Raw genomic sequence first — 72089 nt, 5'->3', positions numbered from 1 at the left:
AAGTAATCCACCTTCTTGGTTAGGCGTGCTTGCTCAGCGGCTCGGGCAACAGGTGGAAGCCATGATTTCTTGACGCAATTGGCATAGATAGGACCTGTGGTAGCGTCCTTAACCTCTACTAGGGCATCGTCTGTGGCTTGGAACCCCCAGTGCTGCATGATCTTGATGACCAGCACTGGTAGAGGGGCAGTTGACTTCTTCGGTTTACAAAGTTGCTCGAAGATAAAGGAGAAGATGCAGAAGTTGTTCTTCTACTCTTGAAAATCCATAAAATATGAAGCATCGCCTTACATATATCCAAAGGCTCGACTGAGCCTAGCAGGTTGTAGGCTGTCCACTGAGAAACTGCTAGCTGGTTCCTTTGTAGCGAACTCTGAAAAGCGCAGTAAGACTTGGGGTTTTTCACCCCCTCGAGAAGTGTCTCTACCATCATCACGTTGATGGTCTTTCCGTCTGGGGACTATTCTGTCTGAACATAAGCTTTCAGAGGAATCCACAGAACTCCACTCACCACCTCCTTGGTGAGCTCCAGCGAGCGGCCATCCTTAACAACCATGATGCGGTCATCCTCCCCTCTAAGCATGCAGTTATAAAATGAAAGAGTAAGAGAGGGAGAATAAGCCGCACCATCCAACAAAACCAAGGGTTCCCATCCTCTTCTTCTAATCTCAGCTCTGAAGTGCACTTCAAATAGATCGGAATGGAAGAGGTCTTGAAAATTTTGCTCCAACAAGATTTTAAGAACTCGAGCCATTTAGAGTAAGGATTTAAAAAATTGGTGTTTTGAGTTGGCTTAGGGGTTGAAAATGGGGAAGGTTGTGAAAAAGTTGTGTGGTGATATGTATGGGTTAGGTCGCAGTCACGAGCTAGGAGGGGGCAAGCGCGAGTCGAGTGGGGCGGCTAGGGTTGGGGATTTATGAGGATGAAGAAAGGAAGGTGGGCAGGCGCATAGGCTTAATAGCTTGATGGCACGTGCCTCTTTAAAGAAAAATTTTTTTTGGCCCAAGCCCAAATGAAATCAGAAATTTTGATCTTGTCCTCAGTGCCTTACCAACTTCAAGAGCCGATCTGTACTTCGTTACTCGTCCGATCTTGACTTGTAAGGTACCAAAACGATCAGCATTGAAAATACAACATAACAGTATAGGGTACACTCACATCCAACGGTGGATGAAAAATAGATGATGGAATAAACTGTATAAGAACTGTAGGGAAATATGTACAGATAACAGAAAGAAAATTTTAATTAATTTTTTTGGGTTTTGAAACTTGAAATAAAAACAAGCAAACAAGATTGAAGATTGAAACTTGAAACAAGAATAAGTAAATAACAAGTTGATTGAAATAAAATAAAACAACAACAAATTAAAAACATGACAACAAATTAAACAAACCAAATGGTTTGGATCCTAAGATAATGGATGGTTTCTCTCTCCCTTGCTTTTTGCTTATATACCCCTACTTTAGCCTTTTAGAGATATGCCCTTCTCCATTACAAACTAGACACCTCACACTTCACTTTTACTTTTGCTTTTTGGTTCCTTCTTGACCAAGGTAGGTTTAGGGAGAAAAGTCATCATATTTTGAGATAAGGGCCTCCATCTCTGGTTTTCTGATTTGAGGGCTTTGACTTTTAACTTTGACCAGTTGACTTTGACTTTTTTAGCACTTTTCCATAGCAGCTACTGGTCTTTATAATAATTGTGATTAAAGTTCCTTTTGGTGCTAAGACGCAACTTTTATGATAAGTGGTCTGAAATACTCATTAACCTGAAAAGGGCAATAAAAGTTATGAGTTGTCTTTTCGTTAAGCGTAAGAGAGACTATAATGCAGCAATATATGGATAATAAAACGCACATTTGGGAGTTGATCATTACTCACTGCTAGTGAACATATATGAGAAGCTAGATAAAGCATGCAGAGATTTTTACTGGCATGCTACTGATGAAATAAAGGAGATCCACACCACAGGGTGGGATAATCTCTGCAAACCCAAAGATTGGGGTGGTCTTGGCTTTAGGAAAGCCGAAGACATGAACAAAGCTCTGCTAACTAAGCATTGTTAGAAAGTGACTCATGACAAAGATTCACTTTTGTCAAGAACTTTTAAAGCTATTTATAGTTATAAATGGTTGGTGAAACAATCTAAGCCTGTGTCAAATGCTTCCTTTTCTAGGAAAGGGTTTCATAGAATTTATAGGGACTTTAAAGATGGCCTCTTATGGAGTATTAGGCATGGTAAAAGTGTTATGGTTTTTAAAGTCCCTTGGTTGCTTATAAATGGGAAAGTTATAATCTTAGGGGAAGTTATGAGAGTTCCATCTGGCATAGAAAACCTTAAGGTTGCTGATCTGATGATATATATATATATATCTAGCAAGTTCCGTTTACTACACTTTTTATACCATAGTTTATACTATGTCCTACAACATTACCTACAATGTGAATTATAACCTAGTTTTTTGTGGATGTGTTCAACTAATTGATCAGTCCTAAAATATGCATTTTTATCCTCTTATAATGCTTTAATTTAGTCAAATTATATGATCCATAATGTAGAAAACTCATGTTCTTATCCCTCTTTCAAGATACAACTCTATTATGGACCAAATATCTCAAAAGACATGTTCTAGAGCCAAAAGAAGATTAAAATGGACCTTATGGGACAACTGACAAAAAGTGCCAAAAAGTCAACAGTCAACGGTCAAAGTCAAAGTCAACTCAAGGGTTCAAAAACTCAAAAGCTCAGGAAACACTCCAAGGTTTCAAGGACCAATGACTCAACCTTTTGCAAGACAAGGACTAAGCACAAAAGCCTAAAAAAACCAAATGATCAAATTCCCAAAGACATGGGTTTGGGCCCAAAAGGCTTGACCCTATCCACTCAAAGTAGGCACAAGAAGCTTCTAGATTAAGCTGTTTGTTGGATAAGATAAGATATGAGAGGGGTAATTATGTACATCTCTACACATATATAAGTGTAGAGATGCCCACAAAATTGGTATGTTAGATAGGGTAGTTTTGTTAGGAGCATTGTAAGTAAGTAGGAGTAGGAAATCATAATATTAGTTAATTATTTTTATTTACCTTTAATTCATTGTTTTCTATTTTCATTGTTTTAAAGCTTCAAACTTTAGTGATTCTAGTTAGCTTTCTTCCATTCAGAGTGTTTAATCTTGCTTTTCATAACAATAGTTCTTCAAAACATCTTCTCAATCATTCATTCACCCAACCAAAGTTGGTTATACTCATTTAAATCAATTAAGTGAGTATAACTTGCTAACCAAACTACCTTTCTCTTATCCAATTTTCATGTTTCTCAAGCTAAAACAACTTTTATTTTCATGTTTTCATCATCAAAACAGTAATAAATAGTTCTAAATATCATCATACATCAAAAACCATATAAAAAACAATAGAGAAATCAAAGAAAAGTTGGGGTTTTCTCCATCACCATTCAACTCACATTAGATCTAAGATGAACAACTTCAAAACCCCAATACCCCATGATCTACAAACGTCAAATGGCACCGCCGTCATGGATCTACTGATATAAGAAGAAGAATTAATAAAAAAGGGGAGTATCTCTATCTTTTCTTTAAATTTCTCAACTTGTTTTTCTTATTTTCAAGTTTTCTTTACCGTTAGATCTTATTGATCCGTTTGGTTTATGATTTCAGGTCACACTCTGGGTTGAAAACAGCCTTGTGAAGCAACTAGAGGAAGTCCGTCAAAAGTTGCTGGAGCCCCAACCGTGACCGCCCGCGCCTGCCCGGTCTGACTCGCGACCCGCCCCACCACCTTGCTGCACCAGGGCAAACTCTTGACTCAGATTGAAGGCTTTGTTCAGTATATCTCTCTACTTAACTCGTATTTGTTTAAATGTTAATGGTTTGAAACTAGTTAGATTTCCAATATTTAGTGTTCTTCAAATTCAAAAATATAAAAAAAAAAAAATAGAAATAAACAAAAGAAAATAAAAACAGCTTAGTTTATTGTCATTATTAGATAAAATTTAAGTGTTTTTTAGGAAAAATAATATTTTGCTTTTATCATTATTAATTATGGATAATTAAAAAAATTAGGATAATATCAACTTGTTTAAAAATAAGGTTTAGGATAATATCAAACTTAGGCTTAAAATAGGAAGTATTTGTCTTTTGGTTTAAGTTTTTAGACTTACTGAGTGTTGGATATTTGATTAACTTGGGACATTTGAATGCGCGAGGCGAGTCATGTAACAAAATGCTCACACATTACAAATCAACTTGGAAATTAAAAATTCAATCTTTGACATTTCTTGTTATATTTTCATAATCACATAGTTAATAGTTAAATCACGTTTAGTTAAGTAGTTATTACTTAGTTAACTTTTTGCTTTACATTTCTGTTAATTGAGTCCACAAAGGCAAATTTGTAAACTTATTGGCTTTGCCACCTTTCTAACCCAAAATGTGGGTTTAGTTTAGAAATTATGTAATTGAAATAACGTAAAGCTTGAAAGGTGGGTTTGACATATCGAGACACCTAACACTCGATCAAACCCCACCACATCACCTCCATCCCCAAGTACGTGTACGCACACTTGGGAGGTAATTTCTTCACCTCTTCGCAACTCCCAGTCAGAGGATACTTTGTTGTTTACAAAAGCATGCTTGCGTGATTCCATGTTAAAATTCAGTATTATATTTATTTTAATTTACGTGCTTAAGGCTAAACCTGAGCCATAACATAACAAGTGGGGACTAATCCCCACTTTAGTTAACGGACGTTGCGTGATTCAAATACTACATTGACTAAACAAAAATTTAAAATCAACCAAGCAGAGCCAATTGATAAGAGCCCAAAACTGTAGTTTTAACCCCTTAATAATCATACTGTTAGACCAATTATGTGAATAATAAGTAAGAGTTAACACCGATTCACTGTTTTTATGCATTTCAGGTTTCAAAGTCCATTATGTGCAGAAATGTACCACTTTAGCGAGATAAAGGAGCAAAAGTCAGCAGAACTTCCGAAAGCCGTATCTTTGGACTCAGACCTCGGAATTGGGCATACCTTATGTCAAAACGACCGGCTCGGAAAGAGCTTTGCAATGGTCCAAGCCTTGACCCAATCAGAGGAGCAGAAGTGGACGAAAAGTCTGTGGAAGTCAACTGCAGCTGAAGAGGCCTTTTTGGACTGAAAGAATTGGGTTTTGGGCCTGATTCTCTGGCCCAAACCCTGGCTCCAAGCCCATGCACGAATTTTGGATCTGAATGTATAAGAACAAAAGCTTAAGTCTTTGTTAATGGTAGATAGATAATGGTAGATTAATTAGTAGAGAATTAGGGTTCATAGCTTAGAATAGAAAGTAGCCATTAAAATAGCTTCTAGATCTAGATTTAATTGTTTTATTTAATTAGTTTCAAATCCTTTATTAGATTAAACCTTAATCTTGTTCTTCATTGGATTAGATCAATAAAGTAGTATTCTTTATCCATTTCGTTTTTGTCAATTCCAATTCTAGATCTAATTTCAATTCATGTCCTTAGTTCAATTTAGTCATTAAATTAGATTTCATTATTGTTTAATTAAATAAATTTCAATGCTTTATATTATGTTTAGTTTTAATATAAATGGAAATGATTATGAATGATTCAAGGCTAAACCTCCATTAGAGGGGTTGTGAAGCCTTGATGAAAGCTTGAGTCCCATTATCGTAGAAGTCGCCGATTTTCTATTCCACTCTAGAAATGATTAGTTCACCATGAGAATGGGTTTAATTGTTCACATGCTAGTTATAATTGGTAGAAATGCCATGTATAATTAGGGATTAGGAATAACCAATTGTTCTGCGAAGCGATTCATTCCGGATTACTGACGATTATTCGTCGTTAGTGGATTAAGTTGAGTTATGGTGGAATCAATCCCCCTCTAACTCCTTATCATAGAATCAACGTAGCATTCCCTTAGTATTCTGATAACCGACTAGTTGCATCTTGTGGGTAGTTGCATCGTAGTATAATTCCCTTCGTAAAACTCTCATAGACTTAAAAAACTAGTTAGATTAGAAAACATCCATGCTAGAGCACTAGTGGAACTAACTCTATCTACTCCACTATATCTCAATTGGTTGAAGAGTAGAATAATTCTTTGATAAACAATAGAGCATCAGTAATAAGTTTAGTTTACTTACGTTAAGAATTCATCGTTTATTTCGTAGGTAGACTATTCATTTTTACGTTTATCACCAATCTAGTCACGTCCACAAGACAAACACTTAGCACGAAGATTGAGAGTGGAAAACTACTAGATTCTAGTTAACCAAATACCTTCTTCACTCCCCTCCCTCATTTCATTGCGAGTGAGATTCTTGGTAGCACCCCACGTGGTGAAGTAGTGATATTCTCTTTTGAAGCGTGTAGAGCCCCAAAACCTAGTTTTGCGCCCAAACTGTGCGATTTGAACAGGGTATAGTAATCTACATGCCAACAAACTTTTCAAAATTCCAAAATTGCAAAATGCACAAATGAATTTATGCTATTTGTTCATCATTTTTGTTTGATCATCCATGGCTTATCGATATAAATCGCAACCATCTTGGAATTATAATGCAAACCAAGAAGAGATAGTAAGCAAGATACAATTCTTCAGACAGAGTCCAAGTGAAACATTCTCAGAAGCATGGGCTAGATTTTTTGACCTGCTCCTCTCATGTCCCCATCATAAACTAGAAAAATCCACTTTTGTCCAAAGTTTTTTCAAGGGTCTTCTCTAAGAACACAAAGTAACATTCACCATCATGAGCAATGACAATTTTTGGGATATAGGTGTAACCGAAGCTTTAACCTTTCTTAAAAACCAAGCAGAAGAAAGTACCCATTAGGAGACACAATCAACTCCCAAATATCCCAGCTTAAGAATCCCTCATAAGAAAGATAGATGACCTTACAACCAAACAAAATGACCCCTCATCCTGTCATGAACATAAATACCTCACCATGCACTTTTTGTTTCAGCTTAAATCATATAGATACCAATTGTCCCTTGCTCAACAATATATCATCGCTTCAACAAGAAGAAGTTTGTGCTTTCAATTCATAGAGTTCCACCACAAATAGTTAACTACCATTCATGTATCCACCTAGTCAGTCAGAGTGCGTCTTCGCCCAAAGTCCTTCACCATCCATTTCAAATTCATATCCCACCTCACCATCTATACCAGGTAATGGCCGAGCAAACAATACAAATTCAGAAAATAGCAAAGACCTTGAGTTCTTTCCAATCCACTTCAATCAATACCACATCTGAGACTAATATTCTCCCCACCAATCCAAAACCCAACCAACAAGTGAAACAAGGTGTTACTATAACAAAGTCAATTGCTAAAGCCCATCATGATATTTATAACCAATTAAAATCACATCACCATCCACTTGATTATCGTGTGAATTCCAGATTATTCTATGATGATGACTATATGCATGAGAACACTCTAACAAAAGAAATTCTAGAGAATGTGTTGGACTCGACACACTTGGACAATGATAAAAAGGACAAAGAAAATCAAGTGCTCGGAAAAGAGGATATAAAATCTATAGTGGAAAGTGGATCTCAATTAAGTTTGGTCGTTAAAGACTTATCGATGGAACAAATTTGTGATATCCTTACTATTGCATATATGACCCACAATGTTATGGATACGCCAAAACTAGATGAAGAATTCTCCGAGTCCTAGAGATCATGTGAAGAACCACCACCCAACCATCACTATCCCAATCTAACACCTCCTCAAATCCATTCTCCATTCATAAAAAGTCACCCATTTATGAGGACTTCACCACTAAACCAAATCAAAGAAAACTCCAATTCGCACTTAAGCCAATTACCTTTGAGATCCTTCATAATTTTCTAAACCTTTCTAGTAAATAGACTTTACCCAACATACAAACTCATGAGCCTATCATTCCAATTGATGAGAACCCCGCTTTAATTAAAGTGCCAGAAAAAAAGAAAACAAAATCAATGGTGGAATATGAATTCTTGAGAGTATACAATGATCCCTTTATTCAAGTGGTTGAAAAGCCCAGTTAGTCATATTTTGCATCATCTGAGCTTCATGAAGAACAACTACTACCACATTCACACTCTCTTGGACAATTCAAACATGACGGGTTACTGCATAACTTCCATGATGGGTTACATAAGCTTTCTCTTATCATTCATCTGCATCTTACACTCCAACTTCATAATTTCATTCGAGGGTAGATATTTTAATATGTTTTTTTATATTGATCCCCAACTGTTTAGACTATTACTTTATAGCTAACAACATATCATCCATTTTATGCATAGTCTTGGGGAATCTGACTTAAAATGACCCCACCTATAGTCTTGAATATCTTACTATAAAATATTCATATTATGTTTTCTCGATGCATTCCTTAAGGTAACCCAACCCTCCTCTTGGAGTGTGTGGTTGTAAGCGCCGGAACCTTAGTCCACATATATCTCATGCATTCTAGTATATCAAACACTTTTTACTCGTAGTTTGAGTAGTGTTACTCTATGAAGCGAGTATATTATTTTTCATTTCTTTATTTTACACTTCTTTGTTTCAAAAATGTTTGTTTTTCCCCATTCTATATATAAAAGTTTCTTTATACAACAATAGTTATGTGATTTTCTACAAAACAAAAACACGGGCAATGGATTCCACATAGACCAACCCTTAGAAGTACACAATCTCTATTCTTCTAAGGGCATCTTGAGGATCAGTTATGTGTTAATAAGAGTCACCCATATCACCGTGATATTCATACAAGACATCTTACGTCTTGCATAGTAAATCCCCCAACACACATAACTGAAACCATAGTCTAACTGGATTGGGTTCAATAAAGAGCTGTCACGAAAGTTGCCTAAGATCACCTGTTATGGTTTGTTTTCAAACTTAGCTTTAGAAATCACAGCTTTTGTACGAGTTATCATTATAACATCTCTAAATAGTTTTTCAAAAACTTGAGGATATATAAAAAATGAAAATCTTACGTCCTAGAGTAACCAAAATGATACTGGATGAACGTATGATTTTATTCTCTTGTATAAACCCTCTATATGGTTAGATATACATTTAGATTGAGAAAAGTAACCTTTTGAAAACATACACACACACATTTTATATGTGTATATATAGATAGTTGTTTACATACTTTACATTTCGTACTTTTTATTTCTTAACCTGTTAATATGATAATAATCATGTATGCATATTTAGTGTTTGGTATATGAGTAGAAGGCAATACAAGTACATCATGCCAAAAATTTTGAATTTCTTCATTAAATATGTTTTTCAAAAAATAAATACAAAAACCCAAAAATTTCATGGTAGAATAATTACGTAGCTTCCTATTTAGACAAACAATGTATTTCTTGTTCTATATCCAGCAACCCACAATCCAAACTTGTTTGGGGGTGGTATATTTTTCATCACGAAGAACAGAGTACTGGTGTACTGCCGTTTTTTCTCATGTTCCTATGGTACACACTTTCCTTATTTCTTCATACTTTGAGCACATAACATATTTTTGTTTAGGAGTGGTATAGTAACATTATGTAAAAACTAGACATTTCTTATATTAGGTATATTAGTATATCTCGTTCATTCTTAAAAAAAATTCAAAAAGACTAAAAATAGTTTTTCTGTTTAGTACTAAAACTCTTGTTTCCTTTTTCTATGATGAATACATGGTTTAGAAGTCTCATTATAGCAATGAAAGAAACCATGGAAGCCAGAGGATGCTGCATTCGTACCTCCACCAGCTCAGGCAAACACAAGGAACCATCATCGCAGAACAATAAACCCTCAGAGAGGAGCATCGGACCTTCCAGCAAGAGCAACGATGTTTTTAGCACAGAGTCACTAGAACAGTGCAGAGCATTAGAGACACGCTCCGGCGTAGTGATAGACACGTTAGGACCCAACGTCAAGGAGAAAGATCTTCTCGACGTCGAGATGAGTCAAGCATGGATTCTGACTAGGCAGCTCCCTAGTGTCCGTATAGATAGTTTACAGCCTATGTTTTATCTTTTATTTATTTTTCTTTATTATGACGTTTAATTATATGTTAAATATTATATATGGTTGTTTTATTTTTTTGTGGAATTTGGTATATTAGTAGAAGGTAATACAGATACATCATGCCAAAAATTTCCAATTTTCTTTTCTGCATTTTATATGTTTTCAAAAATACAAAAACCTAAAATGATTTTATAGTAGAATAATAATCCTTAGCATAATAAACCATGTATTTCTCGTTCTACATCAAACAACCCACGCCCTAAACATATTTGGGGGTGGCATATTTTCATCATGAAGAACAGAATACAAGTGTATCGTTGTTTTTGCTCATGTTTCTATGGTAATATCTTTCCTTATCTCTTCATACTTTGAGAACAAAGCATATTTCTATTTGGGGGTGGTATAGTAACATTTTGCAAAAACTAGCTAGGCATTTTCTATATAGTAGATATAATAGTATATTTCTTCTTTTCTAAAATAATTTTCAAAAAAGACCAAAAATATTTTTATGTTTAATATTAAAAAGTCTTTTTTTCCATTTTCTAGGATGAATAAAAAGTCTAGAAGTTTCATTATAGCAATATAGTAAGGACTTGTTCTTCGAACTTAGACTAATATACGTACAATGGTTTCTACATCTTTTTATGAATGACAAGCATAAACATTTGATTGTATATAATAGTAAGTTTTCGAGATTAAGGTTAGAACAATTAAGTTCCATATCCTGTAAGAATCTAGTCAGACGCATCATCTGTATGTTTATTGAGTGATGACACAAAGGATGTCCGGATGGAAAGACCACACATCCACTTGCTTGATAACCATGCCATATTATAGGAGAGAATTTAGGCCCTTTTTGGATCGATATAGTAAAATAAACGTTAAAACCCAAAAAGATATTTTTCCTCTAGTTACCCCTTTTTGAGCATTCAAAAACTTCTAAAAGCCTTTTTATTCTTTGCCATCAAATCCTTAACTCGTTGCTACACACAATAAAACATTTACCGACTAACGAGTTGAGAATTGGATGAACGGTAAAAGGAAAAGAGAAGATCTTGTACAAAAACATAACAGTTAGTTGCTTCAAAAAGAAAAGAAAAGAAAAGAAAGATTCATATCAAAAATAGAAACTCCCAAAAGTTCAAAATAAAATGGAGTCGATTTCAAAATAAACAAAAGGAAAGTTAGAACTCCCAAAAATCAACATCATATGGAGTCACAAAGCCAAATGGCTAAAGAATGAATCACAAATTCGGAAGCAAATAACAAAAAGAGATTCTTCTCTAGTTACAAATATCCTGAAGACCCAATTTCTCAACTTATCAGAGTTTGTTTTTCCCTTCCTTTTTAATTCTAAACCACCACTTTAGCCCCGTAACTCCTAATAAAAGACTTCTAGCTCAACCAGAAAGAGGATGGTGTGATAGTAAGTAGAAAGTGTGATCAATCGACCCTGGTTTTCTTTGGACGTCATTCGTGTATATGAGGAATATAAGTGCCATTTGCATTTGAAAGAACGAAACTTGAGTGAATCTATCAGAGAGTTTGTGTTTTAACACATCCCTGTGAGAACCCACCTTAAGGACGCTCTCCAAAAGTTTTGGAAACGACTCTGCTTTTGCATTTCATTACTCATGTTTGTGCATTTATATGTAGATGATTAAATTACTATACATATGTTATCCTAAGTTCAAAGGAGCTTATTCTTATTCCCCGCTAATGAGATGTATTGACTTCTAAGAATAAATAAGGAGACAAGACCCTTTGTGCTAGATAGAGGAAGTTTGTGAGTACTTTCTCTAGAAAACTCTCACGAGGCTTAAAACTCGTCCACTAGGGAATTCCTAATGGGTTAAGGCCTTGTTGCATACGGTCAATACTTCCTAATGGTTTAAGGCCTTGTCCACTAGGGAATTCCTAAAAGCTAAGAAACCTACCTTTCCTCCCTCAAAACTCCCATTCATTCAAGCTCTAAACAATCTATGGTGAACCTCACTCAATAGTTTGAACTTACCACTATATGAAAGATTCATTGGTTAGGGTAGTTTAGTTAGGAGTAGTGTAAGTAAGTAGGAGTAGGAGATCATAATTAGTTAATTATTTTTATTTACTTTTAATTCATTGTTTTCCATTTTCATTGTTTTAAAGCTTCAAACTTTAGTGATTCTAATTGGTTTTCTTCCATTCATAGTGTTTAATCTTGCTTTTCATAACAATAGTTCTTCAAAACATCTTCTCAATCATTCATTCACCCAACCAAAGTTGGTTATACTCATTTGAATCAATCAAATGAGTATAACTTCCTAACCAAGCTACCTTTCTCTTATCTAATCTTCATGTTTCTCAAGCTAAAGCAACTCTTATTTTCATGTTTTCATCATCAAAACAGTAATAAATAGTTCTAAACATCATCATACATAAAAAACCATACCAAAAAAAATAAAGAAATCAAAGAAAAGTTAAGGTTTTCTCCATCACCATTCAACTCACACTAAATCTAAGATGAACAACTTCAAAATCCTAATACCCCACGATCTACTAACTTCACTAACTATGAAGATCACCTCTATAAAATTTTAACTCATTTGATAATGTTTAACTATGTCAAAAGATGATTGCCAAATTGGAAGAATACACGTCCAATTATTAGACTGTGAATTACTTTAAGCATAAGCTACTAGCTTATGAGCAATTGAATTTCCACTTCTGTGTACATACATAATATTTACATAATAGAAAAGTTCAAAAAGATTTGTTGCATTTGAAAGTATCAGTTATGCTAGCCATGCTAGGTTGGATGCCTTTTTTTTTTCTAGATAATCTATTGCAACCTTCACATCCATTTCCACCACAAGTTTTTGGGAGTGATAGTTGGAGCACCAACTGAGGGCTCTGAGTAGTTCTCTACATTTTGATTCCTTTGCACTTGATGACCAACTTGGAAGAATAAGCGTCCAATTATTAGACTGTGAATTACTTGAAGCATAAGCTACTACTTATGAGCAACTGAATTTCCACTTCTATGTACATACATAATATTTACATAATAGAAAAGTTCAAAAAGATTTGTTGCATTTGAAAGCATCAATTGTGCTAGGTTGGATGCCTTTTTTTTCCCGGATAATCTATTGCAATCTTCACATCCATTTCCACTACAAGTTTTTGGGAGTGATAGTTGGAGCACCAATTGAGGGCTCTAGGTAGTTCTCTGCATTTTGATTCCTTTGCACTTGATGACCAACTTGTGGTTGTACCTGCAGCAACAAGTTTCCCTTGGTGATCTCTCGAAACATATAATACCCATATTCTGATAGATTATTTGTGTGATTGAAACAAGCACCCACATTTAGTTTTAAAGAATCAGGTGGTGGTGGTGGTATCCATTGGTAGATTGAGTTATCTTTTGAGGGGTAGAATGTGGACTGGGTATTATATGATTATCGAAAAATAGATGACTTTGCTTATTTTGTTCATGGATCGCGGATGGTTACTCTTGTTATGTAGGGTGTTGCACCTGTCCATCTAGATGTTAGAGTCAAGAAGTGGGCAGAATCATGTCCATTCTTCAGTCTCTATAGGCCCCTCTGTGGGTGGTCTAAACCATAGGGCAATCCATTTCTTGGAGGAGTTGTGTTGGTATTCGTCTAGTCTGAATAGCCATGAGGTTTGATACCACAAAGTTCTTGTGAATTGAAGGGGCAGACTAAAAGTAAGTGATGAACACTTTCTATAGAATTACCACACAGAAGACATGATTTATCTGCTATATATACATGATGCAAGCTAAATAGTCTCTAGTTGGAACAATGTCATGATAGAATTTCCAAGCTAGAAGAGCCTGTTTTGGCATATTTAGAGTTGTGCCAGAAAGAAAGGTATTAGTAGGGGTACGCAACATACACATTTACATGCATATATACATAGACTTAACACTATATATACATTTTTTTAATTAGATTCCAGTGAACAGAGTCTACAAGGTTTGTATTGGAGATATACACATTATGAATATGCTTGGTAATATCATTATTAAATAGAGAATATACAATATTTGAATTCCATGCTCTAATATTATTTTGAGTAATCAATTGTGAGAGAAATATAATTTATATTTACAGGATGTGTGGAAGGGATTTTACTATTTGGTAATCCAGGTAACCATGAGTCTTTCCAAAAATTTATGTTTTCACCTGTTGATGAACACAAAATTGATAGAATATAAATCAATGCAAGAAACACTAACAAATACTCCAACAACTAATATGTTTAAATTAACTCTCTCTCTCTCTCTCTCTCTCTCTCTCTCTCTCTCTCTCCTTTCAAATCCACACCTAAACATTTAAAACTAGTTCAATGAATCAAAATTCAAACGAAACAATGATGAGAGAAAGATTTTTATTTGGTGAATTAAACTACTTTTATACTACTAAATTAAATAAACTAAAGTTATCAATTAAACTAACAAAATTAAGGGTGTAAAAATATGGAGAGTAGTTTAGGAAGCTAGAGATTAAAATCCACCTATGCAAATTCTTTGTATATTTAATTAGTTTTATTTATGTTGACTTTTTTGTCTTTTTTCTACCGGGTTGACTTTTACTTAACAGCTTTAACTTCGGCTTTTTCAAGGCTTTTTTCAAGCCTTTTTCCCTATGAATCTTGGGGTTTATCCATAGAACTCTCCTAGCTAGAAATTAACTTTGCTTATTTTCTATGCAAAATTGACCTCTTTTCCATACATAATCAATTCCAAAGCATGTAACCTACAAAAACAAACAAATAGTGATACGTTCATATTATTACTAACATAATTGCCCTAAATGACATACTTTTAAATGGTTTAAACTATAATTTTGGGTGCTTATCACCTATCCTTACATGCCATACAGAGTTTTCACTAATGAGGTAGAATATACAACATACTTTGCCAGAACCACGAAGAACCTTGTGTAAGATGTTTTTATTTGGGAAATACTTACTCTTGAGCAGTGAAGCTAGTAAAGAAGTTGGATTAGTCAAAATTTCCTAAAGCATTCTAGTGAGTTGAGCTATAAATTATTTAGTTTTAAGTCTTTAATACCAAGACCACCAGTTCTCTTAGGTTGACATTGATTAGTGCTCAAAAAGTGATTTTAACCTTCAATTATACCTCTTGTTTGGCCCTCTTAGTGGACTAATCATGTTTGTAAGTTACGTTTTATGACTTTACAGGTGAAAAAGAGAGTTTTGCAAAATATTAGAGTTAAAGGGGAAAAAAGGAGCAATTTAGAGCATTAAGAATCATATGGGAGCTCATAGATAATTATGGAGAAAACCCAAGGTTTTAAAGCGATGAAAATATAGAACTTGGACTTGTTTTAAAGCTTATTTCAAAGCCCAAAGTAAATGGACCCGTTACTTGGATCAAAGCCCGCAAATAAAGAGTAAAAGATGGAGCAGAAAAGGAAAAATAGACATATGTGTCTAGGACGCATGGAAATACACTGTCCCTTGCGTCCAGACACTAAAACCAACCATACAGCTCCAGCTCTTAATGATTTTAGAAATGGAAGTTGGAATTGGAAGGAGGTCAATATGTAATAGGAAATTAGGTCCAAAAGCCCATGTTTGAGATGTTTCTAGAGCTCATTGTAACCCCTATATAAGGAACACCTCAGTGCCAGTTGTAATAGCCAATTCACATTCATTCTTCTTGTCTCCTGTACTTGAGGCAAAGAGAGGTTAATAATAAAAAATTTGGTTTTATGTTTATAGTAGAATAGGGTTTATGTTTTGCAATTTAATATCATGTGTCACACCCCGAATTTTGATAAATCAAATAAATATCTGACTCCTTGATATACGAGGTGTGATGACAACCTTAAATCTCAACCTATCGCATACACCATAATGTAACATAACACCAAAGTATATATATATATAATAATAATAATAATAATAATTAATAGTAAAAACAAATATATCATCATTATGAAAACTCGCGAATAAGGTTAAGTTAAAAACTCCCTCACTTAACAATTCCAAAATAAATAAAAACATTTGTCACAAATAATTTCCGCTACATCTCAAAGGAAAAAGAATGACATCTTATTGAAATAGCTAACATAAATCACGAACAACAAGCCACCTTCTCGAACGTCAACTAACCCTATCTAGGCTGATTGACTATGTTCATAAATGAACACACCCGATTAGCAAACATGCAAATCGGGTCAGCATTATAAACAGTGCTGATATGAGTAGCCTTCGTTATAAAACAACTTAAATATACATATATTAATAAGGCAGTCAGTTCCTTCACCGAAGCACCTTAGTTTAAGGTAGTTAGTTCCTCTATGGAGGCACCTTAGCTTGTAGCTAATAACAAATAAAACTTATGCTACACTTACCTCTATGCATGCTCTATCATAGAGTGGGTCATCTCTCCAAAAACAATTAGCATAACCCACTCTCCTACAAAACAACCTTTAGCTGTAATATCATAAAACAAAATGTAACGTGTAAGTCTTAAGATAATAACTATGCAAGAGGAAATGATCATTTCAAGAACATTTAACAAGTGTCCCTAGCAGCGTGTCGTTTCTATGTCTTACCTAGTCCAATCTACCACAATCGCTCCCCTCAATCGAGCCGAACATGCACATCCGCATGCCTTTCTCACATAATAGAACCACTCCATGCGAAGTTACCCTATGCGGGATGTCGCATACCAGGTAACCCCCACATAGAAGCCAAAATTATGTGAGTAAGCCTTTACTAGACATAACATATTGTACGTCTCGTTTTGAATTGGTGACGAGATAATCAAAGCCATCATTTGGCTACAAGGGCTCAAAGTTCCCTTAAAGTCATGTCTCTTAAAAGACAACTTTCACATTTATCACAAGAGTTATGGTAGCTAGGGGGTAAGGCGATTTTGTGATCTAAAATTTCTAGGTGTCACTTTAACTTGTCAATGGAAAGTCCATCTAAGTATTCACATTTAAACATGTCTCAAATTTATCCAAAGACATTGCCATACTATTTCATAGCAATGCAATCATAAATATAACGCCAACCTTATTTACGTAACCATTCCTCAAAAATGTTGCATACAGGACACACACCTTAAAATAACAATGATATTATATCATTAATAAAGGGAGTCGGAATGACTAAGAGAATGTAACATAACACACCATGGCATTGGTAATTAATTAATATAGCATATTTTAAATGTACTAAATAATCATAAAAAAAATGTTGTTGCAGATCACTATATAGCATTTATAACAACAACTTTCATATTTACAGAAATGCCATCAATGTTTGGAAAGGTTACAGTACACATCATCATTAATCATAAGTCCTATAGTGCGAGCTATAATACACATAAGTAATGATTACAGTGCTACAATATGCGCTACAGTATATGCTACAACTATAGTTTACATCATTAATAATCACTCAGTAATTATTATAGTACTATAGTACATGCTACTACAATTTACATCATTAATAATCACAAATGCTACAACATGCGATATAGTGCATATTCATACATTTCATAAAGGGTCGCGGTATTTACACCTCACTTTATGGGATTGGCACCATTTTGACCAATCCCAAAGTATTGGCACCCATCCGTTAATCATATAAAAAATCACCCACAACAAGGAGTTGCCGCGAGATGACAAATCCATGGAAGGTTGTTGTTGTGAGTCATTTTTTGCTTAAATTTTTTTTTGATAGCCATCGCAAAAAAAGTCAGTTGTCATGAGATGGTTGTGTTCATCATAATGGAGTCTTTGCTTGTATTAATTACCAAAACTCATCTTCATCAACTTGATCACAAATTTTTCTTAGAGCGTATGAAAATATTTGCCGCGAGATAGTAAGACTGCCTCGATTGTACATTTTTTTTCATGGGTTTGATGTTGTTCTTGGAGCGTATGAAGAAGCTCTAAAGAAGAATATGAGGTATCTGTATCCCGTGTGTGTTCAAAATTTGAAGTGAAAAAAAAACATAACAAAAAAATCTTCTATGGAAACTCGCTGTCGTGGAATGTGGGATCTCGCGGCAACCCAATGCCGTGGAATGTGAGATCTCGCGGCAACTCATTGTCGTGGAACTATCGGGCATATGGGGTGCAAAAGGACATATAGGAAATAATGATTATTAATGTACCCTTTTGCCAAAGGGGTGCCAATCCCATAGAGTGGGGTGTAAATAGTGCGACCGTTAACTTTCAGAAAAACAAAGTTTATAGCACTTAATAAAAACAATGTGATTTATTAAAAGCAAAGCAAAATTTGTTGGTTGCATAGCCATTAATGAAATTAGCAAACATGCACGCTCGATGAGCGTTGTATTCGGAGTGGTTGTGCATTCAGAAGAGAATGTCGTTATCCTGAATTTATAAAGAGAATTATACTCTCAAATTCCTGGACTCCTTTAATGTAATTTCAAGAGAGTGGTTACTTTATAGATAGAAATCTACAGCATATTTGTAGCAGCTGAATCAATACCAAAAAGGTATCCAAAGTTCCATGTCTTAGGGTCCCCAGAGTTTTATCGGTTCTCTGGGCTCAACTCTTATTTTATGTTTGGTTTATACTATTGTATACAAATCACATGCAACAACAAAAACAGCAAAAAATAGAACATTCTCTGTATAGAGTTCAGCTATGGTGATTTACAGGTTTCCTGCTTAAAGTAAAATATAGTTTCTCTCCATTATCTAGAGCACAGGAGAGCAATGGAATACATAACAGTTATATCATTTCCCCTAATCTTCAAAAACCAGTAAAATTAATAATACCGTCAGCGATTTAGCACGGCAAATATGCAGATTTAACCCTCAAACTTGTTAATTTTTACTACTAACCCACCCAAAGTTCACTTTAGGCAATTTTAACCCTGTACTTGTAAAATGTATCCAACTCTATTTTTCAAGTTCATTTCCGGTTTTCGAAAACATTTTTCCAGTTAAAATTTCAACATATATAGATAACATTTCTTTGAAATCCTCGACATAGAAGTCTGGTCCCATTACAGAGCCCATTAGATGGGTCGAGATTTCTAAGAAGTAGAATTGAAACTCCTAGTTTCAGCGTCAACTTGTGTGGGGCCAAACCACCTATTGATATGGAGGTAAAGAATCCTGTTGATATAGATGTCGAGGGTGATTCTCAATCGAGTCGAATTAATAGAATGTTATATCCTCACCCGGTAACATTTGAATGACTATATCGTTAAGCTGATCAACAATTATTTGTTAGAGTCAGCAAAGCCCTATGAGCTATGTAGTTCCTATCATGAGCATTTTCTGGTAGTGCCGGAAAAAAAACAGATATCAAGTGAAACAGTGAACGCTTATCCTCCTATGGAACAATTATGTCATTTGAAATCTTGATCATATCGTCAAGTATGTAAGGCTCATTGCTGTCACCTATATATAATAGCATATCTGAAAAAGTTGGATCAGACTTAGCTCGCAAGTTTTCTGTCAGATGAATTACTTCGACATTCTCCCATAAGTTAGATTTTGTGATACATGCATTGATCTTTTTTGCAATAGTCTCATGAGGAACAACAGGGAGGACTTTTCGAAAGTCTCCACCTAACACAAAAATCTTTCCGCCAAAAGGTAAGTTGGAGCCTGCATGCACAAAAATATGTACCTAGGTCTATGCAATTGATTTTAGAGTCGCCACTAACTTTATTAAGGAAAAGTTGAGTAAAACCTATATGAAGGACTAGTCCCTCGAACGAGATGATTATTGGGTTCGGGAGTCAAGGTACGATGTGGGAAGGTGTTAGGCACCCACACTCGCATGGTAAAACCAGTCTTACTTCTATAAAAGTCTAATGTTTTGAGATAAGTGAATGAAGAAAGCTTAAAATTTTATTACCATGTTGGATGATCTTTGCTAAATTATTTAAAAGATAATAACTATATGCTATAATAAGACTAAAAAATAATTCGAATATGCAATGCTAAATGAAGAAAAAAAGAAAAATGTCACCTTGTTTGGAATGTTGCCTCATACTTGATTGTAGATTGATTGATTAATTGTTAATGAACAATGATTGATTGTTGATGAATAATGATGATGAACTTGATCTTCAATTGACAACTTTGATTTTTGGATTGAAACAGGTGATTTAGGAGAAGAAACAACTTTTGGTGAAATGGAGCTTCTACTCAGGATTGAATTAGGAGAAAAGATGGCTAAAATGAAGAACCAGAAAGAAAAATGAAGAACATTAAAGAAAAGAAGACTACTAGGCTAATAGCTCTGAATAACTAACTGAAGATGTTTTTTTTGTGGGTGAATGAGACCCCTATTTATAAGGCATGGATTCTAATATAGTAATAATTTTGATCCAATGGTTGAGTTTTGATTAAGAAAAATTCAATGGCTTGATATCTTTCTGAATGCACCTCCTAAATCTGGCCCTTGATTCAAGAGGTGAGATAAAGGGTGCGATCTTGGCCTTTTATTTTTAGGTTTTTGTTGATGGATTAGGTCAAAAAATAAACCCTGGAGGTCCTCAATATGCCCACAATCTAGGGTTTCCAAACATAGCTCCAAAATGGCATATTCTCTAGAATATTCTTGATTTTAGGGATCAAATCAAATCAAACAATTAAGAAAGTTTATCTAGGGTTCGAGATGCTTGAGAGTAGTCTAGAAATCCTAATGAAAAGTTTCAACACGATCTGGATCCACAGCCCACGAGCATGGGTCCAAAATCCATAAAAAAAGGCCCATTTTAACCATTTTCTTAACACTAAAAATTCCCTTTGACCAGGTCAAAATTAGGCAAACCCTTCTTCACAAACGTTGATCCTTAATCGATTAGGAAGGCCCATGAACTCTTAAAAATACCCTTGGGTCGAAATCTTACTCCAAAAATGTATTGCACTTAACAGCGCGCACAACGAGATAGGGCAAGATTAAGGTTTCTGAAATCCAAAAGGAACCTAGGAAATCTTGCACTCATTTCGAAGGATATTTTAGGGGGAATTCAAATATAAAATAATCTCATCCAAAGAAAGAGTGAAAAATTCGAATTTTGGGCTCCAAAGGGTTATAGAGGCATTTTGGTCATTTTTAGTTCAAAATTCATAATGCAATGAAACTTCAGCCATAGCTAGAACATGATGAGGAGAGTCTAAAGACACTAATAGAAGATGAAAAGAAAGAAGTTTGATATAGAAATGAAGACTCTAGAATGTAAATCACCTTATATGATCAAATCTAATTCAAGGTAAAATCGTGAATGAATTATGACTGGAGTGCAAAAATGGGGTGTCTACAAAGCCAGTTAAATCTTTGGGTTATTTAGACTTTAGTCCTACTTTTTATGGGGTATTTAGGCTTTAGTACTAAAATTATCGATTATTAGGTTTTAGCCCTACTTCCATCTTCAATTTTCTTAAATGACCAAAATACCCTTAGAGCATGTTTATCACGTGACTTGAAATTGCATAAAAGTAGGACCAAAACCTAATTTACCCAATTACATGAGGGGTAAATCCTAAAAATGAGATTCGACTACGCAACACAATGTTGCGTTCATTGAGTCCTTTGAATTGGAGTGCTACATTTATAGGATAAAAATAAAAATACAAATATTGACGAGTCGTATGTTTAATACAAATATATAGTGAAGAATTTACCGCTCGAATTGAGGTTCTTCTCTAAAGAGAGTGTCACGTAGACAGAGAGACCTTCCAGCTTAGAAAAGCCCAAGCCCATAAATAGTTTTAGTGAGCTCATAATCTACTACACAGAGTTAGTTTTACAAGTATAGCCCCGCTTTTAAAATGTTTATGATTAAAACTAAATAGACATTATTGTATTAAACTAGTGCTCCAGTAGGGCTAAACTAAAAAAAATAAAAAATAAAAAAAAATAAAAAATGAAATCTCCGCCCACTCGTCTTCTCTCACGCACTCATAATCTGAACGAAATGGGGGGAGTGAGAAGAATTTTCCCTTATTATCTCATCTAATTCACCAAGATGAAAACTATCAATGATCGAATGGCAGATGTAATTTATGTAGGAAACTTATTATAAAATTATATTTATTGTTAAGTAAACAAGAAAATCAAATTGATACAACAAATATGTCATGAACAAACCTTTAGTTCAACAAACTAACTTAATTTACCAATGATTAAATTCGATCCTAGTGATAGTCACTATGTCCTTATTAAAACAAATTTGCTCCCACTCGGTGTCAAGGTTGATGAACAATTGTCTCCTAAGACATAACGGATTTCAATCCAATGAATGTAGCACTCCAATTCAAAGGACTCAATGAACGCAACATTGTGTTGCATAGTCGAATCTCATTTTTAGGATTTACCCCTCCTGCAATTGGGTAAATTAGGTTTTGGTCCTACTTTTATGCAATTTCAAGTCACATGATAAACATGCTCTAAGGGTATTTTGGTCATTTAAGAAAATTGAAGATGGAAGTAGGACTAAAACCTAATAATCAGTAATTTTAGGACTAAAGCCTAAATACCCCATAAAAAGTAGGACTAAAGTCTAAATAACCCTAAATCTTTTAGTGTTTTATCCAACACTTTAAACGCATGGCAGTGTGTCATTGTTGCCTCGTCCCAAATAATGAGACCGGACTGATGTAGCAATTCAGCAAGAGGGCTTCGTTTACCAATTTGACACATTGACCTTGCACTTATGGGCACAGGTATCTTAAATCTCAAGTGCATTGTGACCCCTAGGAAGCATGGTAGTTGCAAGACCCGAGCGCGAATTTGATGTTGCAATTGCTATGTGGCCATTGCTCCTCAAGTAAGCCAAAATGGAGCGGTATAGAAAAGTTTTATCGGTGCCACCCAGACCATCAATGAAGTATATACAGAGCTTTCATGACGATCAACCGAATGTATAATTGTACGGAATGCATAAACTATCAATAGATGATAAATCCTCTGGAGGTATGACCATGGGTCTTTCTTTTGCAATTAGACTGTGAAATTTAGAATGATCATCACTATCAGTAGAAGGTGCTGGCAAATCATAGCTAGAAAAATCTTTCCATTTTCAGCTAAAAATGTTTCTAGCTCCCTAAGCAAACGATTAATTGTAGCACTTGGGTCGGTTGTGGAAGGATAGTCCTCTAGCATATATGGGTAAAATTCATTCCACAATTCATGAACACCAACTGGGTTGCAGTATACAAATATATAAACAAAAAAATTTATTAAGGCTGAAGGCATGTGTATTGATGTCGCTTCAATCAAGCACTCAACGTATGGAATCATCACACTCTAGAAGACCTCATAATTCAGCAGCTTCTTTAAGTGTTGTGCACACCTATGAACCAACAGTTTTAAGATCTTCAAAAGAAGTAAGACCCCTGACATGATTCAGAAGAATATGTAAGTACTTCTCATTATCGGATAGATGTACAGTGCGTAGTTGACCAATCACCTTCAAATTGTTCCTTCTTTTCCGCCAATGCTTATTTGACTTGTTCCATGTATAATGTTCAGGGAATTCTTTGTATAGATATTGTCTTGCTTCAGGGTCAACAACATTAGTCTGAAAGAACATAGTTCGAGATGTTCTGTCATCTACCATTAAATCTTTAATATTTTGATCTTCCGAAAAAATAACTTGATGCATATTGGGAATATGGATTTGTAAAGCATAAACAGCAGGGTACATCCTATTAAGGGGAAACCTTATAATTCTCCATAATGACTCTTAAGGAAATACTCACCGTGCATCCATAAATTGTTTGATTTCATCGTGGTCATGTGAAGCAGTTGTGCTGACCCCCATGGAAACTCGATCAAAATCCTTGTAGACATATTTATACAAATACTCGATGGATTTGATGCTTGAGAACACTTCAACATTTATATGACAATCATACTTTAAGAGTAACCATGGGTTGTAGGGGACAACCCAACGATTATCAACAGTAACATCATCTAGCAAAAAACTTCAACCGTTATCACATCGTTGGTAAATAGGGTAAGTGTCATTTCCCTGGAAACTTATTGCGGAGAAACCCTTTGGAAATCCTTTCTTAAATACCCCATTCTTCATGCAAACAGAAACTGGATTTACTTCACCACAGGGACCATGTATCATATGCTTAACAACAATATATATTATATAAATCAAGTTCACTAATGGGATAAGGTATTTTAGCTTGGACCACCCGGTCGAAATTATCTGGAGTAATTAGTTTGTTAGCCTCAATGAGTATCAGGAGCATATGTGCATGTAGAAAACCTCACTTCTTGAACTCAATGACATGGACATGTGCTACAACGAATTTTACCCAAGACTCCAATTGAGAATAAATCATTTTTGAGCTCCTCCAATTTTTCATATAAAACTCTTATAGTCCATCGAGGCCTATCTTGTGGGAGCTAAACAGGTAGAAGTCAACGTGTTATATTGACCCAGTTCAGGTTGCAAGTTATGGTGAGGAAAATGTCTAGTTTTACAAATTTCTGAACCTGAGCCATCGCATCATGGTACCATTTGTGCATATCCCTAGGGCTTTCAATATAGGATGACAATAAAATAGTCCTTTGTCCAATGTTAGCTAGTATGGGAAGAAAGAATAAATAAATAATAAATAAACAAATAGACAAAGTGTAAGCAAGTCACTAACATAGGGAAGAAATTTATTGCACCTGCATTTGTCTCTCCAGAGGCCATTAAATCTTGCAAACCTTGATACAATTCAGCTCTAATAGTATGTTGATTGTCTCGAATATACCGAAGCTGCTGCGTGGATATCATCACATAAATGTCAACAACAAACTATTGCAGAAGCTGACCAACACGAAGTAGGGGTGAATCATAATCAGATCTAATATGTTTTAGCAAAATGTGGATATAGTGAATGGTTGAGAATTCTAACCTATATAAGAACTTTTGATTTAATAAATCATCCTGGAATTTATGAATACATTTCACAAGAGAAAGAATCTCTTGTTTTATTGTAGAATAATTAATCTGAGCTTTTTTCCAAGTTCCCGAGGTAAAGCAGATTAATTCTTATTTATTAGTTGAGGGTTCTTCTATTTTAGGATACCACCAAAACCAATATTGGAAGCATCCGTTTGAACAATCTTAAATAGGGCAGGGATCGGGTTGGTTTCGAGTCAGTTTCGGCTATATCCGAATCCGAATAGTTTCACAATATCCGAACCCGAACCTGATTAAATCCGAAATTTAATATCCAAACCTGACCCGATCGTATAACACTAAAAATTCAAAAAAAGCCCAAAAATTATATCCGAACCCGAACCCGACATACCTGGATCTGAATCCGACCCGAATACATAAACTAATATGAAAATTGACCCGAACCCAATGTATTTGGTAATTGGGTTGGGTCGGATTCGGGTCTACCTGACCCGATTCCCTGCCCTAATCTTAAACCACTAAAAATTAGGTAAAGATAAACAAGGTAATTGCTTTGCTTTAAGCTTGATCTTTTGTACTGCTAGAGTATGTGCTGGACTCTAGGCTGATGGAATCTTGGTGAGTCTGGAGTATAGGATAGATGTATCCTGTGAAAGATTTTTATAGTAGTCTACCAAATAATTTAGACTACCAAGAAATCTCTGTAATTGAGTCTTGTCTAAAATTTCATCAGGAAATTTAGATGCAAACTCAATACTTTTGTCTATAGGAATAATTTTCCCCTTAGTAATGTTGTGACCAAGAAAACGAACAGTTGTTTGAACAATTTCATTTTAGGTGCAAACACTACTAAACCATTTCTTTTGATAAGATCTTTAAAAAATCTTTAAATGTTTGATATGCTATTCCAGAGACTTAGAATAAATTAAAATATCATCAATATAAACAATAGAAAAATCCGAATAAGGATTACAAATATCATTCATAATGTTCTTGAATTCTGAAGGAGCATTTTTCAAACCAAATGCCATTACCGTCCATTCATAATGTCCAAAAGGTACAGTAAAAGCAGTTTTATGCCTATCTTCAGGAGCGATCTACACTTGCCAATACCTTGATTTAAGGTTAAACTTAGAAAATATAATTGTTGTAGATAAGTGATCTAATAAATCATTTTTATTAGGAATCGGATATCGAATCCATTGTAACGCATCATTAAGAGGTTTAAATTTAATGACTAATCTAGGAACTCGTTCTTTCTCAGCTGCTTTATTGACATAAAAAGTTGTACAACTCCAAGGAGACTTGCTTTTAGTGATTAATTTTTTATCCAGAAGGTTCTTAATTTCTTTTTGGCAAAGTGCCAAATAATCAACTTTCATCTGACTAGGTCTAGCCTTAGTGGGAATAAACTTTTCATTAAAGCTTTGCTCATGAAGTAAAGAAACAATATGCTTCTTTCTTTCCCAAAAAGCATTGGGGACCTCACTACAAACTTCAATAATGAACTTATTTTTTATCTGTTCAATTTGTAACTGAAATTCCTTAGTGCTTAGTCTTTGTTGCAATTTTAAAGAAGTTATTTCTTATTTGAGAAAGTTTAATTGACTTTCTTTAGTGATTAAATTATTATTAATCACTTGAATCTTTTTATGCACAAGAGGAGTTATAAACTCAAAAATGACTCTTTGATTATATATAGTTGTATGAATACCTTTCTCATTAATTTTGGTAATAGGTATAATAGAATTAAGAAAAGGATTTCCTAAAATAATATGCCTAGAAAGGTTCATCACAAGAAGAAAAGTAGAAGATAAGCAATGCCCATCTTTACAGATGAATACATTTGTAAGTTTGTATGCAATATGCATAGGAGTTCCACTAGCCGTCGAAAGATTTTGAGTAGATTTTTCAAAGTACTTAGTAGGTATTAAACCTTCTTGAATACTGTTCAAATCTGCTCCACTATCAATTAGAGTTATATGATTAGTGAGAGTATACTCATTATTGATTACTAAAATAATATAAACATTCCATTTTTGGAACACAAAGTCATAAAGAGATATTAAAGATATATTATCTTGGACCTTCTTATGTTGCTGGATAGCATTATTATTTAAAAGATTTTTATTAATCTTTAAAGCTTTTATCTCTATCTTAAGGTTATTAACCTAATACTATAAATCATGAATATTAGTAATACGAGATTTACTGGATAAGACATCCAGGCAAATAGGATCAGGTAATCTCATAGTATTATGAGTACGAAGATTCTGTAACGTCATAAAATTCTGAAGATAATTAAGATTATAAATCTTTTCCTACTGATTAATCTTGAATTTTCTTATCTTCAATAAATTTTGATAATCATGTGGCTGAGTAACACAAGGACCAGTTTTATGCCCATAACGATCACATTTATGACAAAAGTGAAGAGCTTTGTCTTTAGGCCTGTGTCTCTTCCAATGCTGCTTCTCTTTAAGACTTTTATTTTTCTTAGAAGTCTTAGGTCTGTTATCTAGCTGTGGTAAACATAGCTTATTAATACCATTAGGCTTAACCAATATATTATGCTCTTCAGGTGGCTTAATATATTTCACAGCTTTAAGACTTTCTTTCAGCTTTAAAGATGCTGGTGGAGGATGAACAGATGTCATATCTTTTTCATTAGAAGTTGACCAATTCTTGTGTTGAATCTCTAAAACACCAATATAATTATCTGCAGATTTAGACTTAATATATGTTTGAACCTTAGATTATACAAGATTAATATCTAATTTGGCCTCATATTTTCCCGATTGCTTAGGTAAATCTATTTTTATCTCAGATTTTGTTAATTTATTAGATAAAGTAATAATCTTATCTGGTAAATGATTATTATCTTGTTTTACCTGTCTAGTAGGTAAACTAGGTTTTACCCTATCAATTAACACATCACCTTTTGATAATATACCTTTGGATCTTAAATGATCCTTAACATCCTGTTGTAGAGTAGCAGTTTTAACACTAGAATTTAGAATGTAATGATTCTGATATCTAAGACAAAACCATTTAGCAAGAGTTGTACCAATATTCTGGTACTATTGAAAATTATTTTGATAATCTTTAACAAGAGGTTTCAATTCTGTAGGAGTAAAATATCTACTCAACTCCTTATATTTTAACTTATAATATTCATTTGTTTCATATGGTGTATAATCCATTACAAAAAAAATTCCATTTCTGATGTTGTGGGAGATTCCCTAGCGTTCTGTCTGTAAATACTATGTGGTATTTGTTGATTAGAGATACGAATCTCTTCTACAGATTGATTGTACTGAGATAATGATTCAGCTTCACATACTGAATGCCTAGAAGATTGTGGTATAGAGATCTTATAGGATGATCTCGAGGACAAACTTCTACTAACAAAGGGTTTCTTAAAATTTAATATAACTTCTCCTTCTGTTGATTGAATTATTTGATCTAAATCATTATTAATGATTGGTTGCGGTTTAACAGCATTTCTGCAAGTTCATGTTTCTGGAAATTGGATTTCACTCCAAGGAATCATCCTAGGTGTTGTTACACTAGAAGTTAAAAGATTTGTGTCAATTAACACAGTCTTACCTGGTGTAGTTTTATGTCGTGTATTCGGAGTTAAAGCTTGTAACACCTTATAATAAATTTTGTAAGTAATACCAATCACTTCAGATCCAGGTAAAAAGCTATAACCTTTAGCCTGAATTTGCAATGATATAGAATCATATAAATTTCTATCCGTTAAAGACAAACTTAAATTAGGATAGAAATCAAAATAGACTGGTCCATGACAAAGACTAGTGTATGAACAGAAATTCTCACTTCTAAGATCCTAGGTCTTGGTTTTTTTTTCCTCTCTTTTTCTTTCTTTCCTCCCTTCCTTTCTTTCCTACTGTTCCTTTTTATATCACCACTCCTCTCCTTTCCTCCTTTGACATGCCTCGCATCCTTCGGTCCACCTTTGCACACCTGTCCTCTTAGGGTTCCGCGACCCCGCTTCAGTACCCCCGTTCCTTTCCCTTTAAGTTGCCTCTTCTTTGACTTTGACTGCACTTTTCTCACGCCTGCATGCGGCTGTCCCTTTTCGGGGTGCGCGATCCGCGATCCGGTGATTCGCGCCTCTACTTTCGTACTCTACTTCAGGTTAGCAGACACGTCACCTCGGGTTGCGGATTTACATGGATTTGCGGGCCGAGACTCAATAGCTGGCAGCCTACCGAGCTGTCTTGTCACCAATCAACCATTCAAACCCTTCTGACAACCATGTTAGCTCCTGCCTAGACCTCCGGGCCTTTGCAACGTGTCCCTAGGCACGTGCCTTGTGGTGCATGCCCAACTAACCCTGTCTCTTCGATTCTTGCGATGCCACGCATTTACCCCTGAATGGCCCTCTTTGCCACATGCGTTCTCCCTTTTACTATTTTGCCCTTGACTTATCAAATCCCACCCAAACGCCATCATTATGCACCCCTCCATCTTCACAACTCTTCACTTTTCTTTTCACACCCTGCCTTCATTTTCTATCATTCCCTTTTTCTTTCATTTCCTTCCTTGCGTGCACCTTGCTTCTGTCCTGCTCCCACCGGTGAAGCTACCCTTACATCCCGCTTCCGCTCCACTTGGCGACTACTCTCCTTATTTAGGTTTGCGTCTGCACCCCTTAGTCTCCCTTTTAGTGTAAGTTCGCTGGTCAAGTTTACATTTCTCTTTTTCTCTTTTTTCTGTTTTTATCTATCTCTTTTCTTTCATCTTTCATTCATTATCCCCTTCATTAGGTACCCATCATCACTCTTATCCCCCTTCTTGTTCTGTCTATTCCATTTTAGTACCATGTCTGGCTCCAATTCTGGTGGCTCCTCCACTTCCAGATCTACCAGATCTGCATCCTCGACCTCCCAATCATCCGGCTCTTCCGCTGAATTTGGATCTTCTGGCCCCTCCGCAGACCAACCAGAGTCCCTTCCCAATGAGTCAACCCATGCGGCCACTGCCCCATCAACCTCTGGTAGATCCTCCGCGCTACCTCCCCCTCCATCTCACTATCGCAGACCAAATCTGGCTGCTGTGCAGGCTGCATATGATATCCCTGAGGACGTAGCCTTAGAAGATATGCACGGGGTCACTCATTTTCCACATCTAGTACCACCGCGGCCTAGGTTTTTGGTAGCAACCGTGGGGCAAATAGCGGCTGGTCTCCACTTCCCCTTGTCTTTGTTAGATGTTGAAGTCTGCAACCACTTTAACATTCTGCCGTGTCAAGGCATCAGTAAATTTTGGTGAATCATGTACGCCGCCAACCATTACAATACAACGAATACCCCGCAGATTAGCCTACAGGACCTTACTTCCCATTATTTTATCAAGAAAAGCACCAAGTTTGGGAGTGTGGGGTATCAATCTTTCTGCGTGCGTCTGCAGAAGAAGTCATTTGTTATCCGCGTCACCACCTCTGACAAGGTTTGGCATCACTATCCCCTATGTGTATGGGAACTTCCTTTCCGCTGATTTTCCCCCTGAACTGTCCTTGAGGCACTCCCATTTTCTCCACAGCAATGAGTGGAGTCGATTGCTTTGTTTGCTTCATACGTGGTCCTCACCTTGACATGTCTCTTCCTCTGCTTTTCAGGTTGGAATCTAGATTCTCACTCCCAGATATACACTGGTGTTTTCTCTGAGATTTTCAACAAACTCCAAAGCCTACGGGCCTGCCAGTGTGACGTCCTCGGCATTGACCCCGACAAAGGGAGTCCACTCCTCCGAGACCCTTCCCTCAAGGACATTGGCCAATATCGCGGCCCTCTATACCTTCTGCCCCTGCCCAAAGAGAGGAAACCCAAACCATCTCCCCCTAAAAGACGGAAAGTAAAGGCCTCAGTCCATCGGTCTTTCGGTTATACCATGAAGATCTCCCATAGCCAAGCTCTCTCCCAGAAAGCCGTTGCCTCTCAAACTTGTAAGCCCTCAGTTCGCTCTTCCTCAATCCCCCCTACTACAGTCCCCAGGTCTTATTTTTCCATAGTTGATTGGGAAGACGATTTTCCCCCTTTGCAGGCACTTCCGACAATATGGATGTTACCAAGCTCAAGCTTTGGGAAAGTGATTCTGATGGTGAGGCGCCTAACAACACAGCGGCTAAGGGCCCTCCTACTAAGAAGGCCAAGACCACTGCCCCTAGTGCCCCCGCTCCTACCTCCCGACCAGCATCACCGCGACCATCCTCCCGCCATACTGGCAAAGAGGCGGTCCCCATTGGTCCGCTGCCCGCAGGGCCTGCGGAAATCTGGCATCCTCAGTTCAAGGCCAGAGACTGTGACTTCACCACTCGTGACTCCGCACTGGATAACCCAGCGGTGGCCGCGTCCCTCCTCTTCAGTTCCCATCTCCCTAGGGATCAAGTTTATGGGGATTCTGGCTCCTTCTCCTCCCACCGGGCTGCGATCTACATTGGCTGGGAAAGGGTATGCTCCCCATCCTTTTCCTTTCCTTCTTTGCTGCTTACTTTTTTCTAACTTTGTCTTTATCTTCAGCTAAGCCTGGACGTGGGTTACGTGATTTGAGGTCTAACCAACACCCTAGACTCATTTGAATCTGTGAAAGCTGAGATCCACAGGTCGGCGGGGTGGAAAGCGAAATACGCTCAACTGGAGAAGGAAAGAGATGACGCCCGTCTCGCGGCCTTCAATCATCACAAAGAGCTCCAGCGTGAAGAACAAGTCCATAGGGACGATATGGCCGACGTCACCTCACAGCTGGAGAGTCAGAGGGAGGCCGATAGGGCCACCGATCAGGCTGACCTGGAGTAGTGGTTGAAGGATGCCGCTGAACACTTCAAGGCCCTGGCCGCCAAGAAGATCGCCCGAGAACTAAACCAACACCTAGAAGCTCTAACTGCCGCCGGATGTCTTCTCCCAGAATAGTCTCTTGCTTTGCCTCCCACCAACTCTGCGGCCATCTCCCCAGCTCTTGAGACAGAAGTCGTTGCTACTCTTGGGGTGTCAACATCTCCTATTGATGTGGACGAATCCACCGAAGCGGCAGAGGAGGGTAGCCTGCAAGCGGACACCTCGGGCGATTCGAAATGAAGCATACTTGGATTTCTCTCTGTCTGTTAGCTTAGCATGCTGCACCATTTAAATCTGATCTTCGATGATCTGACCTTTTGTTATAACCCCCATGTCTGGATTTCTGGGTAGTCCTGGCAGACCACGGTGGGCCTCAACTTCTTGTTTAACACTCGTTTGGTGGAAAATCATTGCAATCAATACATTCATCTTTTGTAATTGTGTTGCACTCCCTCCCTATTTACTTATTGTCTGGTTCCACACTGGCGCTTGCACATGTCATAAGTGTCCCGCTGTCGTTCCCGTAGGGGGATTGGTAACGTTTGGTTTGCCACTAAGTTGACTTTGGCGATGTTGGGGGCCGCTGAGTATGCCCGGGCCACTCAGCATGCCCTCTAGTTGTCCGTGGAGATGTTGAGGGCTACTAAGTATGCCCGAGCCACTCAGCGTGCCCTCCAATTGACCGTGAAGATGTTGAGGGCCACTGAGTATGCCCAGGCCACTTAGCGTGCCCCCAAGTTGACTGTAGAGATGTTGAGGGCCGCTGAGTATGCCCGTGCCACTGAGTATGCCCCCAAGTTAGCCGTGGAGATGTTGACGGCCGCTGAGTATGCCCGGGCCACTCAGCGTGCCCCCAAGTTGACCGTGGAGATGTTGAGGGCCGCTGAGTATGCCCGGGCCACTCAACTTGCCCCCAAGTTGACTAAGGAGATGTTGAGGACCGCTGAGTATGCCCGGGCCACTCAGCGTGCCCCCAAGTTGGCCGTGGAGATGTTGAGGGCCGCTGAGTATGCCCGGGCCATCCAGCTTGCCCCCAAGTTGACTAAGGAGTTGCTATTGAGTTTGGAACCCACTGTCCACTGCCCCTGACCTAATCCACACATGAATGGATGCACACTTATCAGATGAAGGAAATTTGCTATTGCTTTCATTAAAATAGTAGCTAACTCAAAATACCATTACAAAGCTTGAATGAAGCAAATACAATTTTCTTTAATTAAAAACACTAATGACAAAGTTACTCATGGAATTCCTTCAACATCCTGATGTTCCACGACCGCTTGATGCTCTCCCCTTGGGGCGTCTGTAACCTATAGGTCCCGGATGTTCCAGCCTCCACCACGGTGTATGGTCCCAACTTCCCGTCTGTCTCTTCCTTGGTGACTGAGGTCACCCTCCGAAGCACCCGATCACTGACATTAAACTTTCGTGACTTCACTCGCTTGTTATACTGTCTCTGCAACCTTCGGTGGTACTCTTCCAATCTAATGAGTGCAGCGTCTCTCCTTTCCTCTGTAAGGTTCAGTTCCCCGGTTAATATTTTCTCATTAACCCCTTCTTCCACAGCCTTGATTCTAGTTGTTGACACCATAATTTCCACAGGGATCACTACCTCTACCCCATAGGCCATCGCGAAAGGTGATTCTCCTGTAGATGTCCACAGTGTCGTGCGGTATGCCCACAATACAGGGTATAACTCATCTGCCCAACATCCCTTGTGTTCCTCCAGATTTTTCTTTAGGTTATCCATGATCACTTTGTTTGAAGACTCTGCCTGTCCATTTCCCTCTGGATTGTAAGGGGCTGAAAAACCCTGCTTCACTTTGAAGGCTTAGAGGAAGGCTCTCATCTTCCCCCCTGTGAACTGGGTTCCGTTGTCCACGATGATGGTGTGCGGTAGTTCGAATCTGCATATTATATTCTCCCACAAGAATTTTCTCACCTGTTCCTCCTTCACCTGCTGCAGAGCCACACCCTCAGCCCATTTTGTAAAATAATCAGTCGCGGCTAGCATAAACCTCCTTTTCCCACTGGCCATAGGCAGAGGTCCGACGACATCCAACGCCTACATAGTGAATGGCCATGGGCTAAAGACCTTGTGCAGTGGTTTGGTAGGCGCATGTATCACCGGCGTAAAAATCTGGCATTTCTGGCATCTCTTGGCATACTCGGTTGCATCTCTCTTCATGTGGGGCCAAAAGTACCCCTGTGATAGCAGCTGGTAAGCAGTTGTCCTTCCAGCTGAGTGGCTTCCACAATCTCCTTCGTGAACCTCACCTAACACCTCTTGCACCTTCTGCGGTCCCAGACATTTCAGGAGCGGTCCATTGACACTCCGCTGATATAACTCACCATTCAGCAAAACGTATCTCTGTGACCTCTGTTCCATTCTCCTCATTTCCCCCTTGTCCTCTATTTCTATCCCCGAAAGGTAACTCTTGATGGGTTCCATCCATCCGTGCTCTTGCTCAGTAGTCAGGCACACCCCCTCGTCTTCCGCAGTACTGGGTTTGCTCAGCACCCTAACTTCAATAGATCAACCCTCTGTCCCAGGGAGTACCGCAGAAACATACGCCAAGGCGTCGGCGTGTCTATTCTCTCCCCTGCCTAGGTGAGCAAAACTGACTTTCTCTAATTCTCCTACCTTTCTCCGCAATACCTCTAGATACTTTGCCATCCTAGGGCACCATGCTACAAATCTTCCATTGACTTGACATATTACCAAATTTGAATCAGAATATACTGTTAGTTCACGCACACCCAAGTCCTTGGCCAACTCCATCCTCGCTATCACTGCCTCATATTCAGACTCATTGTTCGAGGCCGCAAAACCCAACTTCATTGATAACTCTAGGCGAGTATTCTCTGGGGTGACCAGCACCACCCCAATGCCATTACCTGTGTCGATAGCGGACCCGTCTGTAAAGACTTTCCATCCATTTATCATGTCCCAAGGGTCCAGTGGGTCATGGTTTTGGTCCGCCTCCGGTTCCATGATCATATCCTCCCCCCAGGTAGGGTCCTCGGCTGGAAACTCGGCTAGAAATTCTGCCATTGCCTGGGCCTTCTTCGCAGTCTAGGATTTGCACTCAATGTCATACGAACTGAGTAGCACAACCCATTTCAACATTCTCCCTGATTTCTCTGCCTTCAGTGCCTGTTTGAGTGGCAAATTGGTCACAACTACCACCGAATGAGCATCGAAGTATGGTTTCAACTTGAGTGCAGAGAAGATCAGAGCCAAGGCATACTTTTCAATCCTACTATACCTTGTTTCGGCGTCCAACATTGTTTTGCTCTGGAAGTACACCGGCCTTTCTGCCTTGCCCACCATCTTTATCAACACTAAACTAATTGCACACTCTGACACCCCCAGGTATAAATACAGCTTCTCCCCCTGCCCTGGCCGCGACAGGATCGGGGCCTTGTCCAAATATTCTTTTAATTCCTTAAAAGCCCATTCACATGCCTTGGTCCACTGGAAGTCAGTTGTCCTCCTTAATAGTAGGTACAAGGGTAGGCACTTATCCGAGGACTTGGATATGAACCTATTGAGTGCTGTGACCCTACCAGCTAGCCTCTGAACCTCCTTCACATTCTGCAGAGATGGCATTTCCAACAAGGCTCTAATCTGGTCTGGGTTCGCCTCTATGCTGCGGTATGTGACTATATACCCCAGGAACTTTCCAGATGTCACCCCAAATGTACACTTCTCTGGGTTCAACATCAGCTTGTGTCTCTGCAGTATAGAGAATGTCTCTTTCAAACCCTCCAAATGCTCCTCTTCAGTCATACTATTTTCTACCATGTCATCTATATAGATCTCCATCTGCTTTCTGATTTTAGTCTCGAACATCTTCTCCCCCACTCGCTGGAATGTTGCCCTCTCATTCTTTAGACCAAAAGGCATTCTGGAGTAACAGTACGTTCCTCCTTCCACTATGAACGCTGTCTTTTCTTGGTCCGGGCCGTATATCATCACTTGATTGTAGCCCATGGACGCGTCCATAAATGAAAAGAACTTATACTCTGTGGTCCGGTCCACCAACTCATCTATCCGCGGCATTGGGTAGCAATCCTTCGGACATTCCTTGTTGACGTCCGTGAAATCCACGCACATTCTTACTTTCCCATTCTTTTTCGGTACCGCTACCACGTTCGACAGCCATTCAATAAACTTGCATTCGCTGATGATTCCAGCATCTTTCAACTTCTCCACCTCCTCTCGAATTCCCTGTGCATACTGTGGCTTCATACTCCTCATTTTCTGCTGGACTGGGCGGGCACCTTCCTGCATATGCAATCTGTGACATGCGAACTCTGGATCTAACCCCGCCAAGTCCTCGATCGTCCATGCAAATACATCGCAGTTCTCCGTTAACAAGGCAATCAATTTCCTTTTCCGATCTTCTGACAAACTTGCCCCTACATTTACAAACTTCTTCTCCTCTGCTACCCCGATATTCACGACCTCAATCTCGTCCATTGTCTTACCCCCGACGAGCGGCCTCTTCTCTCCACCCGCAGTCTGTAATTGCTATGCTAGCTTGTCCCCTATCTCTGGCGCCTCTTTACTAGGTGTGCGGCCCAGACCCTTCACTGTCAATTGGTGGATGTTCTGTGCCACGACCTAATCGCCCCTTATCTCGTACATCCCTCCATTCGTCGGGAAGCGGATCACTTGGTAATAAGTAGACGGGACTGCCTTCATCTCATGAATCCATTTTCTTACCAGGATCACATTGTATTGGGAGTTAGTATCCACTACCATGAATCGGGTGAAAGTGGTCACTGGCTCCGCGGTCAACGGTAGTACTAGTTCCCCTAATGGCTCAGTCATGCTGCCATTGAACCCGAACAAGTTGGTCTGAGGGGGCTTCATCTGCTTCCTTTCTATGCCCATTTCTTCCGTCACGCTATGAAATAACAAATCCATTGAACTCCCACAGTCTATCATCACCCTTTTCACTATGTAATTCCCCATTGTTATGGTAATCACCAGTGCATCCTCATGAAGCGAGCTCACCGACTCCAGATCCTTTAGAGTGAATTCTATACTGTCATTCCCTTTGCTACCTCCTGGAACTAGCCGCGGACTGCTCACAACTTCATTTATTTGCTGCAGACTGGTTGTCCTCCTCACCTTATCTCGGTGGGCGTTCCTCCCCAGCGTTTCACCACTGATAATAACATTTATCGTGCCCAGGATTCGAGCCGCAGCAGGAACCCTTTCGATCGGCTGCCCTTCCTTGACATACTCTTTTAGTTGTCCTCTCCCAATCATTCTCTCTACTAACCATTGTAAAGCAAACCACTTATTGGTAGCATGATTTCTGACCTGATGATACGCACAAAATGGCTTTCCTTCTATATCCTTAGGCGAGCTCCGTGGTTCTTCGTAATGCCGTTGTACCTTGAGCAGCGGCAAGATTTCCTCCAACGGCTTGTTTAGTGGAGTTAAGTCTATTTCGTGGTAAGGCTTTCTCTCCTTGTACTCCCTTCGGGCTTGGTCTCTGCCTCTCTCCGCTCTCTGTGTCTCCCCTCTGTAGGTTCCTCCATCTCTTGCCACAGCCTTGTCCCTATCTCTCCTGTCCTCCATGGCCACAGCGTGCATTGACTTGTCGGGTTTCTTGTGTTCCTTACTGTTTCTCTACAAAATGTCCTCATATCTGATGTATCTCTCCACCTTCAAGTACAAAGCATGCAAGGTGGTAACTTCAATCTTAGATACTGATTCATGCACCAAGGTTCCCTGCTTCAATCCATGCTGGAATGCTATGACCGCGGTGCGCTCGTCCAAATTTTCCACCCTCAGTGTCTCTTCCTTAAATCTACACAAGAAATCTCTGAGTGTCTCGGCAGACTTCTGTTTGACATTAAAGAGATCCGCTACATCAACTACCCTCTTCTTCTTATGGATAAAGTGATTCACAAAAGCTTGTTCCAATTCCTCGAACCTTTGTATACTCTGCGACGCCTACCGATAATGCCAATCGGAAGCTCCCCCTTTTAGACTAGCAAGGAACATCATGCAACGGAGTCCATCATACTTTACCTCTTGCCACAGTGGCATCTGCTACCTAAAGTGATGCAAATGGTCAGCCGGATCTCATTTTCCATCGTACCTTTTAAACCGCGGCTGCGTGAACCTCTTGGGTACCTCAGAATTCCAGACCGAGTCAGCAAGTGGATTCTGATTCAGGGTATCCACCACCTTCTGGGTTGCGCCGTGTTTCTCCTTTTCCACAGCACGGTTAGCCTCTTTATCTCTTTCGATCATCGCCTGCACAATTTCCATGGTAATGCCTCCTGTATGGTTCGCCCCGGTTGCCTGAGGAAGTTCCTCGCTTTGCACTTCTACTTCACTACCCGCAGGTACTGCTGTTTCCGCTCCCCCCTGAGTGTCTTCTCTTTCTCTCCTCAACTCATCATTCTCTTCCCTAAGTCTACCTACCTCCTCCTGAAGCAACCTAGTCGCCTCAGCCACCGAATCTTCAACCTCCTCTTCCCCCACCTCTATGTTTTCCACACTTGCCATTTCATTTGGAACGGCCTCCTCCCTCCTCGGTCTTCCTCTACCTCTTCCTCTCTTAGCTGGAGCCATGTTCCGCAATTTTCCCTTCTTCCCAAATCGTGGACCTACCTCGTCCCCACAGACGGCGCCAAATATATGAACAGAAATTCTCACTTCTAAGATCCTAGATCTTGGTTTTTTTTCCTCTCTTTTTCTTTCTTTCCTCCCCTCCTTTCTTTCCTACTTTTCCTTTTTATATCACCACTCCTCTCCTTTCCTCCTTTGATCTGCCTCCCATCTTTCGGTCCACCTTTGCACACCTGTCCTCTTAAGGTTCTGCGGCCCCGCTTCAGTATCCCCGTTCCTTCCCTTTTAACTTGCCTCTTCTCTGACTCTAACCGCACTTTTCTCACCTGCCTCTGTACGGCCTGTCCCCTTTCAGGGTGTCGCGGTCACGATTAGGTGCTTCGCGCCTCTACTTTCTTACTCTACTTCAAGCCAGCGGACACGTCCCCTCGGTGGTCACAAAATAGGCTAATACAACTAGTCTTTACTGCTCCCAAAAAATATGGTAAATAGTCAAGACATCTAGCATCTCTTAGCGTTGCTTGAATACAAGCATTCATACCCAAAAGGGTCAAAAGTCTAAATGCAACCTGTATCAATCCTACATGAATAAATTTATAATTTTTCATATAATGATATAAATCACAATAATTTAATAAATTCAAGTTATTACTCATGGAATGTAAACTAATAGTTTATTCCATAGTATTTACAGCAATTTTACTAGTCAATTTCTCAATCCAGTTACCATATCTATATATGGTCTTGGGATACATATTAGGAATTGTCCATTTATTCATTTTATCCTACGTGTCGAGATCATACTAGATTAATTATGTGTTCTTAATTGAACTCAGATCATCATTTGATGACTGTGCCATGGGTGTTAAGGTGTTAGTGCAATAACAGGTAGAGTATAATGAAATAAAATCATATTAAATATAAATAAACTATTCATGATGTAATCATTGATATTTTATCTTCTTCTCAAAGAATTATAAATAGTAAAAATAATTATTAGAAATCTCCAATATCTATAATAGTAAAACCACGTCTGTCAACGACTTACAAGGAGCAAAATGGCCTTAAAACGCATTTCCTGCTTAAAACGACACTGCATGTACCCTATGTGACTTGGGTGATGTCCCAAAGTTACTATTATAAAATATAAAGAAACAATAATGCTCTATTGATAAAATCAAACAGTTTTGTAAACAAGTTACTATTCATAACACTAGAAAGGAAGAGGTAACGGTACTTTATGAAATATGCGGACAGTCTTGTGGATGGTAAACCATCCTTTAGCAAGTAGTCCTCATGTGTAACCCACATGCCATATTCCTCATACATACTAGGGCTATCCCTTACTTACATCTTTATAAAGTTAACAACAATTAAACATAATCGTAAAATATTTCCTTACCGTTAATGCACTAACCTCAAATTAAGCTGTCATGGCTCTGATACCATTGATAAAGACGTTAACTTTAATAGTATGTATGAGCCATGGATATAGTATATATATAAAGCAAATGTAGAAAGAAACTAATGGATAGAGAAGGAATAACCTGTAGTATATAACAGTAGAATTCTTTGCAGCTGATTCTCTGTGCGTCATCACTGAAAATATGTAATCCCAGCCAAAGTTTCCATAAGGATGAAGCAAGGGATATTGGAGAGGCCAGATCATATAAGCCAATAGTGTCAAGGACATTTAGGAAGTTACCTATCATGGTCTCCACAATAATATCTCTCTCACCCATTTCCGCAGGGTCGTCACCCCCAACCAAAATAGAAGTCGCTTGAGAAGAAGTCGGCAATGTATAATGATGACTTTCCCATGGTTTTTCCTTTAGTAGCAACCATATGTCTTGTTCATACGACGAAGTGTATGAACAATGCGGTTTTGCTTGTCAAGGACCTTTTGCAAAATGGAAAGAACGTGTGGATTGAGCAAGTTATTCTCAGCCCTTCGATTAGCCAGCTCATGATCTGTGTCATAAACATACATCTGCAGATATCTAAGCCGCCGATAAGATTGAGGTAAAAGATCACCAATTTTTTGGATCGCTCCCTGCGTACAGTAAGTGTAAACACCACACCTTCCCCTGGCTAGAATTTCATATAAGTGTACACCCATTGAGGTGAAGGAGAAGACATGGTTGTAAGACCGAATGTTCTGCCTAAAGTGGACAGCCTCATCCGTCTGTGAAGCATACAGATACATCAAATCAAGAGGTATAGGCAATAGTAGGAGCTTTACTTTTCCACGAAGATAACAAAATACACATGATTCAGAGGGAAATAATTTGGCATGGCAAAATTCGCATGTGTGCATGTATGTTATCTTGAACCGTTGAAAGTTTGGTGTGTAGACGAAATCTCTTGCACAATTATGAGATGATTTACATTTAGTTGGAATCTTCCTAGTTCGATTGGAATTGATAGGTCCCGTATAACTCTCATCTCCTTGGCCTAGTGATATAATTTGCAATATTTGTTTTGTAATACAGTAAGCATATTATAAGAAGAAGACAAATATATATCGATGTCAAATAACATGAAATAGCATACCTTCAACGCCATTCATATAGCCAATGTTAGTATCGCATGGAATACAGTTGTCGTACCCATCAATGTCATCCCTAAGAGGCACGCCTGCAGCTGCTATATTGTTGGAGTTTCCTGGAAGGAAAACACTATATATTAAATTTCAATGCACAACACAACAATCAAAAGAATATGTCAAAGTAGATTACCAACGCTAATGTTGAGATTTTTTCTTCCTAAATTCAGAGTAGTAGGTAGAGATCCCTCGGTAAGTCTGTCCACTTCTGATTACATGTGATTTTGAATCATGTTATATATATCTGATATGTAGATGGATGGAGCGACATATATGATTCAATGTTAATATGCCATTGTACACAAAAAAACTGTACCACAGTCGTAATCATACCTGAATGAACACCATGCCTAAGAGACTCACTTCCAACATCATCACTCTTTAATGTACCTCTACGACGATGATAATACCTTCGTTGTTGTTCTCTCTCTCTCATAATCTATGTTCCTTGGTCAGTTCACATTGACATTGTCTATCTCAAAGGTGATGATGCTCTCGCTCAATTGCCATCTTTGACGATACATATGTGTCTTCTCAATTCTACACAAATTATTAGGCTGGCTATGAAGATCACTTGGCCTTAGAATGGTAGACATAGTCTTAGACTCTTAGTGATCATGCTAACAACTGACAGTTAAAGTAGATAGAATCATATAACAACACACAACCACTTAATAAGTTTATGATATTCGTCTGTAATGCATATGTGATTCTGTCTCAAAAGTACTTAACAGAGCACAAATTATAAATTAAATGCCCAAAAAGATAGGTACTTACAAAAGAATTGACTGTTCACAAATTACGAATTCAGTACCTACATGAGTAAAGGAGATTCAGGAGAGTGATAATTAAGTGGCAAGAACAACTAAAAATAAAAGGAGTGAGAGAGAAATATAGAGCGAAAAAATGAAGACCTTAGAGACAAAAAAACTTAGAATGGAAAGCATCAATTAATTACTTACTTATAAGTGTAATACACCAACATACAATGGAGGTGCACCAATATAGAACAGAGGTGACGTGGTTAATGAACATCTTCTTTCTTCCTCTTTTTTGATAGGGTGAAGGAGGCGGTGGAAGTTAAGGATGACGGCTTGGAGTTGAGCAGCTAATAAAAACAGGTGTTCTATTGTTATAGGATGAAAAGCCCGGATGTATAGCCACGAGGCTTAGAAGGCTAAAAACGACAGATGTTGAACTGGGTTACGATAATAGAGCGGTGGAAGGCTAGCTCGCCCACGCCTCTATGTTATGGCAGCTAAAACTTGGCTTGGTAGCTCGGGTGCGCCTCTTTAAAGGTGTTTAGATTGGAGACCCCACTGTTGTGCACTTGTGCTAGTTTAGTAATGTCTATGTTAATAGATCTTCTCTGATTAGTATATTGCGAGAAGATAGCTGGACATAAACCGTAGGATAACAGTCATGAGACAGAACCTTCAAATAAAACCTATACATCATACAAACAACAAAGAGGAAACTATTCAAAATTTTCAACTAACTTAGTAGCTGAGAAGATGATTAAATTTCACCTCCAAATTTTGTATCGTAGTGCGACCTTAAACCAAGACAACAACACGACCCCCTTCAAACACCATTTTGTATCATAACCAAAGCGTTGCAATACAAATTCTTCTTATTTTTTGCAGTGAATATATAGGAAGAAATGAGCTTATTAAAAAAGAACAAAAACTTAAAAGTGTTAAGTAAATATTACCTTGAGGAAAAGAGTGCATACTGCTAAACATACAACATGACGAACACTTATAAGAAAATTAACCCTTTGTCTGTTCCAAATATGAAGTTAAGTGACTGATTTTTTTTTTCTTGGTATGAGAATTCAATTGGTATTCACGAAATAGTGGAGTACATGGAAAATTAATAGTTAAAAAAGGACGGAGAAGAAGAGAATGAGACAAACTAACCTTTTACTTCTGACTTTCCAAAGAAAATAGACAAAAACATGGATCTTCCGTTAAAATCTCTTGTATCTATCCTGAAAGCTTCATATCATTATTCTCTATGACAAAAAATCATAAAATCAAGAGAAGATGAGAGAATATAGTAATTAGGTACGAAACATAGTGTTTTTTTTTTCAATAATGAAATCGCCAATAGTAGAGATTGGGTATGAAGAGGGAGAAGAGAAGTCAAAACGGTGTAAAGGTAATACAATCGGTATTAATGGTAAGACGTACATCCAAACAATTGAAATGGTGCGTGTATTTGATTTTCAACTTTAATTTACACAAAAGTCTCTAAATGTGTTCTTTCAACTTCATGGTATAAACGGAAATAAAAACTGAAATGATGAATTGATCCATTTTAAAGGCGATAAACAATTTCTTTGAAGAGTATTCCCAATGTAGGTGGATATGGTCGGAATGTGACAATATTCACCTCTTTATGGTTCAAAACATTTCCCCAATGCAAAGGTGAATATGGTGATGAATATTTTCCCAAGTTAAAACAAGAGTGAACCCTTCAATCGAAATAGTGGCTGAGTTTTGAACTTTGGACGGGATGTTGGATTCTGTCTCGTGTGTTTTTTTTAAAAAAAATTAGTTTTTTTTTTGGATGGAATGTTTCATTCCGTCTTGTGTGTTTTCAACTTTTTTTTTTTTTTTATTTTTAAATTCAGACAGGATGTTTCATTCCGTCCGGCGCGTTTTTTCAATTTTTACATTCAGACGGAATCCAACATCCCGTCCGAGATTATTTTTCACCTTTGCATTGGGCAACCTCACATTGTTTTTCACCAAAACGGTGGAAAAGATGGAAAATACAGCCTACGTGGAGGTGAATAATAGTGGCTTGCATTAGAAATGCTCTAATAGAGCATTTAGTAGTAGAAAAAAGGCTGGTCCAATTTAAATGTCCAGGTTAATTACGGTGTACTCTACTAATAGAGATTCTCATTCTAACATATAAACTTTTAATGAAATCTAAGTTAACAAAATCAACTATTTCTTATATTAAACCAACATTTACAGTAGCATGCATTAAATCATAAATTTAACCATATATATTCATATTTTCATTTGCACACAACAACAACCAACAAAATATTTCTTTCATAGTATGAATATTATATTTTAGTACAAAATAAAAATAATGGTAACTCACCTCTTATATCCGCAAAAAGAATATATATAATAAAAATCACATTACACCACACCAAAAATCCAATCCAAAGCTAGCTAAGAGATACACAAATTCGCCCTTTCTCTTTCTTCTTTCTTTTAGTTAACATGTTTAGTTCTAAGAAAAAACCTTATTTTCTTAAAACCCTAAATTTATGATAAGTCATTCCATTCCAAAGAAGTCTCTACCATAGTTTATGCTTAACTTTAAGAAATTTTCCTTTTTACCAAATATCTATATTCATAAATATATATAATATTATTCCCTATTAAAAGTACTCTATTATTTATTATATACCTTATATTAATGTCTTCTTCTTTTTTATTGGTAAGCCTGTTTTAAATTAGATCAGTAACTCTTTGATGCTGGCGGGGTTCGAGCCCCAAACCTCTGGTATCATCACCTAAAGGTTTTACAGAGCTTGCTAGTCGGCACCTACATATTAATATCTTCTTTCATCTATTTTGAAAACTTTCCAAATATTTTAAAAAAAATCTCTAGACAAAAAAAAAAAAAAAAAAAAAAAAAAAAAAATTCAAAACACTAAAACTTTTTAATACAATTTCAAAAATATTATCTTGTTTTCCCTCATTCCTCTTTCTATAATAAAAGTCAAACCAAATTTACTAGCACATTGAGCATGCATTAAATATCAAATCCAAAAATACTAAATAGTGTACATAATAATGTAAAAATAATAGGGTTACAATTATACACACCTTAAAGGAATCTCGTCCTGAGATTCAGCGAGAAGTACACCATGCAAATTTCCGAATGCGCGACTCTAATCTTGTCCTCTAACTTCCAAGTCACGTCGTTCTCAACTTCACTCCATTGCACCTTCACCAGGTTCACTTGCTGATAAGTGCTTAAAAATAATGATTTATATCCCGAATTATGTGTATGTTAGTCTCCATTTTATATTCAAATATTCTAATATGATGCAATTTGAGTTTTTGCAGGTCAACTAACCTAAATGTGAAATATGGAAGAAAACAAAATCAAACAAGTCAAAAAGGAGTCACTGGGAATTACAGCTAAAGGCCTAGGGTAAAAACATCATATTTGTCTCTATAAGTGTCAAGCCTAATCATACTAAAGCAGAGACATCTAATGGAAGATTTTATCTCTCCTATGTGGCACTATAATATGAGAGTTAGCTTTTTTTCTCTCCTATGTGCCACTCTAATATGAAAGATAGTGTTTTCTAATAGCCTACAATCTCACGTACATAGAACCTCTTTGGAGAGTTTGAGTGTATTTCCAATTCTTATATATGTAGTGGTAGTATTGGGGGCCCAAAGAATCAAAGAGAGGATGCGCCCGAGTTAACGAAAGATAGCATGCCGCGACGTACTGGATCGGGGCTAAGTCACGTGGTCGCAGTACGGAAACCCTACACGCGTAGAGAAGGAGACCGCGAGATGGAGGGACAGGTGGAGGGCCCGGATGAAGAAAGGAAAGGATATAAAGAGAAAGTGAAGGGAAGAAGGGGTGGGGGAGGCAGCCATCCGAAAAGAAGAGAGAATAGTGTCTGAAGAGAGAAAATAGTGAGAGGAAAGAGATTGGAACTGTAACAAGTGTCTGAGAGCTAGGGGTTAGTGCTTGTAGTAGGAAAAGGGTTGTAACAATATATTTGATCAAATAAAAAAAAATTCTAAAAAATAGGTGATTTGTAAAAGGTAATTTCCTATTACGAATCAAACACCTTTAGTGTTCTAATTCTTATATATTTTATCAAATAAAAAAAATTGCTAAAAAATAGGTGATTTGTATAAACTAATTCCCTATTACAAATCATACAATTTTAGTATCTATGATAAAGCACCAACTTATTTCGAATATATCCTTAACACGGCCTCCAAACATAGTTAAAAATAATTATACAAAAAATAACATTACAAAATATATAATAGAAAAAAAAAAAAAAAATAACTGCAAAGCAATAATGACAAATATTTAAAAAAAAAAATAATACTGAATGAAACTAACGTCAAAAAACAATTAATGGGGAACTAAAAACTGGATGTAAATGCATCGAACTAATCTCAAATAATATTTAAGGGGAAATCGGAAACTGGATGCAAATACAAGCATTAAACTAATCTTAAAAATTAATTAATAGAAAATTAGAATATGGATACAACTGCATTAAACTAACCTCAAAGAATAATTAACGGAAAATCAAAATTTGGATGCAAATACATCAAACTAACATAAAAAAATAATTATCAGAAAATCGGAAACTAGATGCAAATGCATTGAGCTAACCCTCAAAGATTAAATTAACGGGAAATCGAAACTAGATGCAATTACATTGAACTAACCTCAAAGAAAAATTAATTATAAATTGGAAACATGATGTAAATGTGTGGAACTAATCTTAAAAAAATAATTAACGGGAAATCAGAAACCGAATGCAACTGCACTGAACTAATCTCAAAAAATAAACTGGATGCAAATGCATTGAACTAACCTCAAGAAATAATTAACGGGAAATGGGAAACTAGATGCAAATTCATTGAACTAACCTCTAACAATAGTTAAAGGGAAATCGGAAACTAGATGCAAATGTAACTTTATCAAATAATAAACGAGAAATCAGAAACTGGATGCAAATGCATTAAACTAATCTCAAAGAATAATTAACAGGAAATCAGAAACTAGATGCAAATGCATTGAACTGACCTCAAAGAACAATTAACAGAAAATTAGAAATTTGATGCAAATGTATTGAACTAACCGAAAAGAATAATTAACGAGAAATCAGAAACTGGATGCAACTGTATTGAACTGATCTCAAAAAATAAATAATGGGAATTGAAAATTTGATACAACTGCATTGAACTAACCTCAAAATATAAATAACATAAAATTAGAAACTGGATGCAAATGCATTGAACTAACTCCAAAACATAGTTGGGTTATATATTGTGGGAATGTCTTGATAAGCATAGTTTTGCATTTAAAATTATGTTTATCTTATCTATTTCAGTATGATTGGAAACTCCTTGCTATTCAAGTAGCTTCAATATATATGAACTTCACCTTATTAGGCAATCTCACAAAACTTCAATCAAACTTTTTTTATTAAGCAACAAAATGAAGTTGAAGGGTTTTATCAAAGGTGAGTTTTTTTTTTTTTTTTAATGGAGAGTGAGGTTTTCACGTTATAAGAAATTTGGTTGAGTGATTAATATAATATTAATATATAATAGTTCTACATATTTGTAAATATTTTTCAGAATAATTAATATAACAACACCCGTTCGTAAATAATCTTTTAAGATTTCACATAGTGAGTCATGCGTAATTTAAAAAATAATTAATGAGAAATCATGAACTGGATAATCTTTGATAATCCCACATAGTAAATCAATCATAATTTACTTTTTATGTCATGTTTGCAAAGACACTACAGATGGATCAGTAGAATTTGGTATTACATACCACATTGGATAATTAAAAGGAAATCGGAAACTGGATTAAAATACATAACTGAGCTCAAAGAGTAATTAACGAAAAATCGGAAACTTTATGCAAATGCAATAAACTAAACTCAAAAAGTAATTAACTAGAAATCAGAAATTGGATGCAATTGCATTAAACTAACGTCAGATAATAACTAATGGGAAATTAGAAATTTGATACAAATCCTTGAAAAATATTTAACGGGAAATCGGAAACGGTATGCAAATACATCAAACAAACCTCATATAATAATTAATGGGAAACTTGAAACTTGATGCAAATGCATTGAGCTAAACTCAAAAAATAATTAATAGAAAATCAAAAACCGAATGCAATTGCATTGAACTAAACTCATAGAATAATTGGTGGGAAATCGGAAACTAAATACAAATGCATTGAAATAATCTCAAAGAATAATTAACGGGAAATAAAAAACCGGATATAATTGCATCGAACTAACCTCAAAGCATAAATAATCAGAAACTAGATGCAGATGTATTGAGCTAACCTTAAAAAGTTATTAACGGAAAATCGAAAACTGGATCCAAATGCAATGAACTAATCTCAAAGACTAATTAACGAAATATTGAAAAATTGATGAAACTGCACTGAACTAACCTAAATGAATAATTAGCGGAAAATTATAAATTTGATGTAACTACATTGAACTAACCTAAAAAAATAATTAACTAGAAATCATAAACTTGATGCAAATGCATTAAACTAACCTCAAAGAACAATTAACATAAAATCAGAAATTGGATGCAACTGCATTGAACTAACCTCAAAGAATAATTAACGGAAAGCAAAAAACTGGATGCAACTGCATTAAACTAAAATTAGAGTTTAACTAACGGGAAATCAGAAATTGGATGCAAATGTATTGAAATAACCTCAAAAAATAGTTAACTGTAAATCGAAGTTGGATGTAACTGCATCGCACTGACCTCAAAACATAAATGTCCATTTTTTTAGCCTTCTCACATGAGTAATTAGAAACCCAAAACGAAAGTGAGTTTATAAAAATAGACTCTTACGCGTATGCAAATTGTATAGAAATTGTAAACTATTGAACTAACCTAGAAAAACAATTACCGGGAAATCAAAAACTAGATGCAAATGTATTGAACTAACCTCAAAGAGTAATTAACGGGAGATTGGATCCTAGATGAAAATGCAATGAACTAATCGCAAATACTAATTAATGAAACATCAAAAACTGGATGCAACTGTACTGAATTAACCTTAATGAATAACTAACTGGAAATCATAAAGTGGATGCAATTGCACTGAACTATCCTTAAATAATAATTAACGGGAAATCAGAAACTTAATACAATTGCATTGAACTAACCTTAAAGCATAATTGATGAGAAATTGGAAACTGGATGCAACGTACTACATTAAACTAACATCAAAGAATAATTAATAGAAAATCAAAAACTTGATGCAAATACATTGAACTAATAACCCTAAAACATATTTGTATTATATGTAGGGGGAATAAATGCCTCGACAAATATAGTTTTACATTTTAAGTTGTGTTTATCATAATTCTTTTATTGTGATTGGGAATGCCTTGCTATTCAAGTAGCTTCAATATTATCTTCGCCACATTGGGCATTCTCACAAAACTTCAATCAAACTTCTATTGTTAAACCTAACAATAAAAAGAAGTGGATGAATTTTACCAAGATTTGATTCTTCTTTTTTATAGAGAGTGGTGCAAGAAATTTAAATGAGTAATTAATATAATTTTCATATCTCATAGCTATGCATAGTTGATTATATATTTTAGAATAATTTAATATAATGGCACCCATTCGTAGGACACGTTCATGTGATAAATCTTTTCAAGTGGGAGTAGTGTATTCTTTGAGGATATGGAAACAATCAATCTGTTTTAGTGATTTGTACACATTAGTACATACGCCGAGCGGTGATGATTTACCGCTAAATCACCATAAATCTAATAAAACTATTATACAAGCTAGATCGAGTTTAAGATAATTCCATTTGAAAATTATGGATTAATATCCTAAACCAGAAAGTGAAGAGGTTATCTCAATTTGATCCCTTAGTTTCTAAGTACTTATGTACCATAATCGCTGCTCATTAACGTATTTCAGTTTATTTTCAATAAAAATATATTATGATTCGAAAATTTGCCTCTAAATCACCATAAATCTAAGAAAACTATTATACAAGCTAGATCAAGTTTAAGATAATTCTATTTGAAAATTATAGATTAATATCCTAAACCACAAAGTGAAGAGGTTATCTCAATTTGATCCCTTAGTTTCCAAGTACTTATACACCATAATCGCTGCTCATTAACGTATTTTGGTTTATTTTTAATAAAAATATATTCTAATTCGAAAATTTGCCGCTAAATCACCATAAATCTAAGAAAACTAATATACAAGCTAGATCGAGTTTAAGATAATTCTATTTGAAAATTATAGATGAATATCCTAAACCACAAAGTGAATAGGCTATCTCAATTTGATCCCTTAGTTCCCAAGTACTTATGCACCATAATCGTTGTTCATTAACGTATTTCGGTTTATTTTCAATAAAAATATATTCTGATTCGAAAATTTGCCGCTAATCACCATAAATCTAAGAAAACTATTATACAAGCTAGATCGAGTTTAAGATAATTCTATTTGATAATTATGGATTAATATCCTTAACCACAAAGTGAAGATGCTATCTCAATTTGATCCCTTAGTTCTCAAGTACTTATGCACCATAATCGCTGCTCATTAACATATTTCGGTTTGTTTTCAATAAAAATATATTCTGATTCGAAAATTTGTGTGAGACATTTTGTAAAGCGCTTCCAACACACAAAATATTTAAATGATCCTGGGCGTAAGCCCGGGTCCAAAATCTAGTGAGACTCTAAAAGAGGATAATAATTAAGTTAGAAGAGTCTTAAATCTAATTTCAAAGCCTTAATTTTGATTTCATAAGAAGAGGAGATCAACATGGAAAAGAATTCAGAGTTTCACAAGAATTAGGAAACTGAAAGCTGTCAGAACCTGCAGCTTGGGAAATAGCCTGCAGAGAAAGTGGGTCACGTCCAACTTGTCCAACCGAATCTAACTTTTTCAGGATTGCTTCTACAAATATTCTAGAGTGGTTGACACCAAATAAACATAGGATTCAAATCTTTATCCAAATGAACATGTAAGCCAATATATAAGGCACAAAAACCTAAGTTTACATCATCTAGGGAAAGTTAGTTTTTGCATCTTAGATCTAGAATTAAGAAAGAAGAAAGTTCAGACATTTTTCACCATTATCATCAATAAATATTATTCTTTTCCGTATTGTGTTCATATCATAGTATGAAGAGCTAATCTCCCTTCTCTTGGGAGGGTGATAAGAGCCCAAAAATGTAGTTTTAACCCCTTAATAATCATACTTTTAGACCAATTATGTGAGTAATAAATAAGAGTTAACACTGATTACGTGTTTTTTATGTATTTCAGGTAGTAAAGTCAATTATGTGCAGAAATGTACTACTTTGGCGAGATAAAGGAGCAAGGATTGCTTGCTAAGAAGTTCTGTGACAAAGGCCAAGATTCAAGGAGACAAAGTCTTTCTAAAGCCCGGTAAAAGCTAAGAAGTCAAAGTCAACACGGGTAGAAACAGCACACAAAGTCAGCAGAACTTCTGAAGGCCGTATCTTTGGACTTAGACCTCGAAATTGGGTCTACCTTATGTCAAAACGACCGGCTCGGGAAGAGATTTCTAATGGTCCAAGTCTTGACCCAATCAGAGGAGCAAAAGTGGACGAAAAGTCTGTTGAAGCCAAATCCAGCTGAAGAACCCTTTTCGAACTAAAAAAATTGGGTTTTGGGCCCGATTTTTTGGCCCAAAACATGGCTTCAAGCCCATGCACGATTTTTAGATCTGAAGCATATAAAAACAAAAGCTTAGCTCTTTGTTGGTGGTAGCTAATTAGACCTAAACTATAGATAATTCTAGATCTAGTTTTAATTGTTTTTAATTAAGTTTAGTTTCAATTCAATTCTCGTTTTAGATTAAACTCTTAAATCATTGTTCTTCATCGGTTAGATAAATAAAATAGTAGATTCTTGTTCAGTTCAATTTTGTCATTTACAATTGTTTAGATCTAAATTCCTTTATTACTTGTTATTCATTTCCCAGTTATTACCTAAGATTTCAATTATTGTTTAGACAAATTGCATAAAGATAGAATTTTTATATGATGTCTAGTTTTCATTCAATGGGAAATGATAGTTGTATGAATCAAGGCTAAACCTCCATTAGAGGGGGTTGAAGAAGCCTTGATGAAGCTTGATCCTTGTTAACTTAGAAATCATCGTGAGAGTTTATTCCACTCTACAAGGTCGTTGATTCGCCATGAGAATGGGTGGACGACCTCACATGCTAGTTATTGATTGGTAGAGATGCCATGTATAATTAGGGATTAGAATTACTATTTTGATATGCGAAGCATTCAATTTGGATCACGACGAGTCTTTGTTAGTTGATTAAGTCGAGTTAAGGTGGATTCAATTCCCTTTAATTCTTTATCTAGATTCAAACCCTTACCATTCTATCATTTCGTTATTCGTAACTTGTTTATTGAATTCACCTCGTAGTATAGAATTCCCCTCGTAAATCTCTCACTAGACTTATGATTGATTAGTTGACACGAAACCATCTCATGCTAAAGAACTAGGAGTGGAACAAACTTCCTACTCCACTATATCTTAATTTGATTGAGAGTAGAAAACTTTGATAAATTAGATACATGAAAATAGTTCTAGTTTTACTAGCGTTTAGAGTTCTCGCGAGCTTTAGTCATTGGTAAAACTACTCTTTTTACATTTATCAAATGGCGCCGCTGCCATCTTAGTTCCCTTTAGCTTTGGTTTCATAGTATAATTAGTCATTTTTAAGTCCCATTAAACCCACCCACCCTTGTTTGATTCATACTGTGGTTGTCCGTTTCAGCATTGAAAAGTTCCTCAAAAAATTACACGGATCGCAACTGCGCCCAAGTGCCTGGAACCCTGAGCGCGACCTGCGCCCAAACCGAGCGCGACCCGCGCTCAAACACTATAACTTGAAGTTACACGGAGCGCACCTACGCCCAAACAGAGCTCGCCCACTGTTGAAATTGCCCGATTTCCTCAGGTTTGTTTCAAAGTTTCCATTGCTTCAAGTTTTCAGTGTTCTAACTTGTTATACATACTGATCACGCGTAAACAAGATGCTATTCGTAAGCGAAGCAAGGAGGCATTCAGGTACTCTTTTCTTCCACACCTCGCATCTCCAGTTAGAGGTTTATACTAGTATATCAAGATTGTTAGGAGTGTTGTCGTGTTTAAACTTAGACTTGCATGAGATTAAGGTCTGGCCGGAGAAAAACACCGAACGTAATTAACCGTCAACGTCAACAAACACGTCTATCTAGTATACCAATCACTACACCTCTAGCTACTATTCCACACACCACACCTGACATAATGGCTGAAGAAAGAGAGACTCCTCTCTCCGACTTTTACAAAGCCTTGAGCAATAGCCCTAAATCTTGCATCGTTCTAGCAGACCCAGTGGGGGATTTTCGAATCCCCCCAAACATATTTAATTTGTTACCCGTTTTTCATGGTTTAGACCATGAAAAACCTTATCAGCACATGTGTGGGATTGAACAAGTCTTTACAACATTCCACCATCCTACGGTTGGTGCGGAACAAATTAAACTGAGGGTATTTCCCTTCACCTTAGCCGATAAGGCGGCGTCTTGGTTAACTGCCCAAGCGCCTAATTCTGTGGACTCGTGGACTAAACTTGTTCAGCTGTTTATGGAACATTTTTACCCACCCCTAAAGATGGATGAGATGCTTTCCAAGATTTATTTCTTTCGACAAAATCCTCATGAATCATTTTCAGAGGCTTGGAATCGTTTCACTGATCTCCTTATAGAGTGTCTACATCATAACCTAGCGAAAGACACGTTAGTTCGTGCCTTTTTCAAAGGACTTCTACACCACCATAAAGATGTCCTTGACATAATGAATGGGGGTAGTTTCCTAAGTAAAAGAGCCTCAGAGGCTTACAAATTTTTAGAAGATCAAACTAAGCACAATAATAATTGGGGTAGTGATGATATCCCCCGCTCTGCTAGTTCTTCTTCAACAGTTAAGGCCGCTGGTATGTTTAAGATGAAACCCGATCCAGAACTTAAAAATTTAATTGAATCTCTAACTAAAAAGGTAGAGGCTATTTCTGTTCAACAAAAGCCTATCCCCGTCATGAATGTCAACTCCAACCCATGTAATTTCTGTTTGAGTCCTGAGCACCCTGACTCCTATTGTCCTCTCGCCTATGAACAACAACAATCAGAGCAAGATAATGTTTTTGCTCCATTAATAGCTATCCTATTCCTAATGCCCCATGGAGACAAAATCCCAACTTCAGTTGGCGAAACAATCAACAAGTTACACCTCCATGGTTTAATAACCAAAATATTAGGCAAGCAAACAATTATAACCAAGCTCCACCTAGACAAGGACAAGGTCGGGGAATTATAATAATTATAACAACCAAGCGCAACCACGACAAGTTCAAGCATAAGGTCAGGGTAATTATAATAGTTATAATACCAATAGAGGTATCGTTCCGGTTAACAATAATAACTATCACAACCCCCCCATAAATAATCAACGTGAGATAGTTCCAGTCGCACCACCTGTGACTACTACACCTACACAACCGGATCGTATCGACGCCTTTATACAGGTTACCCAACAATTTTTCCAAACAATGACTCAATCAAACCAACAGATCTTACAATGCATAAATCAGGGCATACAACAGTTAGCCCAAGAGAAAGCCTAACCAAAAGGCGTGTTTCCAGGCCAAGCGATACCAAACCCTAAAATAGCAAACACAGCCTTTGAGGTAAACGGTAATACTAGTACAGAAACTACAACCGTAGGTGAGCTAAATTCCATCACCACTCTCCGTTCTGGAAGAGTGGTTGATAACAAAGTAACTATGCCTATAGTTACCCCATTAGTACTCCCTACACTGGATATTGAACTAGATACCGAAATAGAACCTGAAGAGCCTACCACTGTAGAGGTACTAGTTAAACCACAACCTACAAAACAGATACCCAAGGTTACACATCCAGTTGAGCCATACGCTAAATATAGAGAGAAACCACCGTTTCCCCATAAATTAGCCGTGCTAACCAGGGATACAAACTTTGAGGAGATTAAGAACGTTTTCAAAAATCTAACGATAAACCTTCCTTTTCTCGAAGCTATTAAAAAGCTACCTAACATGCTAAGTTTCTTAAGGAGTTGTGCACTACTAGGCGTAAGACCAACATACCTAAAGACGCCTTTCTAACTGAACAGTTCCCAACTTTATCAGAAAATAATGGAATTGTTAAGTACAAGGACCCTGGTCGTCCTACTGTAAAATGCACCTTAGGAGATTCCCACACGACGACCGCTTTATTAGACCTGGGGGTGAGTGTTAACTTACTCCCGTTTTATTTGTATAAACAAATAGGTCTACAGGAAATGCAACCTACAACTATGATGTTGCAGTTAGCGGACAGGTCTATAAAGTATCCTAAGGGTGTAGTGGAAAACGTGCTTGTTAAGGTTCAGGATTTCTACTATCCTACAGATTTTGTTATCCTCGATACAGAAGTCGCTAACGACTCTATACCGATCATCTTAGGGCGTCCCTTCTTGGCAACTACCAACGTGCTTATAAATTGCCGCGATGGTAAGATGTCCTTATCTTTTGGCCATCTTTCTGTTGAGGTAAATGTTTTTAAAATGATGAAACAGTTACCAGAATCGTCTATAGATGGGAGGTTAACATGATCGAGAGCTTAGCTCAAGATTATTTTAACAACACGTTTCCCGAAAACCATATGTATAAATTCCTTTCTTTTGGAATTTCAGATTTTGTAAATGACTCCTACTTAGAGGAAGTCAACACCATCCTTGAGTCCACACCAATTGTGGACCCTTCGGTTGCTCCATATACTGAGTATGAAGACTTGCTACCTAAGCAAGTATTCATTACGCAAGATGAGGACCCTGACGAAACATCTATTGACATTCCTTCCACCCCAGTGCTTAAACATTTTCCCCTGGAGTTAAAATATATTCAACTTGATCCGGATGGTAGTCATCCGGTAATTATATCTTCTCTGTTTTCTAAGGATAAAGAGACACGTTTAATCAGGGTGATTAGGGAACATTGGTCTATGATTGGTTGGTCCCTAGCCGACATTAAGGGAATTGACCCTAATGTTTGCACTCATCGTATCCATTTGGAGGATAACGCGAAGACTTCTTGCGAACCTCAGCATCGCTTGAACCCTGCCATGAAAAAGGTGGTTAGGGAAGAAGTCTTACGATTACTCGATGCGGGTATCATATACCCAATCTCCGATAGCGAATGGGTAAGTCCCATTCATGTAGTTCCTAAGAAATCGGGGGTTACCATGGTACGTAATGCTAAGGGTGACTATGTTTTCACACAAGGTCTTATGAAATGGAGAATCTGTATTGATTACAGACGTTTAAATGCTATGACACGAAAGGATCGCTTTCCTTTACCTTTTATAGATCAGATGCTCGAACGTCTAGCTGGTCATGCTTTTTATTGTTTTCTGGATGGCTACTCTGGCTATTTTCAGATTATTATTGATATTGATGACCAAGAAAAGACTACCTTCACATGTCCCTTTGGAACGTACGCCTATAAACGAAGGCCTTTTGGCCTTGGAAATGCTCCTGGTACCTTCCAGCGGTGTATGCTTCATATATTTAGTGACATGGTAGAGCGCTTTATGGAAGTTTTCATGGATGATTTTTCTATCTATGGAGACTCCTTCATAGATTGTTTGTCAAACCTGTCTAAGGTTTTGACACGGTGTGAAGAAAAGAGCCTCGTTTTAAATTGAGAAAAGTGTCATTTCATGGTGAAAAAAGGCATAGTACTAGGTCACATTGTATCTAGTGATGGCATCGAAGTAGATAAGGCCAAACTAGATAAGATAGCGACTCTACCTATACCACGGACTATCTGTGATATTAGAGCCTTTCTAGGCCATGCAGGTTTTTATAGGCGCTTTATTAAAGATTTCTCGAAAATAGCTAGGCCTTTAACTAATCTGCTTTTAAAGGATGTCATCTTTGATTTTAATTTTAACTGTAAGCAGGCTTTTGAAACTTTAAAAGCCGCCCTAACCTCTGCACCAATTATACAGCCTCCTTATTGGTCTAAACCTTTCGAACTCATGTGTGATGCTAGTGATTATGCAGTTGGTGTTGTCTTGGGACAGAAACTAGATAATAAGTCCACTGTTATTTATTATGCTAGTAAAACCTTAAACGATGCTCAACGGAATTATACAACTACTGAAAAAGAATTCTTAGCTGTTATTTATGCTTTAGATAAGTTTCATCCTTATTTGGTTGGTTCTAAAACTTTAGTTTACATGGACCATGCAGCCTTTAGGTACCTTCTTGCAAAAAAGGACGCTAAGTAGAGATTAATCCGATGGATTCTTCTCCTGCAAGAGTTCACATTAGAAATAAAAGACAAAAGAGGGGTCGAAAACGTAGTTACCGACCACTTATCTAGACTTACAAACGACGATGATAGTGATTCTGAGTCCATACTGCACTCTTTTCCTGATGAGCATCTGTATGCTATTTTTTCAGCACCTTGGGTATGCTGACATTGTAAATTATTTAGTTGCTGATGTTATTCTTTATAATTGGTCAAGAAATGAACGTAAGAAGTTCTTGGCCAGAGTTAAGTTATGCTACTGGGATGAGCCCTACCTTTTTAAGTATTGTGCGGATCAGATTATTCGTTGTTATATTCCCCAATGGGAATATAATGAAGTTCTATTGTTCTGCCATGACAAAGAGTGTGGTGGCCATTTTAGTGGAATGAAAACAGCCGCTAAAGTTCTTCAATGTGGATTTTATTGGCCTACCCTTTTTAAGGATGCCCAAGTGCATTGCAAGACGTGTATTCGTTGCCAACAACTTGGGCGAATCACGAAGCGTAATATGATGCCATTAAACCCAATCATGATAGTAGAAATTTTTGACGTTTGGGGCATTGATTTCATGGGTCCCTTCCCTGTTTCCCACGGTTTCATTTATATTCTAGTTGTCGTGGACTACGTGTCTAAATGGATAGAGGCCATGGCTTGCCGTAGCAATGACCATAAGACAGTTGTATTTTTTATTAAGGAGTATATTTTCTGTCGTTTTAGCATTCCTAAAGCCATCATTAGTGATGGTGGAACACATTTTTGCAACAGAGTTGTTGCATCTCTAGTGAAAAAGTATGAAGTTACACACAAGGTAGCAACTCCTTATCATCCACAAACTAGCGGACAAGTAGAAGTTTCTAATAGGGAAATCAAAAAGATTTTAGAAACAACTGTAAATCCTAATAGGAAAGACTGGTCGAAGCGTCTATCGGATGCCTTATGGGCGTATAGGACGGCTTTCAAAACTCCTATAGGTATGTCTCCCTTTAGACTTTTATTTAGGAAACCTTGTCATTTGCCTGTTGAATTAGAGCACCGTGCTCTGTGGGCTATAAAAAGCCTTAACTTCAATATTGATGAGGCGGGTGTCAAACTCAAGTTGCAATTGAATGAGCTTGAGGAAATCCGTAGCGATTCTTACGATCTCGCGAAGGATTATAAAGCTAACATGAAACGTGTTCATGATAAGCAAATCTTGCGCAAAGAGTTTGTGGTCGGTCAAAAGGTCTTGCTTTACAACTCCCGTCTACATATTTTCCCGTGGAAACTAAAACCCGTTGGTCCGGTCCTTTTAAGTTCTTATCAAGTCACCCCTTATGGGGCAATCACCTTGGTCAATCCTAAGGATAACAGTACCTTTCAAGTTAATGGTCAACAGTTAAAACATTTTCACGAACTTCTGTCCCCTGATGTAGAGGAAGTCCTTTTACAGGACCCTGTTTATGAGGACTGACCTTTGTCATTTGGTGTACTTTCTTTCACTTCCATATAGTGGTAAGTGCACCATTCAGGTAACCGGGCCCTCCCTATGGAGTGTGTGGCTATAAGTATCGGATCCTAAGTCCACATTTCACATAATTCACGTTTTCCACTTTTGCATGTTTTCTCGATTTTTGAGTCATGTTCCTCTATGGGGTGAAATATGTATTTATTGTTTTTCATTTTTCTTATAATAAACTAATAAAAAAAATAAAAAAAAATAAAAATTCTAAAATCATAGAAATAGCAATCCAACAAGTCTTGGGAATCTGACTTTAAACGACCCACGTTTAAAACAAATTGTGTGTTTAAAAATTTGTTTGGGGGTGGGCAGTTGGTCTTTCCATCCGGATTGCTCGAACTTTCCATTTGTGTTGCTTAGGCCCATTAGTCGTAGTTCATTCGGGTTGACGTTATCTATAACTTAGATTTCTTTCGTTCGCATAACTTATGTCACACACGCACTTCGAGGCATTTTTCCACCTTCTTATATGTTACCCATGGTTGGAATTGAGTGTTTTATAGATCATTGGATTGGAAATTCTCTACTGATCATTTCCATAACTCATTTGCCAAAATCGGACCAGTAACGAAGCAGCAAATTGAATTTGAAATTGCGTGAAGTATCGAAAAAGTTTGGAATTCGAATTGGGCTTGGGCCCAAACCGCACGCACGTGCGTGGCACATGCGTCTCCTTCCTTCCCAAAATGGAAACAGTCGTGTTTCCTTTTCCATCTTGCCAGTTAACAAACTTTAAAGGAAAACCTAACAACCAAAAAAAAAAAAAACACACCTATCTAGACCACGCCCATTGTTAACCACCAGCCTAAGTTCTCTCAAACAAATTTTCCACACCACAGAAAACAGCCACCAATTCAAGCTGCCACCGTACCCACCATCGCCACCACCATTGTTTTTAGTGTGTTTTTCATCAAACTCACCTCCTCCACCGTCTACAAAACCATTTTTTGTTTCAAAAACTTCAATGGCGCTACGACGAAGAATTTTGCCAGAACAAGCATTTAGGCCAGACCGTTTCACGCCATTCTACGCGGCGGAGATGATTAGGAGGGATTGGAACGGACTGTGGTACTCGACTGAGGAGTTCTATCACTATGATTTGGTTGAACAGTTTTATAAGAAGCGAGAATTAGAGGGGGATAGGATTTTCATTAAGGTAGCAGGAACGAGGAGGGAAGTAACGAGACAGTTGTTGGCTGAGCTGTTAGGCGTTAGGCCTGGAAGCAACCTAGAAGCCACCATTCAGGAATCGCAGTATACTGGAGTTCCTGCTTTGATGAAAGATACTATCGTGGAGGGTGAATACAATACGAGTTCTCATTGCGTCCGCCAGTCAAGCCTGAGAACCAACCAACTGATTGTTGCTCAGTGGATTGGTAGGAACGTCCTCGGGAAAGAAAAAGTCAGCGATATCGGTCTGCAATGTCTGCACGTTCTCTGGATTTTACAAATGAATAAGTATAATTTCTGCATCCTCGATTTAATTTTTAATGTGATTAGAGGAGTGGGAAAGAGCATTACGCCTCTTCCCGTATTGATCACTAAGATCATGCTCTCATTTAGAGTTGTCACAAAATATGCTCCTATTATGATCAAGTTGCATTCAAATGCAACTATTTATACGGAGTGCATCCAAAAGACGTGGCAGTTGTTGGAAGATGATGTGGTTGAGTCGGAGGATGAAAAGGGGGATATGACATGTTTGGATGAAGATGCTCTGGATAGGTGTAGCTCTAATGTAGAACGCATGCAAGTGTTGCAAAATAGCTTGCGGTGCGTTTATGCCATTTGTGAAGATATACGAGATTGGCAGATTATAGTTCGAAATAAACAAGCAAACCTTCAGACGAACTTTGAAATATTCGAGAAACGTCAGGAAGATATCTGGTATAATACGGAGACAATGCACCAGCGCCAAGAGGACCACTATATAGTACTAAAGGTTGAGATGGAAGCACAGCGCTTGTTCCAAGTAGAGATGCTACGACGCATGCCACCCTTGGAGGATTATGTTTCGCATTTGAGTCGAGAGGCATGGCGTCATCGCCGAAGGACGGATGGCTCAAGCCATTCTTCATCCCGGACCAATCTCCATCTCGGGGTCCATCTTCATCACATGGCTAGGTGTTCACCATCGGTTTGTGTTATTTGTTATTTCATTATTTTTATTGTTTTATTAGTTGGATTTTAATTCAGTAGTTAAATTTAAATATTAATTTGTTTGTTTTATGTTGTTTGGATTTAATTTTTTTTAATATAATTGGTTATTTTCAAATTGTGCGTGTTTTTATCATTAATCCCACCTTCCCGAATTGTTTGGGGGTGGTAATATTTATACCAAGCATAATTCGTTATATGATCATCTTCTGTAAAGTTGTCTTGGAGTAAAGGTTGAGAATTTGGCCGATATCGGCATATCTATGATTATGTATGGTGGTAGCATGAAATCTAGGAGAGTTTAGAAGTTACTATTCTAAATCCAGTATAAAAGATACCAGGGTTGTTATAAAATCAAGAATATGGTTTGTTTCCGTTTTCGGGTTTGGAAATTTTCTATTTTCGGAAATTGCCTTAAACAATTTGGCAACTTGCCGATTCGTTTTGGAAGCTCAGAACCTATTTAAACTTCCTTCATTCTACACTCACAACCCACACTACATCCCACCATCATCTCTCACCTTTCACTCCAAGCTTTTCCTTCTTTTTCCTTGTAAACTTCTGCTTCAGCACTTACAAGCGCACTGCCCTAGACACACTTGTCGAAATTTTACTCGAGCACACCTAACCCAAGTTGAAGCCGACTCTACAAAACACTATAAATCCAAAACACCCGGCGCACTGCGCTTCAAGTGGAAGCGCACCTGCACCCTCGACCTCTCAGTAAACACGAAAATTTGCAATTTTCTGAGGCTTGTTCCAGGATTTTTGGAGCTGTTCCAAAGAGTAGTTAAGATGACATCTCCTATAGTCATACCTGAACAGCCTTTCGAATACGTGTTGGGAACTGAGACCTATGGACATTGGTTCCGAAATAAGATCCTGCAGTTAGGATGGCGTCATCTACTGGTAAGTGATGACGATTCATATTCAGCACAGCTTACTGCTTATTTCTACGACCACGTTAGTTTCTATTGTAATCAGGATGGAGAACAAGAATTCTCCGTCGTAGTCGATGACACGACACTAGAATTCAATAAATATGTGGTAGCTTTAGTTTCGGGATTACCAATACCTGATCCTGTTCACACATGGGGATATATGACCGATAATGCATACCTTTATGATTATACATATTTCCATGAGTATTATGGGGGAGGGGTATTTTGAGTAATGGACCAAGGGCGATATAGCATTGCCCTTGGTAGCCTGTCCCTAAACGTAGGCACCACCATGTTATTCATCCTGATGAATATTTTGGGGGAATGGCTATTCACTTCTGCAAACAGTACTGCTAGTGACATTTTCCTCGCTTTAGCTGAGGGACGTCGCCGATATGACATTCCCTGAGTTTTAGTCGCTAGTCTTAAGAGAGCCCAAAGCATGAGGCGTAAGTATCTTCTTATGCCTGTTTTGGTAAGCCGCATCATGCGTAGTTGTTTACCTGTATTTTGTGCCCAATTCACAGATTGGAAAAGGGTTGAAGTCATGAGACCCACCAATTGGGTGGTTCGCTTATTACGAATTATGACTTGGTCGCCCCGTACATCCAATCAGACACAATAACACTTAACAGGTTAACATTAGTAGATGATAATTGGCGGCAAGCTTGGCAAGTTATAATGGCCTGGCAGGATGCGAAGGAACCTCATCTCTTTGATGGGGAGGAGGATGCTTAAGCGGGAGATAAGGTAAGTTTTTAGTTTTGTTATTGTCTGCTTATGTCCCAAGCAATTTAATTCTGTTAACCCCATAACGGGTGGAACTCTTATAGAGTTGCGTCAGTTTTCCTTCCTATATTAGTATGTTCTACCCTTGTTTTGCAAATGTTCCAGAATTTCACGCGTTTCCATGGTATTTTCCTACCCTCGTTATTTAAAATACTTTGAGGACAAAGCATGCATTTTTGTTTGGGGGCATAGAAACACGTAATTAAGGCATCTGTTAGGATATAGATATGTATAATATGCACTTGTTTTCTAGTTAAAATTTTAAAAAATTCAAAAATATAAATAAATAAGTTTATGCTATACACTTAGGAATATTGGTATTGTTTTCTTTCTCTATGCTCTTAATAATCTAGAAGTCTCAAGTAGCTTTTGCATTAGAATAATTTTTAGAAACTTAGGTTAATATGTATGTAATAATCTTTGCATCTATCTATAAATATATTACATGAGTATCTATGATTGTTAACAGTAAGTTTCTGAAATCTAGGCTAGAGTACTTATTCTACAAATCCTGTGAGAATATAGCCTAAAGCTTTATATGAGTGAAACATTTGAAAAATGACACAAGGGAGAAGTAAAATCCGGATAGAGAAATCACACATCCACTTGCTTGATCACTATACCATATCCTAAGCGAGAATTTAGGCCCTCTTTGGATCGATATAGCCAGAAATTCAACCCTTATGAAATTATTTTCCGCTAGTCGCCCCTCTAAGCCTTTCCTTAACCTTCCATAAACCGCAAATCCTTTACCCTGTTACAAAAACAAAACAAAATAAAAAATTCAACTTACCCAATCTAGAATAAGTCTGAGAATAGAATGAGTGAAGAAAGAAGAAGAGAAAAACCTGTAAACAAAAATTAGTTAGTTGCTTCAGGAAAAGAAAAGAAGTTTCCATCCAAGGAAAAGGAAAAAAAAATAGAAATAAGTAAAAACTCCAAAAATAGAATAAAAGGGAGTCAAAAGCCAAAGAAAAGAAAAAGAAAAATATAGCTAAGGATGGAAACAAAGTGTAGAAGCAAAAGTAAATAACAAGGTTTTCTCTAGTTACATAATATGAAGACTCTATTATCTCAGACTTGTCCTTTTTGAATATCCATTTCCTTCCTTCTTAAACCATCTCCTAATCCCCGCAACACCTAATAAAGACCTCTATCTCAATTGGGAATAGGTTAGTGTGATAGTAAGTGGCAGATGTGTTTGATCGACTCCGACTTCCTTGTTTGTCATTGAGATTGTAAGGTAAAGTGTGCCCATTGCACACTGGAGTAGCGAAACTTGAGCGGGAAAATCAGAGTGTTTGTATCTTGACTTATATGTGAGAACCTACTTAAGGTCTCTATTTCGAGTTTTCATAAACGGACCTGCTATTGCATTTCATAGTATTACTCATTGTATATATGTTTATTGTAGATGATTGATTATTATGCATATATTAGCTTAGGTTTCGACTTGATTATTCTATATTCATTGCTAGTGAAATGTATAGTTAATTTAGAGCATGAATAAGGAAACAATAGTTTTATTTCTTAATCGTTGTAGTATAGATGAAGTTTGTGAGTACCTTCACTACAAAACTCTCACGAGGCTATAACTCGTCCACTAGGGAATTCCTAGTGGTGTAAGGCCTTGTTGGATATGGTCAATGCAATGTCAATCTTTCAATAAACGAGATTAGTTAGAACTCCATTTTTGGTCACTTATTCTAATTTCTCATATTTGCTTGAGGACAAGCAAAATGCTATTTGGGGGTGGTTTGATAAGAGCCTAAAACTGTAGTTTTAACCCCTTAATAATCATACTTTTAGACCAATTATGTGAGTAATAAATAAGAGTTAACACTGATTACGTGTTTTTTTATGTATTTCAGGCAGTAAAGTCAATTATGTGCAGAAATGTGCTACTTTGGCGAGATAAAGGAGCAAGGATTAGTTGCTAAGAAGTTATGTGATAAAGGTCAAGATTCAAGGAGACAAAGCCTTTCTACAGCCCGGTAAAAGTTAAGAAGTCAAAGTTAACGCGGGCAGAAACAGTACACAAAGTCAGCAGACTTCCGAAGGCCGTATCTTTGGACTCAGACCTCAGAATTGGGTCTACCTTATGTCAAAACGATCGGCTCGGGAAGAGCTTTCTAATATTTCAAGTCTTGACCCAATCAGAGGATTAGAAGTGGACGAAAAGTCTATTAAAGCAAAATCCAGCTGAAGAGCCCTTTTCGGACTAAAAGAATTGGGTTTTGGGCCCGATTTTCCGGCCCAAAACATGGCTCCAAGCCCATGCACGATTTTTAGATCTGAAGCATATAAAAACAAAAGCTTAGCTCTTTGTTGGTGGTATCTAATTAGACCTAAACTATAGATAATTCTAGATCTAGTTTTAATTGTTTTTAATTAAGTTTAGTTTCAATTCAATTCTTGTTTTAGATTAAACTCTTAAATCATTGTTCTTCATCGATTAGATAAATAAAATAGTAGATTCTTGTTCATTTCAATTTTGTCATTTACAATTGTTTAGATCTAAATTCCTTTATTACTTGTTATTCATTTCCCAGTTATTACCTAAGATTTCAATTATTGTTTAGACAAATTGCATAAAGATAGAATTTTTATATGATGTCTAGTTTTAATTCAATGGAAAATGATAGTTGTATGAATCAAGGCTAAACCTCTATTAGAGGGGGTTGAAGAAGCCTTGATGAAGCTTGATCCTTGTTAACTTAGAAATCGTCGTGAGAGTTTATTCCACTATAGAAGGTCGTTGATTTTCCATGAGAATGGGTGGACGACCTCACATGCTAGTTATTGATTGGTAGAGATGCCATGTATAATTAGGGATTAGAATTACTATTTTGATATGCGAAGCATTCAATTTGGATCACGACGAGTCTTTGTTAGTTGATTAAGTCGAGTTAAGGTGGATTCAATTCCATTTAATTCTTTATCTAGATTCAAACCCTAAGCATTCTATCATTTCGTTATTCGTAACTTGTTAATTGAATTCACCTCGTAGTATTGAATTCCCCTCGTAAATCTCTCACTAGACTTATGATTGATTAGTTGACACGAAACCATCGCATGCTAAAGAACTAGGTGTGGAACGAACTTCCTACTCCACTATATCTTAATTTGATTGAGAGTAGAAAACTTTGATAAATTAGATACACGAAAATAGTTCTAGTTTTACTAGCGTTTAGAGTTCTCGCGAGCTTTAGTCATTGGTAAAACTACTCTTTTTACATTTATTAGAGGGGAGATGAAATATTTTTCTTATGTTTTAGTTTAGTTCTTCTTTTATCATGTTTTAGTTTAAATCCCCCATTGAGATTCTTCTTATTCATCCATTGATCTAACGCTCCTTGTGGAGGTTAGGAGGTATTAGGGTAATTCATGATTATGTAGAGCCAAATACCACAAACCCTAGATTATTTTCTTCTAGTTTTTAGTGTTCTAGTATGATGATTGGATTCTTTATGACACCTCAATTAGTTATATGGTTAATGCCACATGTGGATTTTCTATGGCACCTAGAGTTATATATTGAATGCCACTTAAAACATAATTTGGTTAAATAGAAGATATCGTTGGAGATTGAAGAAGTATTTGATGGAAAGATAGAAAGTACGTTGAAAGCGACATATTATCATCATGATTATGAGCATAAGGTTTGTAGGTATGGTGAGTTTCTATTGGTTATATTAAGCATGATAGGTATATCTATTAGACTAATTCTATGATTTTGGTAGATCCATCTCTCCCAAGATATTCTCTCTTGATTCATATTTATATATTTAATTTAGTTTAGTTTATGCATAGTTTAAATCTCAAATCAAATCAACCATATATTCATTATTACTTAGCCATATCTTTTACTTGCATCAATTAGAATAATTTAGATTAGAAATTTCTATTATCAACAACTAATTATTTAGAGTAGGATTGATAACTTGCTAGCTACTATACTAATCAATATTTAATAGGCTAAGTAAAATTTGCAAAAGAAACGTAACACAAACAATTATATACAAATAAATACGTGTTACGTGATTTTTCACTTGCCTCCGCCGAAGTTGTTTCACGTCACGGTCCACAATGGTGATAAGCTTCACCAGGTGTGTCAAATTGTCATTAATCTCGATCTCGCCAGGCTCACCAATCTGTGTCGGGTCTTTCACACACTTCCGAAACATGGAAATATGGAAAACATCATGTATATAAGATAGAATATATGGCAAAGCGAGCTGATATGCCAGACTACCAACGCGAGCAACAATCTCAAACGGTCCAATGCATCTAGGTCTCAACTTGCCCTTTTTCCCAAACCTTATCACACCATGCATAAGGGACACCTTAAAAAAATACATAGTCCCCAACTTCAAATTGCACTCCTTTCCTCTTCCGCTCAGCGCGCGCAGCTCTTCTGTTGGCTCTAAGCAGTCTTAACCCGCTCTCGTATCACACTAACATTCTCTGCAGTCTCTCTAACAATGTTCAGACCGGCCAAGTATAACACCATCACCCACCTCGGCCTAACACGCCAGTGATTGACATGGCCTCTTGTAAAGGGCCTCGAATGGTGCCATGCCAATACTAGAGTGAAAACTACTATTATATGCAAACTCAACCAAAGGAATGCGTTCCTCCAAACTGCCTCCAAAATCAAGGATGCATGCCCACAACATGTCCTCCAATATCTAATTAACTCGCTCTGTTTGTCCGTCCGTCTGAGGGTGATATATCGTGCTCAAGTTTAGCTTCGTGCCCATAACACGCTGGAAGCTGTCCCAAAACTCTAATGCAAAAAGTGGATCTATATCAGACACAATGGAAACTAGTACGCCATGGAATCTCACCACCTCCCGAATGTACTTCTCAATCTATCAGTGTTCCGATATACTCCAATCGGAATAAAGTGAGCAGATTTCGTCAATCGATCTACAATAACCCAAATCGACTCGTTTCCCCGTCGGGACTTAGGTAGTCCATCGAGATTTGTTCCCATTTCCATGTTGGAATCTCCAAAGGCTGGAACAAACCTGAAGTATTCTTTACTTTTCTTCTAGTAGTGTAGTTCTTTATAGTTGGAAAGTATTCTTTGTGTTGCCCTAGAAGGTGTAGCTCAAGGAGTGGGTGCCTAGGGGAAGTATTATTTGTGTTTGCCTTAAATGGTGATTCACTGAGTGGTTGCCTAATTGGGAAGTACTCCTTGATGTTGCTCTTGGTAATACATTGAATGGCTGGCCGAGCTTGCATAAAAGGAAAGTAGATGTTAGTAGCATAAACATAGGAACAACCTTAAGTAGAAATAATTGTTAATGATGTTTCGTCCAAGAAAGCATCAACACTCACTTGATTTCTTAATTGTAGTCTACTTGTAAGAACAATCATGGAGCAAAAGGTCACGGATCAAAGGTATTGGTGGATTCGATTCTTTTGAATTCTCTCTCATATATTCTCAATTGTTTAGTCTAGTTTAGCTTATCATTAGTTTAATTTACAATCTCTACAACTATCATTTTTAATCCCTCAAACCCCCTTTTTCCAATCTTGTCCTTCATGATTACTACAACTTAGAAGTGGATTGATATCCTACTCATCCTTTACTCGTTGAAAAATAATTAGGTTTTGATTCTTGTTTAGTTCTGACCAACGACATCCATTATCCACCATCATTCATATACTCATTCCATCATCTTCATTCTCATTACACTTCTAAATTAAATATATATCAGATGGCGTCGCTGCTAGGGATATCTGTGATTTCTATTAGTCTCATATATTAGTATCAAATGGCGTCGCTATCGTTCTAAGTTTGTTTTTAGTAAAGATTTCATTAAAGATCGAAACTTTGGATCTTGAGGTATTTTTAGCCATATCATCTATCTTTTTATGAAAGAGAGAAACTTGAAGGACATCCCGAATACAAGATCTACCTTTCAAGTTAGTCATATCTTCATTCTTTAGTATAATTTGTAGAATATTAGTTTAAAAGCATATCATATTAGTTTAATTTCATATCATATTAGTTTAAATTGCATTTAGGAACATTTTTAACAATTGAAGTTGCAAGCCAACATAGTGAAAATTCATACCCTCGTGTTTCTCGCCTAAATCTTGAAAAATGGACAATACGTCTGTGGGTCGTGGTATTTAAGCAATCCAAGTGATTCACCATAACCTTAGAAGAGACAACTTTAAACATTCGAGCACAATAATAGCTGCAAAGCCCAACCCAATAGAAAAAAAAGTATATTTTTTTTATTTTTCAAAAAAAATTATAAATAAAAAAAAATAAATAAAAAAAAAATAGAATAGTTTAATTTTAGAATAGTTGCATTTTCATATAAAGTAGGATAGTCATTCGTCATTTTTAGCATAACATATTTTTCTAGTGTATGCCCCATCGTCCCATTCGTCGTCCAGTAAGAACACAACAGTGGACAAGGTTTAACAACCTACTCACAAGAATACTAGACGTGATTGATACAATGGCCGCAAACGGAGAAGAAGGTGTTGTGAACCCGAAAAATGGTGAAGTTATCCCACTCATGCAAGCACAATAGAAGAAGAGGCTGAACGATTTCTATTTGCCAATCGTTGGAGACCCACCCTACAGTATTGTTTTCCCAGAGACAGAATCTAACCAGTTTGAACTTAAAACATTAGTAATCTCTATGCTTCCAAAGTTCAATGGCACATACAATGTTCATCCATATGTTCACACGAACAAATTTCTATTAGTTCTGAGAACCTTCAAAAACCAGAATATCAAAGATGGGAGTATCAAGTTGATTCTTTTTCCACTCTCACTCGAAGGTAAAACATCTGAATGGTTAACTCCATAGTCAATCAATTCAATCAACAATTAGGAGAAGTTGAGAACGAAGTTTATGAACAAGTTATACCCACCCCAGAAGACAAGTGCCACATGCAGCAAACCATCAACAATTTCAAAGGGAAAGTGATTGAAGAATACCATCAAAGTTAGGAGACATTCAACAATCTGCTAGTCTCATGTCCACATCATGGTTATGATAAGAGCACACTGGCTCATTTTTTTCATTCGAGGACTTCCTACCATGAACAAGCAAATGATACAGTCAATATATCAAGGTAAATTTACATCATTGGATGAAGAGGAAACCTACAACTTTCTCAAGAATTTAGCTGAAGAAACTCAACAATGGAGTATTAGCAATGAGGACGTAGCTAGAGTGGAGGGGGTGCCGAAGCAATTTGGTAACCAAGTTCGTGAAGACTCAAATCAAATAATGCTATGAATTATGGCAAGTTTATCAATAGGCCTTGAAACTCTGAACAAGAAGTTTGATCAGTCTCTATGAATCCTCCAAAAGTGTTACTTTCCAAGCTAAACCTCAACCACCCAAGCCTTTTCATGCAGTATGTGAGCTATGTTCTGATGAAGGCCACACCCAAAAGTGCTTTGCTAACTCCTATACAACAAACGAGAGGGCTACTCCCTGAAGCAGAATTATTCTATGCAGAGAGAAACATCTTCGAGGAACTAGCAGATCTGGAAGATGATGATATTTCCGATGCTGAGCCAGAGTTGTTTGGGGATAAAGTGGTTACGCCAAGAATAGAATCAGTAGAAGTGGAGAGGACTGTAGTGCAAACAAGAGCTCAAAAGCAAAAGGAAGGAAGCCTTGTGATGCACCTCGGTCGGGGAAGAGAGGAAGGGGGAAGAACAAAGGGAGTAGTAAGAAGAAAGTCCGATAATCCATCCCAATGATTAGAGTTAGTAGTTGGAATGTTAGGGGAATAAACGACTGCATGAAAGCAAAGCAGTTGAGTAAGTTTATTATAGAGAATAAAATAAGTTGTGTGGGACTCTTGGAAACAAAAGTTTGAATGGAGAAAATGGTGAACACTAAGAGTTTAGTGTGTCCTCGATGGGAATTGGAACACAACTACACAAATGATGAGTATGGTCGCATATGGATCTGTTGGGATCCAAGTATTTTGGCGATTTAAAAGGAGGTGGAAGGGGGACAATTTGTGCACTGTAAGGCTTCTAGCTTGCAGTTTGGTTTCAGTTTTTTGTTAACTATCATGTATGCGAGCAATAAATACCAAGATAGGCAGATTTTGTGGGAGGAGCTTAAGGCCTTAAGTGCAAGTATCCATGGGCCTTGGTGTGTAATGGGGGACTTTAACAATGTGCTATTCTCCCATGAAAGAATAGGTGACAGAGCTGTACATCCGAGAGAAACGCAGCCGTTTGCCAGTTGCTTGAATGTAGCAGGTTTATTTTATCACAAAGCGTCAGGTTGTTTCTATACTTGGAATAGCGGAGGAGCAAACATAAGAAAATGGTCAAAGCTAGATAGATGCTTAGTCAATGCTGCCTGGTCAGCTCAAAACTTGGCTACAAATGTGGAAATTTTAGGCCAAGGACTATCCAACCACTGCCCCCTGGTTATGTCGTTCCTGAGTTCTGAAAGAAGTCATCCCCCGTTCAGGTTTTGTAATGTTTGGTTGCTTCATAAAGACTTCCAGGCTTCGCTAAAGGAGAGTTGGGATATACCAGAACATGGTAGCCCACCATACATGTTGACAAGGAAACTGAAAAGTTTAAAGGCAGTATTGAAAGGTTGGGCAAGATCTTTGAGCAATGATATTCAGAGGATGGTCGAAGAAGCAAGAACGCAGCTCCAGTCAGTGCAAGAATTGTTACATCGGAACCCTTTAGACTGTACCCTTAGTGTTCAAGAGTTTGAGCTGCGTGCTAAGCTATGTAGATTGATTAAAATGGAGGAAGTAGACATTTATCATAAAACGGATATTGACTGGTTATGCTTCGGCGATAAGTGTAGCGCTTATTTTTTCAATGCTCTAAAGGAGAAAAAATCTCGAAACTTAGTAGGGGTTATAGAAGATGCCCAAGGCACAAAAAGAGAGGGGAAGGACCAAGTAGCGCCTTTCTCCAGTTTATTCGAGTTGTTGGGAGTGCCCTCTGAAGCTTATTGTGACGCTGGGTTTCTAAACAATCTCAAAGTAAAGGAGATCGACCAGAATACAGGCACCTCTCTATGCTCCCCTATTTCAGCAGTAGAGATCAAGGAGGCTTTGTTCGATATAGAGGACAATAAATCACCAGGCCCAGACGGCTATAATGCCTGTTTTTTCAAAGAAAGCTGGGATGTTATTGGAGCAGAGTTTACCAGAGCTATCCAAAGATATATTCATGTACGAAAAAATACTTTCGAGGTATAAATGCCACCTTTCTTTGCCTCATTCCAAAGATGAAAAATGCATCTTCAGTTGGCTCATTTCGACCCATAGCTTGCTGCAACATCATATATAAATGTGTGGCGAAAGTTATTACCAACAGGATGAAGACATGCATTTCTGGGCTGATCTCTAGCTCCCAATCAGCCTTCATACCGGGGAGGTCTATACAAGATAATCTTCTCTTACCTCATGAGC

General features: G+C 37.3%; 2 protein-coding genes across 2 annotated transcripts; both read right to left on the bottom strand.

The window, feature by feature from the left end:
• Window positions 1–33081: 33081 nt before the first annotated feature.
• Window positions 33082–34296, bottom strand: LOC147497021 (uncharacterized). Its single transcript, XM_086562736.1, has 3 exons — window positions 33973–34296; window positions 33787–33909; window positions 33082–33657 (listed from the first exon to the last, which is right to left on the bottom strand). Exons 1-3 carry the CDS (start codon window positions 34294–34296, stop codon window positions 33082–33084), a joined length of 1023 nt encoding a protein of 340 aa, XP_086418862.1.
• Window positions 34297–36474: 2178 nt separating this feature from the next.
• LOC147497020 (uncharacterized) lies at window positions 36475–37443 on the bottom strand. The gene has a single exon (XM_086562735.1). It carries the CDS (start codon window positions 37441–37443, stop codon window positions 36475–36477), a length of 969 nt encoding a protein of 322 aa, XP_086418861.1.
• Between the last annotated feature and the right edge of the window lie 34646 nt (window positions 37444–72089).

The sequence above is a fragment of the Coptis chinensis genome, chromosome 5, assembly GCF_015680905.1.
Source record: "Coptis chinensis isolate HL-2020 chromosome 5, ASM1568090v1, whole genome shotgun sequence".
NCBI lineage: Eukaryota > Viridiplantae > Streptophyta > Magnoliopsida > Ranunculales > Ranunculaceae > Coptis > Coptis chinensis.
The sequence above is the reverse complement of the archived record's forward strand: the minus strand, read 5'-3'. Positions and strand labels throughout refer to the sequence as shown.

What these genes read in the sequence shown, in the direction of transcription:
- LOC147497021 (XM_086562736.1), bottom strand. Translation starts at nt 34,296, where the DNA reads ATGGAACCCATCAAGAGTTACCTTTCGGGGATAGAAATAGAGGACAAG. An exon ending in AATGCCAGATTTTTACGCCG is followed by an intron (nt 33,910 to 33,972) that starts GTGATACATGCG and finishes TTCACTATGTAG; the next exon opens with GCGTTGGATGTCGTCGGACC. An exon ending in AGCAGGTGAAGGAGGAACAG is followed by an intron (nt 33,658 to 33,786) that starts GTGAGAAAATTC and finishes AAAGTGAAGCAG; the next exon opens with GGTTTTTCAGCCCCTTACAA.
- LOC147497020 (XM_086562735.1), bottom strand. Translation starts at nt 37,443, where the DNA reads ATGGAGGACAGGAGAGATAGGGACAAGGCTGTGGCAAGAGATGGAGGA.